Source organism: Papaver somniferum, chromosome 10 (assembly GCF_003573695.1).
Source record: "Papaver somniferum cultivar HN1 chromosome 10, ASM357369v1, whole genome shotgun sequence".
Taxonomy (NCBI): domain Eukaryota; kingdom Viridiplantae; phylum Streptophyta; class Magnoliopsida; order Ranunculales; family Papaveraceae; genus Papaver; species Papaver somniferum.
The window spans coordinates 28,431,272-28,503,360 of NC_039367.1; the positions used below are offsets into that span (position 1 = coordinate 28,431,272).

Sequence of the window (72,089 nt, forward strand, 5' to 3'; positions counted from 1 at the left end):
AATGAATGATGAATTGCTAGGAAGGCCTGTTTTGCTTGAGTAATGGGAAGAAGTTGGTGCTCTGATATGCCTGTGATTGACTGTGCTTTCAAAAGACAGTCAATGCTAGGGGCAAATCAGTGAGCAAGCTGATTTTCTTCCCATTCTAGTTGGATGCTTAAGTTTTTGCATTGTTTAGCTAGGACACAAGGTGGATTCTAAGCCTTAGCTTAGCCACAACTGCAACCTCCTCTCTGCCCTTGGCTCATAGCCTTGGTTTACTTCAATACCATTGCTTCACATCATCTTCACTGTCACCTTTCTCTTACCACTTTCTTTTGTAACTTACTTTGCTTCGTTGGCACTTTGCCACTGTTAACAATCACCATTTCACTACCATCTTCATTGTCATTGTAAATGCCATCCTTGGCCCTGTGTGATTTTGTTTCCTGTCTGCCTTTGCTTCTGCTGCCTTGTTCTCCCCCTGCTGCTACTACTTGCTGTTGCTGTTGCTGCTGCTCTCCCTTTCCCTGCTGAAGCCACTGCTGCTGCTGCAACTGAGCTTGGCTCAGCTAAGACCACAGTTCAGGTTAAGGCCCAGCCACAGTTCACTGTGAAAGCCCAACTCACAGTTCACTTTCCAAGCTAAGGCCTGTCACTGTCAAGCCCAGATCCTCGTACAAGCCAACTGAGCCCAAAGCTCACTTCAACACTGAGCCCAAGTTCAGTTCATTGAAACCAAAGTCTAAAAGCCCAGGTTTAATCCCAAGGCCCAGTGCAATTCAAAAGACCAAAAGCCCATAAGTTCACAGTCAATCCAAAAGCCCACTGAGCCCAAAACCATTTCATTGTTAAAAACAAACCCATTAAGCCCAATTTACTCAAAGGGTATTCAAAGCCCAACAGTTCCAAAAGGTATTCATAACCCATTGGTGCCACACCCCTTTGATACCTAAAGCCCAATAGCCAACTAGAACCCAAAATAGCTAAACACTCCAAACACACCTAGTCTCTGTGGATCGACCCGTACTTGCACGAGCTACAACTGACGACCGTGCACTTGCGGTATTACTGTAGGCCCGCGTTTCATTTCGCTTCAATTTTATACGCTTTCCCGGGTCCACCACTAATTCCATTCCATCTTGAACAACTAAATCTAATATATGACAACTGCACCGCATTTGAAACATTCTTCCTTCAATAACCAATGACCCCTTACTATCAAGCCAGTCCTTGAGTCTACCTATCATCACATTATTAGCTGAAAGATTATCAGCAGCCAAAGCAAACCATTTACTATCCACATTCCACTCCAAAGCTATGCTTTTAACAGCTTCTGCCAAAACTTCACCCGTATGTGGACATGGAACCAAAACATATGCAAGTGTTCTCTTATGAAACTTCCAATCATCATCTATATAATGACATGTAACACAACAATAACCATCCCGTGTATGCTTAGATGTCCACATATCAATCGTGAGACTGCATCTAGAAGTCAATGAATCTAAAGTCCCTTGTAATCAGCTTTAAACACAGCATAAATCTTCATAATGTCCTCTCGAGTTGTATTACTCCCAAGTATCTTGGCCGATGAGTTGAGAGACTTCACAAACTCTCGAAAATATGGATAGGTAACCAAATTAAAAGTTAAGTCATGCTTTGCTATCATTTTAGCAAGAAGGTCTCTAGAAACTTTAGGATTAAACTTCCAATTAGATAACTTTGTAACTTGGTTACCTGTAATCACGGTAGTTATTTTTCTTTGGCCAGGTTTATTCTCAGGTTTTTCCTTGCAGACTTTTAAATGGTTCTTCAAGTGGCTTGTTCCTTTTGTACTCCGTAATGCGGTTGTAAACCCACAGTGATCATATACTGCCATCATTTCATCCACCACCTTCCCATCTGGAAAAATCTTCTTCTCACGTACCCTTTTAAATTCATCCCATACTGCTGATCTTAATGCACGTAGTTTTTTCACTCCCTCCCTTGTCTTTACAGTAGTACCCTTTGTAGTATTGTCTGCTTCTGATTTGGGTTGGGGATTCTCTGCATTTGGTTCTGGTTGAGGATTCTCTGATTCTGGTTCTGGTTGGTGACGTTTTCTCAATGATGTTGCACTTGCTTCGTTGTTCTGAGTGCAGGAATTGGATGTTCCAACATTATTGGATGTTATATTTGACATTGACACTGACCTACAGTAAAACCAACAAAGAATAAAGGAACTCCAAAGTCAATTATGAGTTTATCAAAAAGACAATGTATATCCAAGTATGAATTCTAAAACACCAGGGCCTAATTCCTCAGAGCATATGATCTGTACATCTACATCATACATGCAAAGATTGAATTTCTGAATTATCACTTCATACCCTAACTACAACATCAGAACCCTAAAATAATTCCCAATTTCATTATTCCTCTGATCTCACTTCTTTCTCTAATTATACTTCAAAACATCAATGTATAATCCTCAAATCACCAAACCCAATCTTTAATTTCTTTTTCTTTATCACTGAATCGCAACTTTGATAAAATCCAAAACCCTAAATTAAGAGATTCGAGTGAAAGATTGAATACCTTACTGTAAATACACCTGCTCAAATATTTGAAAGATCGGTGAGATAGAGAAAACTTTGTTGGAGAGAACTTCACTTCAATCCCTAAAATTCGAAATTAAGGAACAATTGTTAAGAAAATTCAAAATCAAGCAACAATCATGTGCTTAAATCAAACAAAGTAAGAAACAAACTTACTAAGTTGGCTTTGGAGTAAGAAACAAACTTACTGTGTTGGCTTTCGGTGGTCCGGTGGAAGAAATCTGCTCTGAGAGACTGAGACTCAGTACTGCCGCTGCTAGTAAAAAGTAAAAACACTAAAATCTCTTATCTCTACGACTCTACTTTCTCTTTTAGTAAAACCTAAAACTACAATAAGGTATATCTAATTACATATATACCCTTACTATCGGATACAGATAATTATGCTTCGGATACTAACTCAACCGTATCTGTTTCATTAAGAGGTAATTATCCGATAAGATTATCTGTTACCGATATCCGATAAGTCGGATAATATCCTAACGATTCGAACGAACTCGAACGGATAGCGGATGTTCGGGTATCCATTGACAGCCTTACTTCTTCTTGTTGTATCCATGAATTTGTTGTTGATAATCAAAGAACGTAGTGACCTGTTGCTGTTTAATTCAAGGGAATTTAGGGTTTGCTTCTCTCTTTAATTCTTTATCTGAAAACTGTATTCTACTTATAAGTGTTGGAGATATCACCTAGGCCGTCTAATTTAGGGTTCATTTTCAGATTTGATCTAACGTTTTGGAATGCATCATTCAATGACTTGACTGACCCTATATAAGTACCTCTTTGACACTTTACTTTAATTTACCAAAGAACCTCAGACCCGTAAATCCAATTACAAATGCACTTAGGGAAATTCCTATGGCAATGGCCAAATTCAAATATTTGTTGAGCCACGTGGATGGAAAAACTGGATTTTCCACTATGGTAAAGCACAGGGCGTTGGAGAAACAGGCGCGCGACCGAAGACAAATTCTGGCGTTTTCAGGCCCGACGCGGGCGCTCGGTGTGCTGACGCGAGCGTCCGACACAAAGACGCCAACGGTCGACTGTCCAACACCTATATTTCCAACGATCGGATTTCCACACTATAAATTCCTTATATTACTTTCACTTTCACTCACACCATTTCCATTTCCATTTCCTTCTTCTAAAATTCTTCTAAATCAAAAGTTTTATACAATATGAACATATTGAGAGGAGCGGCCAGTATTATAAAGAAGAAAAGAGATTGGACAAATAAATCGGCACCGTTGCCTCACACAGGTGTAGATTATACTCAAAATCGAGAAGCAGAGTTTGTTTCGCCAAATATAGTTGTTGGTCCATTATTAGTCCCAGGTCATGTGTCGGGGCATCGCGAATGATCCGAGGATTATCATACCCTGAGAGGTGGATTTTCAGAATTAAATGTTATTTATGTTGTTCTACCGTCTACAGTCCGAGAAAGGGTTTACAGATATCCTTGGTGTGCCCTTTATAGAATGGCGCCTAGAAAGCATAACAAAAAATTTCCGAAAACAGTGGTAGAAAGGTGGTGGAAGACGATGCACACATTCCATTTTTCGAATTTCGAAATTGTTAAGTTTTTTTTTTTTTTAACTTAACTTAAATTAAAATTTTTAAATAATTATTAACAAATCAAAAGAATTAATCATAGTGATATTATACTTGTAATAGGAATTACTCCCCTTGATTTGTATTTCATTGTTGGAATTCCAAGTGGAACGGGAGACCCGCCACCATTCAACCAAAACGAATAGATGTCAAATAGTAAATGGGAGACGCTTTGTCCCTCGTTTATGGAAACATAAATGCGTCGATATTATACTAGTTTGAAAGGAGGTGGGATTAGATGTGCGCCCTTGAAGATTTTCCTATCCAACCCCAAAAACCCAGATCATGTAGATGACTATCCTGAACTCGAAAGTTTTTTTATCTTATGGGTACTGGGTCAGGCATTCTTTCCAAACTCAACTATTGTTGCTCATGTTGGTTGGCTTGAAGCGTTACAAGATCTCGAAAAGCGCCATATTATGACTGGGGATCTGAAGTTTTAGCAAAATTGTATTGTGCGCTGGTTAAATCGTCCATGGGCGAAAAAAACTTCACTGGTTTCTGGAGCATCATAGAGGTAAAAATATCAAAATTATTATTTTTAAATTTATTATTATTACTAAATTTAAATATTTTTTATCAATAAATGTATACTATTTGGTCAATATATTAAAATTATGGAGGAATCAGTATTGGTGGTATACCTACTTGCGTATTAGTAAACCAATCCTAAAAGACGGGACACTTAGATTTCCAATGTTGGACATGTATATGAAGGACAACTTAGAGAAGAACAATGGCAGCGACGTCTTTGGTTCCAGTTTTGTTCAAAGGTTTCATCAGATGACTTGGAGCCACAACAACGTAGTTGTTCGCCCATACATTGATTTACCTCAGTATGGTGCTGATGTTGGGGTACGTATTCTTGATTATTCTTTGCGTAGAGTTGTTTTTTACAGTCCGGAATCACAACGAGGGGTTTGGTACCTGGGAGAAAGAGTGTGGTACCAAATACAAGGTATATTTGCAATTGCAATTAACCCGCCACAACAGATGTAAACCTCTGTATCAGATTTTGATCGGCTGAGAGTAACCGGTTGGGAGAGGTATGAACTAAATACAAGGAGGGAGCGCAGTATGTCAACTGGTACACCTCGATTTCAGAGCCTGTAATTGGGACACAGAAGATGCACGTTTATGGGTTTGATTTCCTAGGGTTATAAAACATGTCCCATGATCCAAATATCGTTCCTAGTCAACCACCTCCAAGAAAGTCAAGCTTTATGACTTATCCCATGACGGGTGCAAATTCTGCATCATCTTCGTCAAATATGCCCGAAATTCCTTGGGAGCTGCAAAGTATTACTTCACAAGGTGAGCCAACCACGATACCCATTGTTTCCCAAGGTATGGACCGTGATTATCCTTACTCCAATGTCACTTCCAGTGACAAAGAGTTGAGGAGGCAACTGAACGATTTTCATTGGCGGAGCCGTCAAGTAGAGACTATGTACTTGGAACAACTACGAAAATGGCAGACGGACACAAAGTTTGGATTGAGTCCAACTATAAATGATGCTGGTCGGGGGTCACAGTCTTCCGATTCCACCAGGATCAACAGATCATGGCACGAAAGTGAAGAAACAATAGTGGGAGAAACACAAGTACGACAGAGTTCTTCACCACATGTACGGCGTAATACTCCTCCTATATCTCAACCTCAAGCATTTCGGATTGAACCTAGGCGCATTTCATCATCATAACTCGCCCTACAACCCAAATGAATGCTATACACCTGGACCACCGCAACAATAAACCTCTTATATGCTTGGAGGACCGAGTACACAGAGTGCTTACCAATCGCCTAATTTTGTTCGGCCAGGTCAGCCACGTCTACCAGGTCTATCTCCATATGGAAATTTACAAAGTATGTTGGCTTTTGGTGATTTCCCAGGTTTATCCCCAGGACTTTCTGAATTATTTCCTCCAGAAAATAACAATGGGGGAGCTAGAGAAGAGCGACGTTAGAGAGATTATTTGTAGTTTTAATTTTGCTACATGTGTAATTTTTAATTCTACTACAGTCTTTAATTAAATAAAATTAAATATGTTTAAAAATAAGCGTTTTAAATTTGCTTCACTACATTACATTAGCTTCACTAATGAGAAAAAGTAGTAGGTACTACAAAGAAGGGGTTGAAACTGTTCAACACCTTAAGGATTTCAAAACATTTTTCGAAAGGAAAAGCTACATTTTTCCATTTTCGCCATTCAGCCAAAGATCTTGTTACCATCTCAGCATCAGTTTCACCTCTCAATCGGTATCGATTTACTTGTTTGGTTAAAGCTATAAACTCACTTACTTCTTTCTTAATTGCACCAAAACGATGTTCTATGTCGCATATAGAACGACGACTCGGATTCCGAGTGTCACTGTAGAACCCATCGTGAATAACCGCCTAGAAATTCACCCATGGATAGTTTGCCGAAGAAAGCTGAGTAGATAAAAAAAAATAGTTTTTGCAAATAGATTCATCTTCTTCTTTAGCATACGGAACTCGCCGAACTAACCGGGGCCGAGACATGTTCGATCAAGATTTGTGAGTGAAGAGAAGAATGTGTAGAATGTGTGAATTTAGAGTTGAAATGAGGAGTAATTATAGATTTCAGAAAATGTATCCGTTGGATCAAAAGTTTTTCTGACCGTTCTGATTGAGCCGTTGGCGACATTAGGTCAGACTCTGGCGTCTGAAATATAGACGCGGGCGCTATTAGTAAAGACGCGCGTTTGAAGATATAACGCTAGCAATTTCCTTACTGACGCCAGCGTTGCTAGGCATGACGCTCGTCATTTTCACAGACGCGCGCTGGTTCTACCGACTCGACGTTCAAACCAACAAATTTGATGGTTTGAACATCCATTTTTCATGTTTGTTCATTCCATAGTGGGAGCAAAATGAACAAACTACAGGTTTGTTCATTCCATAGGGATTGCTCTTATGCTTTCATGTAGAATACATTATGCGACTGCTTATTGGCCATTTTCAAATACAGTTAAAATTTTCTAACAGACCATGACGACATGAAAAAGAAAAAAAGAACATATGGGATCCATAATGTGGACCTGGTAGATTGGTAGTTAGGCCGTGTGAGTCTCAAAAATTATTGTTGTCCTACTACTACTACAATAGTATAACGAGAAGTACAAAAAACCTTCAACTGAATGAGTTACAAGCTCCTGTTTTAAAATTTACATCAATCAAATCTACATTGAACCAAATTTTATTGTTAATAATTTACTATGTTGTGATTACCGATTTACCTGAAAGCTAAATTGCAGTAAACATCAACATTTTGGAATTCAACAAGATCTAAAATAGCATTCATCTCAATATACACCAAGGCTTATTCACAATGCAATTAAGGCACACAAACACGCATATGTGCAACTATTACCTTTCGACGGTAGTTGTGTGCTTTGAGCATATTAAGTAACGGGTGTGTTGGTATGCATAAAATGTTATGCAGTCAATATTGGATCTGCATAAGATGTTATGCAGTTAACTAAAACAGATTAAAGAAGAAACACAGTTTAACGTGGTTCGGCTATAGCCTACGTACACGGGAGAAGAATGATTAGAGTTTCTTATTATCAATGGAGGTTTTACAAGACGTGTATATATATATCCTATACATGCCATATATTTGTATAGATAGCAACATATCTAGAGAATATTTTCTTGCAGTGTAAGCCAATCATAAATAGAGAAACCAAATATTCTCCTTTGTTCCAACACTCCCCCTCAAGTTGGTGCGAAGATATCAATGGAGCCCAACTTGGATAGAATTCCATTGAATTGATTGACAGGTAAACCCTTAGTAAAAACATCTGCCAGTTTTTGATGACTACGAACGAAGGGAGTGCATATTACTTTGGCCAATACCTTCTCTCTAACAAAATGACAATCCACTTCTATGTGGTTTGTACGCTCATGAAAGGTGGGATTTGATGCGATTTGTATCGCTGCTTGATTGTCACAAAACATCTTAGCTGGCTGAGGTGACAGAAAACCCAAATCTTTAAGTAATGCTCGCAGCCAAACAATCTCACAAGTTGTTGAAGCCATGGATCTGTATTCTGCTTCAGCACTTGATCGAGAAACAACATTTTGTTTCTTGCTTCTCCATGTAACCAGATTACCACCAAAGAATATGCAGTACCCTGTTGTTGATTTACGATCAACTAGACATCCAGCATAATCAGCATCTGAATATGCTGTTATACAGTAGCTAGAAATTGAATAGGCTTCATTCTTTGTCATCAAAACTCCTCTTCCTGGTGATCTTTTTAAATACTGTAGAATCCTAATTACTGCATTTAGATGTTTAACACGAGGTGTATGCATATAACGACTGACTAAGCTTATTGCATGTGCTATGTCAGGTCTGGTAACAGTGAGATAAATTAACTTGCCTACTAACCTTTGATATGACCCAATATCACTTAACACATCACCATCATAAGTTTGTTGCCAATTTCTGTAGGAGTATCACAAGGATTTACTCCCATTTTTCCTGTAGCCTTCAGCAGGTCCAACACATATTTTCTTTGATTCAGAAAAATACCCTTCTTTGAGTAAGCAACTTCTAATCCCAGGAAATACTTCAGTATTCCTAAATCCTTGATGTCAAATCTGGAATGAAGCATTGCTTTAAGATTTCTAATTTCTTGTTGATTGTCTCCTGTAATCACAAGGTCATCAACATGCACTAGAACTATAGTTGTACCAAGATTACTTCTTTTAATAAACAAGGAAGAATCGGCAAAGCTCCTTTTGAACTTATTCTGGATGAGTACTGAACTTAGCTTTGCATACCATGCACGTGGTGATTTCTTTAAACCATATATTGCCTTCTTAAGCTTGCAAACCATATTGCTCTCTCCTTCTCGAGGGTGTCCAGGTGGTATACTCATATACACCTCTTCTTCTAAATCACCTTGTAAGTATGCATTCTTCACATCCATTTGAAACAATTTCCAATCTTTATTAACTGCAAGAGACATAAGAACACGAAACGTATTCATCTTTGCAACTGGTGAAAAGGTTTCTGTGTAGTCTTCTCCATATCTTTGAGTAAAACCTCTTGCTACTAATCTTGCCTTATAACGCTCAACAGTTCCATCACTTCTGTATTTAATTTTGTACACCCATCTACATCCAACAGTCTTCTTCCCGGGAGGCAACTTGATAATACTGTATGTATTATTTACATCTAAGGCACGTAACTCATTCTCCATTGGTGCCTTCCATTTTGGATTAGACTTTGCTTCATTGTAGTTTTTAGGTTCTTGATGACTGGATATAGCACTTAGAAATGCAGAGTGTGAAGAACCTACATGATCATAAGTTAAATGTGCTTGTATAGGATACGCAGCGGAATGATATGTAAAGAAATCTTTGTATTTTTCTGGAGCCTTCTTCTCACGACTTGAGGTTCTGACAATTGGTACCACTGGTTGATGATCTTGTGGAACCATAACCTCAGTTTCTGGAACTTGATGCGGCACATCTTATAGTCCTGTATTATCATCAGTAACACTAACATTATTGTCTGAAGCTTCTTCATGAACTGCTTCATTATGCACATCCAACACTGCATTAGGTACGTCCACCAACTCTACCCCATCACCATTATCTCTGTGGGAATCTGTTGCAGTAGGTATCTCATTAATAACTAGAAGTGGTGCAAAATCTGTATAACACTCCCCCTGAGACCGACTACCAGAATCACACTGAAAATAAGCCATTGTTTCATCAAACACAACATCACGAGAAATCTGGAGCTTTCTAGTGGGTGGATGATAACAAATATATCCTTTCTTTGTAGATGAGTAACCAAAGAACACACACTTAGTTGCCCGTGAATCCAGTTTATCACGATGCTTAGCCTGTAAATGTACATAACAAACACAACCGAAAACTCTGAGATGAGAAATGCCAGGCTGATGATGTTTTAAAACCTTTAATGGAGATTTGAACTCAAGCACACGACTAGGAAGACGATTGATCAAGTAAGTGTCCGTCAGAGAACCATGAGACCAGAATTTCTTTGGAACATGCATCTGAATCATAAGAGCACGTGTTGTTTCCAGAATATGACGAAGTTTCCTTTCAGCAACACCATTTTGCTGTGAAGTACCAACACAGCTAGTTTGATGGATAATACCATGACTACGCAAATAACCTGGAAGAGAGCCTTTGACAAACTCAGTGCCATTATCTGATCTAAAAATTTTAACTTGTGCATCAAATTGGTTGTGTATCATACAATGAAAATCCGCAAATACAGATGAAACTTCAGTTTTGGATTTGAGTAAATAGATCCATGTAGCACGTGACCAATCATCTATAAAGATAACAAAATATTTATACCCATCATAAGCATCAATTGGAGCAGGACCCCATAAATCAGAATGAATTAATTCAAAAGGCATTGTAGCTCGAGTCACAGAGTTAGGAAATGGAAAACGAGATTGTTTAGAAAACTGACAAACATCACAGACTTGAGACTGAACAGAAAATGTGGGAAAAATCCTAGACAAAACACGACTGGAAGGATGACCAAGTCTTTGATGATAAAGAAACTGCAGAGTTGATCTTTGAGTGAGACATGCCATGTCACTAGAGCATAACAGGTACAATCCATGAGAAAAGATGCCTCTACCAATCGTCTTCTTCGTCTTTCGATCCTGAAAGATGACCGAGGTAGGGGTAAATGTAACATCACAATTCAGAGAATTAGTGATTTGACCAACACATAACAATTGATTAGGAAACGAGGGAACAACAAGTGCATTAGATGGCGGACAATCTGGAAAAAAATGCACTTTCCCACTGCCCAGCACAGGAGCAGTAGAGCCATTAGCAACAGACACATTTTTATGAGAGCTGCGAATAAACGCATGAACTGACGAAGGATCATTTGCCATATGATCTGTAGCTCCTGAATCAATAATCCAAATGTGACGGTTGGAAACAGGCGTAGTAAGAAAGCCTAGCAGGTTACCTGAAGTATGGTTGGCCTTGCGCTCATTCTTATTACTCAACTGGTGAAAGAAATTCTTCAACTGGTCTATGGTAAAGGATGAATTTTCAGCTACAGCAGCTCGAGCAAGCTTATTTTTGTCAAAATTAGCTTTAAGATGAGGATAAATATCCCAACAACGATCCTTGGTGTGACCAGTTTTATTACAATGATCACAATGAAAAACTTCTCTCTTACCCTTAGCACGAGAAGTCTTGTCCTTATCAAATGGCATGGCTCTTCGTTTATCATCTCTGGAGCTCAGAACAGCACTGGATTCAGCAGCATCCAGGTCTAGAATGCTTTTAGAAACAGAATTCATAACTTTCTTGCGTGTCTCTTCACGTTGCACAGTCGCACAGACACTAGACAAACTTGGCAATTCAGCACTCATGAGAATAGTGCTTCTAAGAGATTCATACTCTGATGTGAGGCTACTGAGCACATTAAAAAATTTATCCTCCTCAACCCTCTTTAAGAGAATTTTGGCATCAGTTGTATGAGGACGATATGTATCCAGTTCATCCCACTTCCTTTTTAAATAACCAAAATGCTCAGTAAAACTTTTCGTACCTTGTGCAGCCTCAGCAATCTCACGCTTCAGCTCAAACACCCGAGCAGCATTATTCCGTAAGCCATACAGACTAGCAACAGACTTCCACAAATCCTTTGCAGATTCTGAAAACGAGAAAATTTCCGAAATACGTGGTTCCATCGACTGGAGAAGCCACGTGCGAACCAGTTGATTATCAGCAATCCAATCTTCATACTTTGGATCTTTAGCATCTGGACAGGTCCTATTCTCACCAATATACCCAGACTTTCTTTTACCCCCAAGAGCAAGAGCAGCAGTCCTAGACCAGCTGACATAATTGACATCATTCAGCAAGACAGAGGTTAAACGCAAACTAGTATTATGATATGATTGTGCCATAGTAAACACACAGAGAAACGAAACTTGATTACATAGAAACGTCCAGGATCGTTAACGATCCCCTGATACCATGTTGGTATGCATAAGATGTTATGTAGTATGCATAAGATGTTATGCAGTCAATATTGGATCTGCATAAGATGTTATGCAGTTAACTAAAACAGATTAAAGAAGAAACACAGTTTAACGTGGTTTGGCTATAGCCTACGTCCACGGGAGAAGAATGATTAGGGTTTCTTATTATCAATGGAGGTTTTACAAGACGTGTATATATATATCCTATACATGCTACATATTCGTATAGATAGCAACATATCTAGAGAATATTTTCTTGCAGTGTAAGCCAATCATAAATAGAGAAACCAAATATTCTCCTTTGTTCCAACAGGGTGCATGCTATCTCTGTCATGAAACATTTTCGCAGAAAGGTGTCGGTTAAGAAACTCTACACCATTGCCAATGGATTTTGATAGTGCGGGACGAGTAAATTGAGCATTGAACGACACAAAGTCCAACTCAAGCATGAAGTTCCATTGGCCCTGCAATACAAACAATGCACATCTTAATACAAATTTGAGAAAATAGACGCAGAAGAATGATCTACTGAATGTAAGTGGTAGTCTTTACCTTCTATTCACAAGTTCTTTTCTGAATTGCACATACTCAGAAGCAGTCAACACTTCAGTAGCCATGGCATCCACATTGCCGTGTATATAATGCCAGACTCCAAGCCTTGGACGAGCAGCAAGTGCAACCCACGGAGGCAAATGGTAGCTTCCTACAAAACAAACATGGTAAAAACTAATAAGTTATAATGAATACCGTGATGTTCAGTTCACCAATCTAGTTTCATCAATTCTCACCTGCACAGATCGTAAAACTTCGCCAATTACACCATCTGTTAGCCTTTTGTTGCGTTTTGTAACCACTGCAATGCTGCAAAGAGCTTTTCCTTCTGCAACAAAGAGGGCGGAATCCCAACAAGATCCTGCTCAGAGTTTTCATAGTGCTCTTGTAGTACAGAGAATTACAGCACCCCAGAGTTCAAATTTTCTTTATGCATGTGATGTAACAATATTAATACTATAAAGCCATGTTAAGTTCCTGAGTTGTTAACTAATTAGCTCGACTATAACTCTGATTGAGATTTCTCTCAGTAAAACAAACACCCAGGATATCATATAGAAATAGAAGCATGGAACAGAAGGATCACTTGAATTGACTACTGACGTTGATAGAGGTACCCAGACCTTGGTGCCATAATAGCAAATGACAGGAACATAATCTAAAAGAATTACTCAAACCCTCTCTGAAGTTTGTTTCAGCTGAAAACTGGTCTTAAAAAAGTGGGATGGAAGATAATGTCATTTTGGATATCAAAGAAGAACCCACAGTTGTTTTGATTTCAGGGTTCAGGTTTGCTTTCTTTCATTTGGATGATTTAGATCTGTCCGTTCAAATTTAACAGATGTAACGTGGAGGATTTTGACGGTAAAACTAATTTTAAGGTGTCATCTATGATTATTATTTCTGATTTTTATTAAAGGGAGAGCAAAAGGTGATCCGAGGAAAGCAAAAATTGTAATTGACTCACTAATTCTGCCGATTTAGTAATTTTATTTGACTAGGACTACAATATCCTTATTTACACGCTTACTCAAACTCATATGTGAATCTATCACCACCACAACATGGTCCACTCTCGTCATCTATGTACCTGTGTTGCTTCCTCTACCACCACCACCACAATTTGTAATTCAAACCCACGAATACAGTTCAAGTAACAATGATGAGCCATGGTATATAGATCTTGCGAATAAAAAAGAAGAGGTAAAGTTAAATTCAACTCGCTGCTATAAAAAAAACTAATCACTTAAATTTAACTTAATTTGATTAACTTACACCATCGATCAAAGAGAAAGAATCAAACCTGAGTAAGACGAAATTGAAGATTGTTCTAACCAGTAAATTTTTTCCGCTGCAAATATGTAGTTAAGAACCCAAATTAAAATGGAGGAATTAGAGCTTAGTTAAGATCCTAACTAAAAGGGACAGATTGTAAAAAAAAAAAATTTGTGCGGGACTGAGATTAGTAAGAGGTATAGCTAATTCAGGACGAGAGATTGTGAGGGAAATATGTAAGAGGTAGTCTGAATCTTAATATCCATGATAAATTGCATTTCATTTTCGCCATTTTTGTGTATATAGCATTTTGTAGAGAAAAAGACATCAAAATTTAATTGAATCTGTGAACTGTTTTGTTGCATCGACAGTTTATCCCTTTCTGGCAAATTCACTGTGTACGATCTAAACAACTTATTGTGGTAATATGTATGCATTTTGTTACAATTGATCACCTACTATATATACGATGGAAAAGCGTCTGACGATCATAAAGTGTACTAAAATAAAGAAAAATTACAATGTTTTTCTTGACGGGGGGTATTTGTAGTCTTAAAAAATTTTGAACCTGACTCGTTGTATAAATCAATCGAGTTAGCGAGTCGACAACGATTTTTGCTCTCCTCGGATCACTTGGTGCTCTCCCTTTAACAAAAATCTTATTTCTTGGCCATTTGGTTTGGTGACAACATTTTTTCATCCACTGGTGGTGCTATCCAACCATATATTCTCTACATCAAATTCAAAGACGTTTATAATTTTCTCGAGGTAAAAAACTACAATCGCCTAGTAAAACATACTCATAGTCCATATCACTGATGAGTTTTCTGAATTGAAGGGTCAATTCAGAGTTAAAGACCATGATGACAACTGCCATGGATGATAGCTGAAATGGTTGTGTTACACAAGGAATCAGGTAAAAATGCCTCTCACAAGACAAGAGACCCATTCCATTTGTTTTGATCAATTAGCAGAAGACTTTTGCACACTAGTCTTGAACATGAGTATGTACATCTTCTTCTTATGATGACTTTTTGGGTTATGAGGATGACTACCAGTACTACAATAATCTAATGAGAAGTACAAAAAACCTCCAACGGAGTGAGTTACAAATGACCCAAAACTTGTTCCAACTATAAAATGCCATGCTGCTCCATAATCTTCATCAAATTCCTGTTTAAAAATTACATCAATCAAAGTTAGTTCTTATACTAGATTGACCCATATTTTATTGTTAATAATTTACTATGTTGTTATTTAACAATTTACCTTCTTGAGGGTAGAAGCAAGAGCCCGTGAAGAAAACTTGTCTCGTCCATTGTAAGCATTACGAGCGTGACCAACAGCCTGGATCTGCATAAACGGAGGCATATCTAATGCCAGAATCCGTGCACCAAGCCTGGAGAAGAACTCATCCAACTCCATCTGTGAAAATCGGTTTAGTGATGATACTTTTACTTCCGTCTTCCTCACAACACCCGCTCCATCTCCGCTGCTAATTGAAAGACGCTTTATTGGCTCTTCTATATCCCTTTCTCCTCCTCCTTCCATTTGTTGGTTTTTCACCTTCTCTTTTATTTCCTGTTTGATCTGTACAAGTTTTTCCATGGTAGATATTTTGCTGCTGGGTTTCGAGTCTTGGGTTTTGTCATGGGGAGAGGAATCGTTGGCTGCATTGATAGAGAGTGTGGGAGACTTCAGATACAAGACTAGAGGATCCGCCATCGGTTTTTGGTGATTAGTTTTAGTATAGCAATTGTTCTTGTTGACAGCAGATGAAGAAGAAAAGGAAGATCTGCCATCACTATGGTATGTTTTCTTGTGGGTTGGTTCCATGATTGTCTTCTTTGTTTTTCAACTAAGCTCAACCAAGTCTTTTGAAGGCATTTCTGTGTGTTTTTCAAAAAGATGGAGAGTGAATGAATAATGGTGTAGTTAATAAGCAAAGATGGTGGGTTGAGTATAGGTGGTGATTTTCTGCTGCAATCTGGTTGACTATAGTTAGAGAGTACACAAACCTGGGGAAGTGGAAAAGAGATGTGGTTACTTACAATTTTACTAGTCCTTTGAATGTGACACAACATGTTTGAATTGAATATTTAATCTTTCTACCTACTCATTGAAACTTGAAACGGACTGGTATTATTTACTGCTCTTTTTTGTCTTCAGGAGGAGTGAGGAGATCAATGATGGAAGAAACCATGTCTATCTCTGCGGGCTAAGAAAACCACATAGTACAATAATAGTACAAATTTGGGTAATCAGGTATCCCTCACCCACATTATGTCCAGAGAAAGATTCGTCATGTTTCTATTGAGCAATTTTGACAACAGATGCTAGTCTTTTCTATGTACAACAGGTTTTGGAAGAAGATTAATTTACTCGATTAGAAAAATAGAAGCTAGTACATAATCTGAACAAATTTACAAATCAGCTGCTACAAAATACAGCTAAATTTTTACCCACCAGGTAAATTTCACGACGGACTGGTAAAACGGGAATCTCTGAAGACTGAAGTGCCGCCTGAAGCAGCGGGAGAAGGGAATGAAGCCATTAACCGAGTTCCGGAGACTGATATAGGAGCAGGCGGAGGATTTGTAGGATGTGCTGATCCGGATGGAGCAAAGCGTGATGGACTTGGACTGGCTATAATACCACTAGTTCGTGGAGGGCACAAAACCTGCATAAAAAGAATCCCGGATGAATTAACTTCTTGATTGGGTATCAAAGCTGAAATAAATAGAATTAGTAGCAATCCCAGATTAAAAAAACGGGTGGCAATTTGGAAGTCACCCCTTCCAATCTTAAATTAATTCATTAATTAACAAAACAAGTTACAAAGTTTGCAGCTAGAAAATCGATGCATAATAAGAAGATTTGTTACTTGGCAATACGCTTATAATTGAATGCATAAAATACAGAAGCTTATATTCAAAAGAGAAGACACTAAGCTAACCTTCTAAACAACTTCTAACTTAAACTTTGTTTGCAGTCCGGTTAAACAACATACTTCGTTCGTAAATTCTATTCTCATGCACTAAAAGTGTAAATCTAATAAAGATGTATCAAGTTACACTGAGGCAATATTATGATCGTGAAATTTATTAGGTATAACTGTTTATGATATACATGATTTGGAGACAAGATATTACCGTATTAGGTTGAAGGGAGCTATGTGAACTCTTTCTAAAAGGAGAAGATCCAGAAGGAGATGTGCTGCGCATACGCTGAAAATTGCGTATATGTGCGTTATGAGGAGAATGATCTTCTGATTCTCCCTCTAAATCTCCACAGTGATTAGCATCCATACCCGTTCTAGTAACAGCCTGTCTAGGAGACCCTAAGTCGCTTGTCTCCACTTGCAGAGGAGCAGGAGGTCGGATTACTGATGCCGGCACGTTGTTTCTTCTCTTCATCTCCTCCTCCGCATTTAGAATCTGCTGGGATCGTTAAAAAGGAAATAAAGCCATTAGGAAATGTAGAAAGAAACTACTAATATATAGAGAATATGGTTCATATTGCCAATAACTCCCAGATACGAAACAAGAATGTACCTGCTTAAGCATTTGCACTAGATTATGTTTCCTCCCATTCAGAACTTCCAACTTCTCCTCCAACTCCCTTTTCTTTTTCTCCTTTTCGTATGGCAGATCCACATTTTCGAACACCTGGCATTGAGATAAATTATTTTCTACTCTAAAGACAGAATTGCAATGTGAAATAACCAATCAAATAAGATAAAGGAAAGCTGATTTCAGCGTCTGCTGATCAAAATCAACGATCGACCCGTTTGAAAATGCAACTAAGTAGCCAACCTAAACAGCAATTGTCTCTCCCATTAAGCCCATCCTCACTCCTCAGATACTGTGGTCAATGCCATTACTGACACAATTGTTTGCAATATAGAAGTACTTGGCAAGACTGTCCATCATCTAGTTATTTGTTTCACTAGACTTATGATTCTTCCAAAAGTTGCATTGCAGTTCAGTTGAGACATATTTTGCTGACAAACAAACCCATATCAGACCTTTTCGACTTGAGCTCATAATCTACCACCGCGCTAAGCCTTCACTTCCACCTATAACTCTATGAGGATATCCTGATATCTAGGTATAGGTAAACCAAATTCAAAATTTTGCTTGTGGTAAATCCCCTACTTTTGGAGGTTCTAATTTGAATCTAGATTCCCATCCGTATATCAGATTCTCTTTTATGTTCACATCAACATGTGTCAAACACTATCATGTATGTTCATATGGACGGTCGGACACCTATGTGACTTGCCTATTGCCCAAGCGAAACTACCAAGACGAGGTCGTTTCACTTTAATCGTTGATCTAGAATAACCTTGCATAACCCAGCATACTAGATTATCAATTTAGAGCAATTATTAAAGAAAAAACACACACAAGAGCAACAGAGAAAACAATCTAGAGAACAGCACTTACATTTATAGTTGGTTGATCAGAAACCACCAGCACCTCTTGTGAAGTCCCATCCACACCGGCAGGGACGACATTTTCCAAACCACCAGAATCAACCTCAAGGATTAACTCTGTTATTTCATCAACAGTCAAAATACAATCGTCCTCAACTTCCACAGGTTGTTGCTGTTCATTACAAGTACCACCACCATCAATATCCAATTCAATCTGAAACTCTTCCTCCTCTTTACCCGCCGTTAAAAGATGCTGCTGTTGTCCCTCCTCCTTTTCCTTCACCTCAATCAAATCCACAATTTCTTGTTCCAATTGTATAAGATCACAAGTTTCAGTAGCTGAATCCAATTTGTTCTTTGAACCTCCACTATCTCCTACTCCCTCCCCTTGCTGTAAATTAGGGTTAGGGTTTGGAACAGAAACCATTGTTGTAGTAGGGGGAGATGTAATTTTGGTGGAGGGAACGATAGCAGAAAGGGTTCTATCACGTTTATGTGAAAGAATTCTGAAATCTTTCAGAGAAATATGTCGTCTCGGCATCAACCATTTCCGAGGAGCGTCAGGAGCTTTGTGTAAATTTCCCCTGTAAAGAGAAATTGCCACCATTGATTGTTTTGATATCTCTCTATGAATCTACTTGGTTTCGACCTCTCTCGGATCTGGGGAGTTTTTTCTTGGAGATCAAAATTAATAAACCTAATTTTGAAACCCTAGTTGAGACAGAGAGGAAGAGAAATTGATTGGATTTGGAGGAACTGCTTTCTTCGATGTTTGACAGTGGGTGCAGGAGGTCGAGAGGAACAGTCTTTTGGGGTGTAGGTAATTATATCAGCACCCACTCAATATATTATCGGGGATGTGCTGTCAGGTTATTAGGGCTGAACATGGTTTCAGTTTTCTGCTGGAACCGGACCGAACCAGACCAATTAGGAAGAAACGAAATCGAACCATTTACTAATGGATTGGTTATGGTGTAGAAAGTGGAAAACCGATAGTGTTGGTTTTGGTTTGGTTTGACCTCTAAACCGAACCAAAAATCATTGGAAAACCGATTAATTTTTAAATTTAGTTTCTACCTTGATTTACAAGTATTAGATTCTACCCATTGATTTAGAGGATAAATAAAAGCTCTAAATCTAATATTTCATTATGATACTCTCCCTCTTCCTCTTTCTCCTTCTCTCAGTCGCCTCTCTTCTCCACCCCTAACTACAGCAGTCACTGCTGCTACTCGACTTTCTTCTTCCCTTCTTTATTCTTTTTTGTTTGTCAATAACTAAATTAAGATATATTATATATCTTCTTTTGATCTCTAGATTTAGAGTAAGCTTTAACTATTCTTGATATTTTTTTATATTTATTTTTTTGTCTGTAAATTTGTGTAAACCAATACTATCGGCAGCTACGACTTTTTTATCTGTAAATTTGTGTATTTTTTTTTGTTTGAGTCGTTTGACATAACTATTGGTTAACCAAAAACCACTGGGACAAACCGAAACCGGCTGGAACCATTTGGAAACCGAACCAATGGTTAATGGATTGGTTTGGTTTAGATTTTTAGAAACCGATAGTATTGGTTTCGGTTTTGGTTTGGCTAGAAACGGAACAAAAACCGACCATGAACAGCCCTACAGGTTATATTAGTTGTATAGTTTCTGGTACTTAGAGCTAGCACTGTAGAGAGGGATATCCCTTCCCTATCCCTCAAAACACCAAAATCTCAACTGCTATGGCCTTCCATATCCCTACATGAGTAGGGATATACACCCATTTTCTTACAAGGCTATCACACGGGTACTGAGTACCCACGTTTTTTTACGCTTTACGGGTACTCAATAACCGTAGCATTTTACACGCTACTGAGTTTCCGTATCTAGTTTTATCCTAAAACTTTCCTTTTTCACTCTTTTTTTTTTTACTAAAACTCTATTTTTACCTCTTATATATATCATTTTTTACTCTAAAATATATTTTTTACCTAAACAGATATATTCTTATTGAAAAAAGAAAATGAAAAAAAAATACGGGTACTAAGTAGCCGTTTGGCACTATTCATACAGCTACACAGTACCCGTGTTGTGTAGGGAAGGGAAAGAAGAGCACCATAGCTGATACTACCTTCCTTGTGCTATCCCTTCCCTACATATGAGGGATAGAGAAGGAATGAGACCAACCATAGTGCTAGCTCTTAGAGCCTTTGTATAAGGTGCCTTGGATACGATAAGAAGAAATAAGGAACAAAATATTTTTGGATCTCACAAAGTTAGATGCTTCTAGAAGTCAATTTGAGGCTAAGCCCTATGGTGTGCTGATCTAGCAGCTAGATTAGCAGTCCACATCAGCGCCCACCGTTGTTTGGTTCAGCGCAACTAATCTCAGTCGTCAGATCAGAAAATAAATCTCTCAGCGCTGAACCATTCAGCTAAAAGGTGATTTTTTCAGTGCTGAACCATTCAGCGCTTCAATCTCGCTGCTACCTCAACTATGAGCAGATGCTAGGAGAGAGAACAATTGTTAACAAATAGACAACACTTTGTTTTTGAACTGCAACATTTAACTGCTAATCTAGCAGTTCAATCTAGCCCATAGGGATAAATCTAATGTATCCAAACTAACTTCTGTCTTTTATTTATTTATTTATTTCAGAAGACAAAAAACAACATTTTAATAAGTGGTACGAAAAAGGTTATTATAGTGCGTCTGGATACCAGAAGTAGAAGTAGAAAGCAAAACTGTCTTGCTTCAGAAAAAGTTAACTTTTCGACTTCAAAGCCGTTTTGAAATTCTCGATACCCAAATTGATTTCTGGCTTTTCGACTTCTAGAAGTCAAAAAGCGACTTCTCATGTGTTATCCAAACAGGCTACTAGCGTTTGGATGCCCATTCAGATTTTTACTTCTTGACTTCAAATCCAGTTTTGTTAAAATTTCAAAACGATCTCTAGAAGCAAAAAAATTAACTCTTTGTGAAGCATAATAGTTTTACTTTTGATTTCTGCTTCTCACTTTTTGTTTCTGGAGAATAGTTTTTCTTCTGATTTCTGTTTCTCACATTTGCTTCTGGAGAAGGAGAAGTGCTACTGGTATCCAAACGCTCTATTAAATTATTAATTTTCCTCAGAACCAAATAAATTACTAGAAGAAAACTGACCACTCAGGTGCGAAGACTGAGTAGCGTTGTACCTGTGAAAAGTACTACAATTATGAATAAATGATTGTTACCATCTAGAGGATGTAGCACACATGCTATCCATTGTTTTTGGTTTTGGCTTCCAATCATGCCTAAGGGAATTACAATTAAAATGTCTGAGATAGCAAAATAAGTCATCATTTTAATCAATTATTGTTGTGTTTGATGTTGTCTCCGGGTGCCTCTGCTTTAACTTTATTAATTATCTTCATCAACATGTTCATTGATACCTTGGTTAAATTTACCTGCCACATATTGTAACATATCATGACAAGTTTATGTTGGGTGATTCTGACTTCTGAGTGTGTGAGTTGGTCTATATTTGGGTTTTTATTAAGGATGCATTTTGAAGAATTTATGTTGTAGTATACTCTGGAAACACTTAAAGCTTCTTGCCTTCCATATATATCATGTTATGAGAGCATATAGTTGTCTCCACTCTACTTTTTTTTTTTAATACTAAGAGAAAATTTTGATTAGATATTGGAATTGGTTACATCATTCATGTTAGCATATAATGCCTCTACTATAAAGTTTGGTGCATACTATAAATTTTGGTGCATATTGCATCCAACTATTACTAATCTGAAACATGTGAGAGTGTCTATCCAGCTTATCATCCGGTTTATTTAACTTCCTATTAATATATTTTCAAGTCCATAATGGATGCCTGCTAAGAAAACTAATGATGTCTAGGATCAGTGTCTGTGATTCCCATCTGACCCTTTGGTACGCCCCATTAGCTATTGCTACTACATTCTGAGCATCAAGCTCAAAGCACAATTGGTGTAGGTTGAGATCCTTAGCCCACAGTATAACTTGCATCAGCCCATCTATCTCTGCGTGTTCTGCGTCTAGCTGTCCACATTCATGGATGGAACGTCCTTGTTCAAATTCACCTGAGTATTAGTTCTATTCTGTTATGGTTTACAGATAAAATAGTTTTAAATGAGGCAGCACAGCAGATAGAATAAGTTAGTGCATCATGAGATGTCCATTCCACTCTACATTTTCCATTGAAAAAATGCTCTCACTGTCTACCTGTTGATGGTGGTTTTTAGTTCAGGGCGAAAACTGCAAAAGTCTGTATAGCTGACCCGGTGTCAGAAATAGTAGACCTTGATATGTCCATATTCCGCAAGGAATCTGGAGAATATATTAAAATATTCCTTGTACTGTGTTGCTACGCATGCTTCCTCAACACATCCTTCCTCTTAGTGTTGAGACATGTAAATTCATCAACACTCACTACTGTGTTGCTATGCTTCCTCAACACATCCTTTCTCTTAGTGTTGACACGTGTAAATTCCTCAATACTCACTACTGTGTTGCTAGGCATGCTTACTCAACACATCCTTTCTCTTAGTGTTGAGACGTGTAAATTCCTCAACACTCACTAATGTGTTGCGTCCTTGTACAAGTCTATCGTATTCTCCTGGATGGGATGCTTGGAACATAACATGGACGAAATATTCCTTAAAATGGTTGTTGTTATGGTAAATCTCAAACGAGCAATAGCGGTTCTTGGCAGCACCTTGGTAGGAAGGAGTAGCGGCTTCTGGAGAGAACGTCGAAGCGGCTTCTGGAGCGGAACGTTGAAGATGAGCATCTTCTGGAGGTGAGACATTGAAGCGACTCCTGGAGCGAAACATTGAGTGAAACGTTAAAGAGGAGCGGCTTCTGGGGGTGAGACATTGAAGCGGCTCCTGGAGCTAAACGTTGAAGCGGAGCGGATTCTGGGGAGAACGTTGAAGCAGAGCGACTTCTGGAGCGGAAAGTTGAGGCGGATCCTGGAGCAAAGTTCGAGGCGCCAACGCAACATGGATGAGATCTTGAAAATATATCTCGGCGATGCACATTGGATAAATAAAAAAAAATCTAACACACATGCTCCATCATAGATTATATGGTTTTGTGAACAGAGTCCCTAGAAAGCATTAATGCACAACTCCACCAATTGATGTTCGGTCATATTTGGTTTATGACAATCTGACACCCGAATTCTGAATCCCTTGACTAATCATTCAGATGTTCATTGTTTCGCTCCTTTTGAGTTGTGGTCATGTCTGTCTGAGCCTTGAAAAAGCGGGGGTATAACACCCACACCCAATATTTCGCTTAGCAATCTGTATGGACAAACTCCAATATACTTTCTAGAAAATCAACTAGACAGTCAGACTCAATCTAGATAAAAAGTATATCAAAGAGTTTATATATCAATCTATCAATTTGATTTTTTCTCAAGCAAATGAAAATCTGTGAGTCTTTATCAAAGAAAGATAACTTGGATGGTACCAAAGACCAATATCCAAGTGTCAATCAATTTAAATCAACAACCAAAAGGTCGAATATTCTAATTGATTGAACTTCAACGCACAACCTGTATTATTTCAATTATAAAGATAAATAATATAATGCGGAATAGAAATAACACAGACACCAGAAATTTTGTTAACGAGAAAACCGCAAATGCAGAAAAACCCCGGGACCTAGTCCAGATTGAACACACACTGTATTAAGCCGCTACAGACACCAGCATACTCTAAGATAACTTCAGAATGAACTGTAGTTGAACCCCAATCAGTCTCCCACTGATCCAAGGTACAGTTGTACTCCCTACGCCTCTGATCCCAGCAGGATACTGCGTACTTGATTCCCTTAACTGATCTCACCCACAACTAAGAGTTTCACGACCCAAAGTCGAAGACTTGACAATAAACAAATCTGTCTCACACAAACAAGTCTATCAAAGGATCAATCTGTCTCCCACAGATAAACCCTAAAAGATTTTTGTTCCGTCTTTTGATAAATCAAGGTGAACATGAACCAATTCATAATACGATCTTATATTCCCGAAGAATAGCCTAGAGTTATCAATCACCTCACAACAATCTTAATCGTATGGCAGCGAAACAAGATATTGCGAAATCACAAACAATGAGACGAAGATGTTTGTGATTACTTTTTATATATTGCCTATCGGAGATATCAATCTCAAGCCAATCAATCTGATTGTACTCGTATGATAGAAGATGCAAGGTCAGATCACACAACTACGATAAAAGTAGTATCGGTCCGGCTTCACAATCCCAATGAAGTCATTAAGTCGTTAACCTGGTTTTATAAGAAGAAAACCAAAGGTTAAAGGAGAACCGACTCTAGTATGCAAACTAGTATCACACGTGAGGTGTGGAGATTAGTTTTGCACAGATACTAGAGTTCCCCTTAAATAGTCTTTCAAACAAAGCAATCAATATCCATCGTTAGATGAAAACCTGATTTAGATTCAAGTTAATATTTCTCAACCGTTAGATCGAAAAATTAGCTTGTTATACACAATTGACAATGCATGCTTCTAGGTTTGTTAACCGTACCTAAACGTATGCACTTGTTGATTCAACAATAGTTAACCAAATGGTTAGCCATATGAGCATTCCATATCAACCACGTTCTTCTTCACCATAACTAGTTAAAATGATTTCAAATGAACTAGTTACAGAGTTATTCAATTGAAAGGAAATCTCATGTACTACACAAGACATAATTGAAGCAAAGATTATTTGATTCACTTGAATCGGTTCATAAACTTTTATAGCCACGGTTTGCAAACTGAATTCCTTTAAGTTCAGAAATCATCTTTAGATATATAACCTTCTCAAGTTCGCAGACTAGGTTCGCGGACTTAAGTTACCGGGCAAAGTTTACAAACTCCAGCAGAAATTCTCGGGTATGAGAACTTCGCCGGTTCGCGGACTGGGTTCGCGGACTTAGTTTCACGCAAGTAGTTTTTTTAACTCCAGCAGAAATTCTCGGGTTTGAGAACTTCGGCAGTTCGCGGACTTGGCTCACGCCATTCTTCCGGTTCTCTTGATCAACAAAGTTCGCAAACTTTGGTTCAAGGAATATGACTTATACATAAATGTGTTTCCACAACAATGCTTATGTCCACCATTGGTTACGTAATCTAAACTCTGATTTCAATCATTGAAACATTCTTAGAGGACGTTATATAGTTGTTACACCATTTCTCGTCAAAGCAGTTTTTCAAGATGATTTAAACATATCATGACTCTCGTCACATGGTAAAGATAAACCTGGTTAAAGCGAAAAGCTTACCAACTCATATTTCGAGATATAGATAGGCGAGACATACTCGGCTCTAAATACCAAATGTGTATAATCAAAGTCTATATATATAGCATACGACTTCTTGTCTCAAAGAGTAGGAGATAGAGTAGATATACTTTTGAGTAATATATAAGTTCAAGTCTTCACATACCTTTTTGTCGAGAAGTTCCACCGGTTCCTTGAGTAGTTCTTCTACTTGTATGATGAGTCGCCATGAAGTCCTTGAGCTCAAATACACTTTCTATCCTAGTCCGAGACTTAGCTATAATAGAATAGAAATCAAGGCTTATAGTTTTGATCACTAACATTGACAAACATGCTTGAGATAGCAACGCATGCGAGTTCGACCGAGCAATGCTCTAACAATCTCCCCCTTTGTCAATTTTAGTGACAAAACTATCAATACATATGGAATACAAAAAAGATAAAGAAACTTTAGTAGATCCTATTCCACATGTCTAATCTTCAACATTCCTAGAAATCTTCGTCACTTCCAGGTACTCCAATGATCCCAAAGGTTGTAAGTTTAGCATCACTGCTGTTGAAGATCCGTACCTATAACAATGAGAAAACATAGTTCTCCATCATTGTTATACAATGTCATAGTATTATTACACAGCGTCAAAGTTCAATTGTATCATAACTTCAACAATAATACTATGGTGATATGTATCACTCCCCCTTAGTCAATACTCCATCTCACATGGAAACCACTCCCCCTTACACAATGATCCGAAAACCATATGTATTTTTAGTGAGAAATACATATTAATTCTCCCCCTTTTATTCAATAAAATTGGCAAAGGTACAAGAACGGGATCATAATGAAATTTTCGAGAGAGACATTTCATGACAAAAAGAAAAAAATACATACCAACTAATTTAGATGCAATCATAAAGCCGAAGCTAAATGCATTCATCAAGGAGTTTAAAGATACAAGATAACCCCTCTAAAATTCCACAGCCGTACACCCCTCAAGATATGACCATTAAGCACAAGTTCAAAAGAACTCTCCCCCATTTGATGTCATTCCCGAAAGAACAACAAGAGCGACCTTAATTTTAAAAGAAAATAAGGATTTTATTGGACACAACAAATCACATACAAGTATGAATTAGAATCCAAAAACTCAATTAAATTAACCACAAGAGAATTCATGATTAATTTAACCGGTAATGCTCAACATAAGTGAACTTATGGAGACTTAAGAATACTCAATTAGATTAATCACAAGAGATCTCATAATTAATCTAATCGGAATACACAACCAAACTAATCACAAAGAGTAATCAATTTAATTGGTCATGCTCGACATAAGAAAACTTACGGAGCAACAAACTAAATAACCAAACAAGATGATTAATTTAGTTGAATATGCTCGACATAAAGTACCTTACGGAACAACAACAAAGCTAATCATGAAAATAATCACATAAGACACATTACGGAGCCTCATAGTAATACATAAAACATGGATCAGTGAAGATCAATATTGTGGAATACACAAGGATTCATTCTATCTTACATCACTATTTGCATAACGACATTCAATAGACATAATCCTTGTTCACAAAAGATTTTAACCTATCTTCCATCAAAGATTGACATAATAGGCTTAACTTTTGTATTTGTCAAAAATCCATTCATTCTTTAATCAATGCATGAATACCAATCATAAAAGACTTTACTTTTGACAAGGTATGGGACAATAAAGTTCACGGACGTAAACACAATATCCCATAACAAATTGCAATATATAAAAAATATTAAATACTGCAAAAATCATCTTCCAAATAGTTTTTAGAATTTAAACCAATAAACCTAAAAAACAAGAAGATGAAAACGTTGGACATAGCCATGTGTAGTCATAATAATTGCTATTCCAAACTCTAGTAATCCTTCTTAAAAACAAGAATAAATTCTCAAAAGAAGTTTCCTAGGCATCAAGACAAACTCGTAATGCACATATAAGATGATTTGTCCTTAGAGAGTAGAATCAATCTTCCGGATTTATACCAAGAATAGCTACCAAAGGCGTATAAAAAGATTTTCAAAGAAGAACATACAATGTCATTAACGACCATGCACCATAGTTCACATAAAATGATTGTGAACATTCAAGAATCCCATAGTAATGCGTACTAATGCCCATTCTTGAAATTCATTATTTGTGATTCACCAACAACATTCTTTTAAAAGATACAAATGATCTTAGAAGAGTACTACTCCATGAATCCAAGTGCCCAAGTCCAAGAGAAGTGGAACTAGTGCAACGAAACGGAGCAAAACTCAAAGACAAGAGACAGGACAAATACCAATCTTAACTCATCCAAAATCAATAATTATCATCTCCATTTTTAAGAGAATTCAAAACGGAAGATAATGCAAAAAGAATGAGTTCATTCCGAGTTTGGACAAAGAAGTTACGACCAAAACAAGTCGACCGAATATTGACGTCTACAAGCAAATATGCATAACGGGTTTGCAAACGAATTTTCAAGTCTGCGAACTTAAACCCCTGGATTTTGTTTTTAAAAGGTGTTATGCATTTCTGGTAGGTGTACCATGAAGTCCAAACATCCCGAACTACTATTTTCAAACCTAAACGTTTAAGAACCTTAAACACATATCAAGTTAGGTAGAAATGAACAATAAGCAAGGTACATGGATCATTATAAAAACACAAATCTTTCTCAGGTTTATAGACATACGTTCTAGAAGAATCCAGTTGAATTATATAGCCTTACCAAACATAATTTGTATACCCCAATTCTCGTGATTCCCTCACCGTATACATAACAGAGCATTCCTTGGTGAGGATGCACTTACAACACAATCAAGTTGTGTTGGGGTGAACAACGTCTTGCACACCACAAGTGACCTTTGGATTATCATGAAAGAGATCGCTTTTAGAACCTTTCACATCCAATTCCATTTTTCCAAAAAACTTGTTAAGTTCCAGCATCATGGATACTGCCTTCTCCATAGTCATGGAATTTTCTGGAAGATCATTCCTTTTCATACTCAAAACATCATTGGATTTCTTTGGTACCCACTTCTGAGTGAATTTAGGAACAACCGGAACCTTCTTCCCATTACTCTCTTCTAGAATTCTCGGAACAGAATTGGATTGAATATCCTTTTGCAAGTTAGTCTTTCTCCAATTGGGAGCATCGGATCTTGTCTTCGTCTTTACAAAGTTATTCTTTTGATAATCGTTACAATTGTGAAAAGACTTCGTATGACGTTTATAGGAAAATCTAGGATTATCACAGCACTAATTCCTTTGCCTAAAGGTTGGACGTTTACAACTTGTAATGTCAAGAGTATTAGCCTTAACATATGATCCCGGTTTAATCACTTCTTTTAACACCCAAACAAGAATATCATGAAGTTTTTCATTCCTTATACGAAAACGACATCTCCTTTCCAGGTGACCTTTGTTTCCACAATAATGACAAATATAAGGAACGTTCTTACCCGGATTCATGTGTGCTGGTTTTGGAGGTTGATATACTTTTCTCTTTTGAACCTTAACTTCTGGTGAAGGTATTTCACTTTTTCCATCATTAGAAACCTTTTGTTCAGAAAAATCACTAGCCTTAACAAATTTTATCTCTTTGCTAATACTTGGAGCATTTATTCCCTTATAGCCCAATCCTCGTGTATCACGATGATTTTTACTTGCTCCTAGCATAGTGGTTAATTTGCTTGAACTAGTATTGAAATTTTTCAAGTCATCTTCCAACATCTTGATTTTATCAAGAGCAGCAGCTAAATCATCCTCAAGGCGTTTTTATCGAGTGAGACAAGCACTTCTCTGTCATCAAAACTAATTTGTTGAGAGTTAAACCTTGCTTCAGATTCTGCAAGTTTCTCTTCCAACAAAAAGTACTTTTGATAAAGATTATTACATTCAAGTGACTTCATACGTAGGTTTTCCTCAGAATCCTTGAGGATCGATTCGTTAGAACGATTCGAAAAATAAACACCTGCGTAACATCTTCTCAATTTCTTGTTTTCTCGACAGAGAGGAGTCAAGAGAGGTGTGACATGAGAAGTTGTAATCTTCTTCACTTTCCATGAATCCAAAAACTTAACATACTCTGAAACTTCCTCATCAACATCTTTATCAATATCTGAATCACCTTCATCAGAAAGTTCATCCAACTGTTCTTCAAGGAGAGTTTCCCAATCAACAGTTTTTGCATCAAGAGAATGTTTAGATATTGACTTAGATGTGACAATTCTCTCAGGTGAATCCAAGCTTTTGGAATCATCTGGTAATTTCTGAACTGGTACGTTATTAGAGATAGACTCGTCCATAATCAGATTGCTACAATCACAGACTTATAAGGTCTTTAACGTGTTTGCCTGCTCTGATACCAATTGCAAAGGAGGAGGTACAAAAACCACACCCAATATTTCTCTTAGCAATCTGTATGGACAAACTCCAATATGCTTTCTAGAGAATCAACTAGACAGTCAGACTCAATATAGATAAAAAGTATATCAAAGGGTTTATATCTCAATCTCTCAATTTGATCTTTACTCAAGCAAATAAAAATATGTGAGTCTTTATCAAAGAGAGATAACTTGGATGGTACCAAAGACCAATATCCAAGTGTCAATCAATTTAAATCAACAACCAAAAGGTCGGATATTCTAATTGATTGAACTTCAACGCACAACCTGTATTATTTCAATTATAAAGATAAATAATATAATGCGAATAGAAATAACACAGACACCAGAAATTTTGTTAACGAGGAAACCACAAATGCATAAAAACCCGGGGACGTAGTCCACATTGAACACACGCTGTATTATGCCACTACAGGCACTAGCCTACTCCAAGCTAACTTCGGACTGAACTGTAGTTGAATCCCAATCAGTCTCCCACTGATCCAAAGTACAGTTGTACTCCCTACGCCTCTGATCCCAGCAGGATACTGCGCACTTGATTCCCTTAGCTAATGTCACCCACAACTAAGAGCTGCTAAGACTCAAAGTCGAAGACTTGACAATAAAAAAATCTGTTTCACACAGACAAGTCTATCAAAGGATCAATTTGTCTCCCACAGATAAACCCTAAAAGGTTTTTGTTCCGTTTTTTGATAAATCAAGGTGAACAAGAACCAATTGATAATCCGATCTTATATTCCCGAAGAACAGCCTAGAGTTATCAATCACCTCACAACAATCTTAATCATATGCTAGCGAAACAAGATGTTGCGAAATCACAAACAATGAGACGAAGATGTTTGTGATAACTTTTTACATCTTGCCTATCAGAGATATCAATCTCAAGCCAATCAATCTGATTGCAATTGTACGATGGAAGATGCAAGATCAGATTACACAACTACGATAAAAGTGGTATCGGTCTGGCTTCACAATCCCAATGAAGTCTTTAAGTCGTTAACCTGGTTTTAGAAGAAGAAAACCAAAGGTTAAAGGAAAACCGACTCTAGTATGCAAACTAGTATCACATGTGAGGTGTGGGGATTAGTTTTGCACAGATACTAGAGTTCCCCTTATATAGTCTTTCAAATAAGGGTTTGCAATTAGGTTACCTTGGTAACAAAGAAATCAATATCCACCGTTAGACGAAAACCTGATTTAGATTCAAGCTAATATTTCTCAACCGTTAGATCAAAAACTTAGCTTGTTACACACACTTGACAATGCACGCTTCTAGGTTTGTTAACCGTACACCAAACGTATGCACTTGTTAGTTCAACAATAGTTAACCAAATGGTTAGCCATATGAGCATTCCATATCAACCACGTTCTTCTTCACCATAACTAGTTCAAATAATTTCAAATGAACTAGTTAAAGAGTTGTTCAATTGCAAGGAAATATCATGTACTACACAAGACACAATTGAAGCAAAGATGATTTTATTCACTTGAATCAGTTCATGAACTTTTATAGCCACGGTTTGCAAACTGCATTCCTTTAAGTTCAGAAATCATCTTTAGATATATAACCTTCTCAAGTTCGCAGACTAGGTTCGCGAAATTAAGTTACCGGGCAGAGTTTACAAAATCCAGCAGAAATTCTCGGGTATGAGAACTTTGCCGGTTCGCGGAATTAGTTTCACGCAAGTAGTTTGTCAACTCCAGCAGAAATTCTCGGGTTTGAGAACTTCGGCAGTTCGCGGACTGAGTCCGCGGACTTGGTTCATGCAATTCTTCCGGTTCTCTTGATCAACAAAGTTCGCAAACTTTGGTTCAAGGAATAGGACTTATACATAAATGTTTTTCCACAACAATGCTTATGTCCACCATTGGTTATATAATCTAAAATCTCATTTCAATCATTGAAACATTCTTAGAGGACGTTATACAGTTGCTACACCATTTCTCGTCAAAGAAATTTTCAAGATGATTGAAACATATCATGACTTTCGTCACATGGTAAAGATAAACTTGGTTAAAGCGAAAAGCTTACCAACTCATATTTCGAAATATAGATAGGCGAGGTATACTCGGCTTGAAATACCAAATGTGTATAATCAAAGTCTATATATATAGCATACGACTTCTTGTCTCAAAGATTAGGATATTGAGTAGATAGACTTTTGAGTGATAGATAAGTTCAAGTCTTCACATGCCTTTTTGTCGAGAAGTTCCACCGGTTCCTTGAGTAATTCTTCTACTTGTATGATGAATCTACATGAAGTCCTTGAGATCAACTACATTTTTTATACTAGTCCGAGACTTAGCTATAATAGACTAGAAATCAAGACTTATAGTTTTGATCACTAACATTGACAAACATGCTTGATATAGCAACGCATGCGAGTTCGACCGAGCAATGTCTAACAAGCTTTAGAAAAAACTTCTTGTATTTCCATCAAATCAGCAATGGTAATAGGGGGTTGGCTTCCTCTGGCTCCTCCGGTCTCTCGTCCTGATGGTGGAGTGACAACAACTCTGGTGACGACTGGGAGCGTCACACTTGAAGAAACAATGGGGGGTGGCGGCATTGGCTCTGGCTATGGTGATAGGAGGTGTAACGCCTGAGGTAACGTTTCCCATGTCGCTGGTGTTGGTGGTAGAGTCTGCAGCGCCACGGGTGTTGATCATGATGGCAGGTGGTACATTGATGTCACTGGAAGGAACGCTGATATCAAGGGCGTTTTCAGCGCCGGTGGCATCAGGGTTTGTTGCTGACCCGGACCTGAGCTCTACCATCTTGAAATTAGGATTGAAAAATGAAGTTGGAAATTAATATTGCAACCGAGAGATTAATCTCCCACTGTGGTCGCCAATTGTTTGAGGGTGAAAACTGCTTCTGCCGGTTCTGGAAATTTTGTGTGTGTGGATGAGAAACGAGTCTATACCCGAAACAATGCACTGCACAGAGTACTTTTGATTCGAAAGATCAATCTTTACAATCCTGGCCTAAACCAAGAAATGCCCGTTCCAGGATTGCTTCGGTCACAAAGTGAAGGAGAAGGGTTGGTCTTAGGGAGGGAAGCGAAGAAAGTGTTGAGACCAGAATCGCTGATTCTGAAGGTGTGGTTGTTTATGACTTGTATCAGAAAGTAGAACTGGCTAGCAGAACGGAAATCTATCAGGTGATTTCTGGATATTGTGTTGTTCTCCGACCAAAACTTGTTGTCTGGTGGAAATAGGTGAAATGTATTTATACAAGTCGTAATAAAACATACCCTGGCCTCGTAGGAAGTGGAAAACGATTGAGTGGTTGAAGAGTGGAGTGACGTGTAATGTCAGGAATTATGCTTCCATAATGAAGGATCCATTTACACCATTACTTCTTGCAATTACTAACCTCCCCACTTTATGACACTTTCTTGTAATGGGCGTATTGCACGCCGCACGCTGTAAACCGCCAGACCGATACCCTGATGAGTATCCCCCAGTTTGTAACATGTTTGATGTATCAAGTGTTTTCATAGAAAACATGTAGCACTTTGTTACGTGTGGGAAGTTAAAATCAAGAGGCTTGCCGTAGGAAAATAGCATGTGATGCTATTAGGCTTGTCTTGGATGGTCGCCTAAAACTTGCCACAAGTATGTCAGTTCGGTGGCAAACTTCGATGGCTGAGATCACATCTCATGAGGAAGGGTAGTCGTTGATTATGTCTACCTTGTGTTGGCGCCTGATAATGGAACAGTGGCGTTTTGGTGTATGCCAGTGGCAGTGAGGCATGGTTGGCATGGCTCGTGCATGCCAGTGGCACGGTGGTGCAAGTGGCGCCTGGCGTAGCCATGGCCACTAGATTTAGGCGGCTGGTCGCCCAAAACTTGCCATAATCCTGTCAGTTTGGTGGAAAACTTGGATGGCTGAGATTGCATCTCATGAGGAAGGGTAGCTGTTGATTATGGATGCCTTATGTTGGCGCCTGATAGTGTCACAATGGCGCCTTTAGTGCATGCCAGCGGCATTGCGGCATGGCTGGAATAGTTTTTGCATGCCAGTGGCATGGTGGAATGGCTGGCATAGTCTGTGCATGCCAGCGGCACGATGGTGCAAGTGGCGCCTGGCGTAGGCATGGCCACTGAAATTTTGGCATGTTGTTGTTAGACCCAAACGTGGTGTGGAAACATCAGTTTCAATGGACACATTGATCCCCATGTTCAGTGGAACATTGTTTGGATCGGTTGGCACGACAACTTTGCCTAAATTAGGGTTTTGCATGTCGAAACCCTAATTAACATATATGGCATGTAGCATGCGGTAGGAGTCCATGACATGGTATTTTATACAAACGATACCAGAGTCATGCCGAGGGAGCCATAGGCAGGCCACCATGTAAAAACGTCCACAAAATCAAATATTTCTACGGATGGCTATGGTGTGGCGCCTTTTTTAGGGTTTCATAAGTCCGTACGGCTTGTGGGTTGGAAAGTTTTGGCATGTTGCCGCGGTAAGTGGCGCGTTTGGCATGTGCGTTTGGTATGCCGTTTGGCATGTGCGCCTGTCATGCTTGTTTTGGCCTGGTTTGCATGTCGTTAGCATGTTGGCACGATTTTGGAAAGCCAACTTAGTATGGCGACCTCTTGACACAATTTCCACCTCTTTTAAGGCTATGTTAGGGTTAGAGCAACCTGATTGGTCACTGAAAGTAGGGGGTCGGCCAAGCACGGGCTCGGCTACCATTTTGGTGCACGTGTCAGGTTAATGCTACCTGATTGGTGATAGACACATTTTTGTGTCTGAATTGTCCTCAATGTGTACATTGTTAGTGCTTGATTTTTGTACGAATTATTGTGTTTTATGTGTGTGTAGGTATTTTTGGACAATAAACATTTTTGGAAAAATCGGCTCGAAAAATTGTGCGGAACACCCCCGAGAGGATATTTGCTACGCGGACTCTCAGATCGGATAAGGGGCACCCAATTACTAAGGGGCACCCAATTACCAAGGGGCGCCTCATTTACTGTTTGCATCCATAGGCGCCATCTTTTATTTGCACCCCCATCTCTGCTAGGGGGCAAGTCATCTCCTACATTTAAAGTTCTTGTTTTGGCGGGAAATGGTGCTCTTCAGGTGGCAGAATTAGGGTCGTATTTTGGGGGTGTTTTAGAAGGATTCAATGGCTGAAACTTCATGGGACGTCTTGATTAAGATTAACAGGCGCTGTATGATCAATGGTTTCGACCAGAATTGGCTATAATGGTGGAGTTGAAGAAAAACATAATCTCGGGTTTATCTTCAAACGGAAGGCTCTGTATCGAATTCTGAGGAGTTTGAGCGAGAATCAATCACTGGGTTTGGTTGCTTTGGGCGCGTTTCATCTAAACAGGATTGGTAAGTCCATCAAATTCGAAGCAATAGGGTTGAAACGTGGGATTGAAGTGAAACAGAGGTTGAATAATACTCGGGATTCTGTTGGGCTGTGTTGGAAATATTGTAAGTGTTTTCAACGTGTTGAGTCATTCTTTCATGTGTTGGCAGCATGTTTGAAGCATTAGTCACTGGTTAACAACGTCAGAAGACTAGAAAGGAAATAAAATATCTCGAGGATATATTCTTTTACTGCCGAGTAATGGAGGAATATTTGGAGTGATTGAGCGAGATTTATTGGTGCTGCTGGCTATATAAAGGGTGATGGTGTTTTAGAAAAGGTTACGGAGAGTTTCGGAAGGATTTGGAACATCACAGAGGCGAAATACGATCACCAGAGAAACTTGCTGCTGCTGCTGCCATTGAAGAACACGAAGAACATAAGACCTCAAGAAGCAGTCTTATTTTTCTATAGTATTTGCGACTATTCAACGACAGTCTTAAAGCTACAGTAACAGTGACACATCCTCTGTATCGTTCTTTGGTTTGCAACAATTATAAGCGTTACAAACACGGTTTTGAATTATTTCTCCCTTTTCATCATTTGTAAATACCATTTGAGCAATGAAATCAACTTTTGAGCGTGTTTCCAATATGATAATGAGCTAAATCTCCCACAACCAAGGCAATGAGGAAGCTATTTACGCATGAATAATTGGTAACTATTTTATTTTCTCCAATTTATAATTCACTCAATCACTGCTTTTGCAGAGTTTTAAATTGTTTGCATAATTTTCTTAATTAGTTGTGATTCAATCTGATAGGTTATACTTTGTTTAGTCAATTGATAGTCTATGCTTAGGGAATACAATTGATATTTGAGAATTTGCCTGATTATTTGTGAATTAAGAAATAAGGGACTTAAAAGATAATTAGAGTCTTGGATTATTTGTCATAATTTATTCATGTGTGATAGTGGAATCAGTGTCTTGGTTATTCTTAATAATCTTGAATTAAGTTTTGTTTGTTTTTAAATTTCATTAAATCTAATTTGCTTTCACAAGTCTCAAAGAACCTATTACTACTATAACAACTTGAAATTACATCAATTTTTGGCGCCGCCGACGCGAACTTGTCTTTAGGCTAGAGTTTTTAGTTTTTTTAGGTTTTTATTTGTTTTTCATTTTCATTTTATTTGTTCTTCTTTACGTTTTTGGGTTTTTGTCTTTTCCTTACAGATTTTTGAAATTTGGAGCGAAAGAAAAATTTGCCAAAGCTTTTGGTGAATACTTAAAGATTTGGAGTAAAAGCAAAGCGAAAGGAGCGAAAGAAAAGGAGAATAAAAGTTAATTTTTTTAAAAAAAAAAGAGAGAGAGAGACTTTTTTTTTTTAATTTTTTTTTAGAATTTCTTTTAGATTATCTTTTTCTTTTGCACTTTATTTTTGGACTTTGGACTATGGACTTTGGGACTTTATTTTTTTTTTTTAAAACCTACGGAAGGGTGGTTTAAATATCAATTGTTTGCAGAGAAGGACGGCGATTATGATATCGCCTCGGCCCCTCGGGTTCGTACATGACATAGGAGTCGTGGCCCGAGTCGACTACAACGGTTCAACCCTCGTCTGGTACGGGAGGTAAGTTTGTCGAAACACTCGCGAATCCCCAGTATGCATGTTATTGTATTCCTTCGTTTGCATATATGCTGAGGATTTGAAAACGGCTGCTTTAATCTCCTAGTAAAGGGCAAGGACTAGCCATACAAGATAAGGGTTCGGATTTCATCACCGTTCCCTTCTTTCACGCCTTAGGAAAACGAAACCAAACGCGAACCTAAGCCTAAAATTTGACTAGAACGAGACCTATAGGGTAACGATCTTAATAGGAAAGTCATTCGAAAAATATTGGTTACTCTTTTAAGAATGCTTCAAAGTTCATGATGGTTTATGTGAGTTGAATACGCCGCCTTGTAACGCCGGTGAGGCCTTGGGTATCAAATATCCATTGAGCTTCCCGCATCTCGATTCAGCTTACTTAAACTCAGATTGATTCCATAGGGGTTTTCTTAAATTGTAACGCATTCCATTTCGAAGGATTAGAAGCTGGTCTAGAAACAATCTAAGTGGATCCATCATGCTTTTTGTTTGCTAAAAATCAGTAGGTTTGCTGTGGTGGAGTCAGCCTTGTTTGTGTTTGCATAGAACTTCCTTTCCTTTTAGGATTTCTTTATTTTTCTTTTGTTTTTCTAGTGTATGCCCGAGGTCATTATAAAACAGGCTTGGAAAAGAGATAATCTAGGTCGATTGATCAATGGAAAACCTAGTAGTTCTTCTTGTGGAAGCGGGGAGCACGAAGACTCTTCTTTTAAGAGCCCTGTTTTTGGAAAGTTCAGTTTTGAGAATCTGTCTCTTCGTGAGGAAAATACCCCTAGTACTTCAGCTGTGCCAGCAATGGCAACTTTGAAAGATTACATGTTCCAAACTAGGTCCACCCGAGCTTCGTGCATTAAATTGCCAGCCACTACGGCTAATTTCGAGATAAAACCTAGTATTCTTCAGATGATCCATATATTCTTAGGGAAAGATGATGAGAACCCTTATTTTCATATTAGGGACTTTGAGGAAATTTGGGACAATTAGAATAAAAGACCTTACTGATGAAGCCTTGAAACTTTAGATGTTTACCTTTTCCTTAAGAGATAAAGCCAAGACCTGGCTGAAAAACCTACCATCTGAATCCATTGAAACATGGAAGGAACTTATTTCTAATGAAATTCTACCCTAAGCATAAAACTGCGTCTGTTAGGCAGAAAATTAGTGCTAGTGTTCAACAAGAGGGAGAGTCTCTTTATAGGTTTCTAGAGAGATTCAATGTTATCTTATCCCAGTGTCCTTACCATGGATTTGATAAGATGAAACTCGTAGAGATTATTTATGATGGTTTAGACTATTTAACCAAAGCCATGGTTGAGTCTATTGCGCTGGTCAGTTCACTAGTAAAAGTGTTGATGATGCTTTTACCTTCTTAGGAGCTTTCGCTGAAAATTCCCAATAGTGGGAGTCTTGTGTTGAACCCCCCAAAAGACTCTTGGTCAATAGAATTAGCACCAATGTGGTGGATACAAACTTCGGGTCAGATGCTAAGTTTGATGCTTTGTCTAGAAGGTTAGAAGCGTTGGAATTGAATCATCCTAAACATAGGTCTCTTGTTGAACCCGATGACAGGTTTAGAGCCTCTCAAGTGTCTAGTTGTGGAGTAGAACCCAATAACTCGTTTTGGAAAGGTCAAGTTAGTGACTAGCAAGCCCATGTTCTCTATAACAATGCTAGGTTTGAGAACCGTCAGAAGTTTGACCCATACTCAGAGACTTACAACCCTGGTTGGAGAAACCATCCTAATTTTTCTTGGTCTAAGGGTCAGAATCAAGGACAATCTAGTAATTCTCAGCCTCCCCCAGGTTTTGGTTATGCTAAGAACTCTTCAGGTGAACCCTAGTTTCAGAATGAGATAAAGATCTCCACCTTAGAAGAAACTCTTACTATGTTAGCAAAGAATCATGATATGTTATCAAAAAACAACTATGGTTTTCAAGAAGAAACCAGGCAGAATTTTAAGAATAATTCCCAGTCTCTTGATAACTTAGAACTTCAAGTCGGCCAAATAGTTAAGTTTCTTAGTGAAAGAGAAGATGGAAGGTTCCCTATTCAAACTGATCCTAGCCCTAAAGGAGAGAAATCATACAATCATGCGAATTTTATTACAACCCTTTGGAGTGGAAAGAAAGTTGACAATAAGGTCGCCATGCCTGATAGTGAACATGCTGTAGTTCACCCGTCTGAGCCAGAAAATGAGGATACTGATAGAGTCTCCAAAGATACCAATGAGGGTCCTGTTGAGCCCGACTTTGTTCCCAGAGCCCCGTTCCCCCAGCTACTAGTTCCAACTAAGAGAGAGTCCAACTTTAATGATATATTGGAGGTTTTTAAGCAGGTTACTATCAACCTCCCATTGTTAGATGCGACTAAGCAGATTCCCTCTTATGCCAAGCTTCTTAAGGATATGTGTACGCGAAAGAGAAAACTTAGTGTCCAGAAGAAAGCCTTCCTAGCTAGTCATGTGAGTTCTATTATCCAGAATACCACTACTCCTAAGTATAAAGACCCAGGGTCCCCTACTATTTTTTGCACAATAGGTAAATACCTTTTCGAGAAAGCTTTGCTTGACTTAGGAGCCAGTGTGAAATTACTCCCAGACCATGTGTACCTTAAGCTAGGACTTGGTGAGATGAAACCTACCCAGATGACACTTCAGTTAGCTGATAGGTCCGTTAGAATTCCTCGTGGTGTGATCGAGGACGTTCTTATTGAGGTCGACAAGTTTATTTATCCAGTGGATTTTGTTATCCTAGATACCCAACCTGTCCCTGACCCAGAGAACCAAATACCAGTGATTTTAGGTCGCCCGTTTTTAGCTACATCCAATGCGATCATTAACTGTCGAAATGGTATTATGAATTTGTCTTTTGGTAATATGACTATTGAGCTGAACATTTTTAATATTAGTAAGCTACCCTCTGAACTAGATGACTCGAGCATAGAAGAGGTGAACATGATAGGAACATTAGTCGAGGAGTCATTACCAAACACTTTGTTAGAAGATCCATTAGAGAAATGCCTAGCCCACTTTGGGATTGATTTTGATGATGACGATGTGATTAATGAGGTGAATGCTTTGTTAGATTCAACCCCTTTGATAGACACTAGTAATGGCTGGAAACCTAAGTTCGAACCTCTACCCGTTTCTAGCTATCTACCCTAGTTCCTTCGTTAGAAAAGCCTCCTAAGTTGGACCTTAAACCATTACCAGATTCCCTGAAGTATGTGTTTTTAGGCCCATCTGAAACTTTACCTGTGATTATAGCATCCGACTTGGATAGTGATCAGGAAAGTAGGCTAGTGACCCCTTCAGAATAACAAGGAAGCTTTAGGGTGGACCATAGCAGACATTAAGGGTATAAGTCCTACTGATTGTATGCATCATATCTATTTAGAGAGTGACACCAAACCTTCTAGGGAGATGCAACGTCGACTGAACCCTAATATGAAAGAAGTAGTTCGAACCGAGGTTCTTAAGCTGTTAGATGCAGGCATTATCTACCCCATTTCAGACAGTAAGTGGGTCAGCCCCGTTCAGGTTGTTCCCAAGAAATCCGGTATTACTGTAGTCCAGAATGATAACAATGAGTTAATCCCAACCCGGGTGACCACGGGTTGGCGTGTCTGTATTGACTATAGGAAATTGAACAAGGTCACTAGGAAGGACCCCTTTCCCCTTCCCTTCATCGACCAAATGCTAGAGAGATTAGTTGGACGTAGCCATTTTGCTTTTTAGATGGATACTGTGGTTATAATCAGATTTTCATAGCCCCAGAAGACCAAGAGAAAACCACTTTTACCTGTCCCTTTGGTACCTTTGCGTATAGACGCATGCCTTTCGGGCTACGTAATGCCCCTGTGACCTTTCAGCGTTGTATGCTGAGCATATTTTCTGACATGGTAGAACGGTTCTTAAAGATCTTTATGGATGATTTTTCAGTGTTTGGTTCGTCTTTCGATGAGTGCTTGCATCATTTGTCATTAGTTTTGACTAGGTGTAAGGAAAAGAATTTAGTGCTTAATTGGGAGAAATGTCACTTCATGGTTCGTTCAGGAATTGTTCTAGGGCATATCGTATCTTCGAAGGGTATAGAGGTAGATAGAGCCAAAGTTGACCTTATTAAAAATTTACAGGTCCCAAAAACCGTAAGAGATATTAGGTCATTCTTAGGGCATGCAGGTTTTTATCGTTGGTTCATTAAGGATTTTGACTTGATTTTTAGACCTCTTTGCAATTTGCTTGCAAAAGACGTTGAATTTGTCTCTGATGATGCTTGTTTAGAGGCTTTTGAGAAGCTTAAGAATTTACTCACTACCTCCCCCATAGTCCAGGCACCCAACTGGAACCTACCCTTTGAGATCATGTGTGATGCTTCATATTATGCTATTGGTGTTGTGCTAGGTTAGCGAGAAAATAAGTGACTTCATGTGATTTACTATGCTAGCAAAACTCTGAATGATGCCCAGTTGAACTATACCACTACGGATAAGGAACTATTAGCTATTGTGTTTGCCTTAGACAAGTTTGGATCCTACCTCTTAGGTTCTAAGGTCATAATATTTACTGATCATGCCGCTTTGAAGTATCTTCTTTCCAAGAAGGATACTAAACCTAGATTGATTAGATGGGCCCTATTGTTGCAGGAATTTTCCTTAGACATTAGAGATAAAAAAAGGTGCAGAAAATGTAGTAGCAGACCACTTGTCTAGGCTTGTTGTGGATACCCTTAATGATTCTCCTCCTGTTAAAGATAGTTTTCCTGATGAACAACTTTTCTTTGTTACCCAAGCACCTTGGTATGCGAATATAATGAATTATCTTGTTACTGGTCGAATGCCCCAATATTGGGGTAAACAAGATCGTTCTAGGTTTTTAGCCGAGGTGAAGCATTTCGTTTGGGATGATCCTTATTTGTTTAAGTATTGTCCAGACCAGATTATTAGGAGATGTATACCTGAGAGTGACCAGTCCAGTATTATTTCCTTTTTTCATGATCATGCTTGTGGGGGTCACTTTAGTGCTAAGAAGACTGTTGCTAAGATATTGCAGTGTGGATTCTATTGGTCTTAGTTATTTAAAGACTCTCATAGTCAATGTGTTACTTGTGAGCGTTGCCAGAAGTTAGGAACCATTTCCCGTAGGAACATGATGCCCTTGAACCCTATTTTAGTTGTTGAGGTCTTTGATGTGTGGGGTATTGTCTTTATGGGTCCGTTTCCTAATTATTTTGGTAACCTTTACATCCTTGTCGTTGTAGACTATGTATCTAAGTGAATTGAGGCGGTTGCGTGTAAAACCAATGACCATAGGGTTGTGATTGAGTTCTTGAAAAATAATATACTTACACGTTTTGGTACACCGCGAGCTATAATTAGTGATGGAGGGTCGCACTTTTGTAATGGACCTTTTAGGATTTTGATGAAGAAATATGGTATTACACATAAGGTAGCTACCCCGTATCATCCACGTACTAGTGGTAAAGTAGAGGTTTCCAATAGGGAGATAAAACATATATTAGAGAAAACTGTTAATCCTAATCGGAAAGACTGGTCGTCTAGGCTTATCGATGCCTTATGGGCTTACCGTACTGCGTTTAAGACCCCCATTGGAATGTCGCCTTATCGGCTTGTGTATGGCAAGGCATGTCACTTACCTGTTGAGTTAGAACATAGAGCATATTGGGATGTTAAGCAGCTAAATTTTTCACTAGACAAGGCCGGAGCCCATAGGAAACTCCAGCTCAATGAGTTGGAAGAGATTCGTAGAGATGCATACGATAGTGCTAAGGAGTATAAGAACAAAATGAAACTTGTGCATGATAATAATATTTTAAGAAAGTCATTTTCTCCAGGTCAAAAAGTTCTTCTGTATGATACCCGCTTGCATCTTTTCCCTGGGAAGTTACGCTCTCGGTGGACGGGTCCTTTTATTGTTTGCACTGTCTTTCCTCATGGAGCTGTTGAGATCGAGACACCGGATGGCAGTAGTTCTTCAAGGTTAACGGTCAGAGATTGAAACCCTTTTTAGAGCTCTCTTAAATGGCCTTGATAGAAGATCTCCACCAGGTTCATAAGAACTTTTACCCCAAAAAATGGCCTTTTACCAAACCGGAAGGATGTGGATCAATTTCAAACAATGTCGAAACTTGATCCCAGATACTACTTTAGTCAACATATTAGCTGGATTGTCTTTGGTACTGATCTTTACAAGTAGAATGTCTTCTTCTTCAAGAATTTCTTTCACAAACGTACGTCTATATGTTTGGTTCTAGCATGATGCACTTGATTCTTAGCCAAATAAATTGCACATAGACTATCACAATGCACATGTAGTTGGTCTTGCACAACTCCTAAGTCATCTAGCAAACCTTGTAACCATATATCCTCCTTAAATGCCTCAGTCACTGCCATATACTCCGCCTCCGTAGTTGAAAGCGCCACAGTAGACTCCAAGATTGATATCCAACTTACTGGTGCCCCTTCTACGGTAAATACATACCCTGTAGTTGAACATATTTTGTCCCAATCACCAGCATAGTCAGAATCCACATACCCAATACACAACTGATTGTTACTTCTATCCTTCACAAAATCCAAGCCAACATTGACCGTACCATAAAGATAACTCAAAATCCATTTCACAACATGCCAATGTCCCTTACCAGGACAATGCATATAACGGCTGACCATACTAAATGCATGTGAAATGTATGACCTTGTACATACCATCGTATACATCAAGCTACCAACAGCCTCAGCATATGGGACTTGGGCCATATACTTTCGCTATTCTTCAGTAGTGGGAGACATACGAGCATTCAACTTAAAATGAGAATCAAGGGTAGTACTTACAGATTTAGTTCCTTCGTGGACACCAAACTTCTGTAACACTTTCTTCAAATATGCCTTTTGAGACAAACAAACTTTACCCTTCTCTTTATCACGTTGAATCTCCATGCCAAGAATCTTTTTATCCAACTTGTTCTTCAAATTATAAATCTCTTTCTTGTTATTCGATGCAATCATCATATCATCGACATACAAGAGAAAATATATGAAAGATCCATCACGTAGCTTCTTAAAGTATACACAATGGTCATAGTGACTTCTTGTGTATGTTTGGCCTATCATAAACTGGTCAAATCGCTTTTACCATTTTCTTGGAGACTGTTTCATCCCGTACAACGATCTCATCAGTTTACATACACAATCTTCTTTTCCAGCAACCTTGAACCCACTCGGCTGAGTCATATAGATCTCCTCTTCTAGATCCCCATGTAAGAACGATGTCTTAACATATATCTGAACTAGGTCTAAATCATATTGTGCTACCAAGGCCAACAAAATAAGGATTGATGAGTGCTTTACCACCGGAGAGAAGACCTCATTGTAGTCAATCCCTTCTCTTTGGGCAAAACCTTTTGCAACTAACCTTGCCTTGTAGCGAACTTGATTCACCGAAGACCCTTCTTTCTTATCATATACCCACTTGCATCCTATAGCCTTCTTACCGTTCGGAAGATTCATAAAAATCCATGTGTCATTCTTGTAAAGAGACTCCATCTCTTCCTGCATTGCACCTTCCTATTCTTTACACTCTGCACTATGTACATCTTCTAAATAGGAAGTAGGAGTACCATCTTCAACAAATGGTAATGCATAAGTAATGTAATCATTCATCCAACCAGGCTTCCTGGTTGATCTTCTTGGTTTGCTGGTTTCTATGATTTCCGTGACCGTAGCTTCTGTATTTTCTAATGACTCTTGTTCCTCTTCCACAACAGCGTCACTATCATTTGGAACTTCAGTAGCTACTTCTCTTGCAGACCCAATGTCTTCGGAAGTATTCTCAACAGATACAGACTTAACTGGAATTGATGGAGTTGCATCAATCTCCACCAGCTGCAAAGGATCACTAGTACTGGTGCTTCTGTTCTCCCCCTGCCGAGAACCCCAAGACTTTACCATAGACATCTCATCAAATGTGACATCTCTGATCATGACTATCTTCTTCTCAACTGGATTCCAAATCTTGAACACTTTTACTCCATTCTTCATACCCACAAAGATTCATTTCACGGCACGGCTATCAAGCTTGTTTTCACTAACATGATACCACGCAGGACAACCAAAGATATGAATTGAGTCATAATCATAAGCTGGTTTACCAAACCATTTCTCCATAGGATTTTTACCTTCTAATGCAGTTGATAGCAACCTATTAATGAGGAAGCACGCATACGTAACTACCTCATCCCAACACGCTTTACCTAATCCAGCATTAGATAACATACATTGTACCTTCTCCATCAAAGTACGATTCATGCGTTCAGCTACCCCATTCTGTTGCGGTGTCTTTTTAACTGTGAAGTGCCTCTTTATCCCCTCATCCTGACATACTTGCAAGAATGGATCACTCTTGTACTCTCCACTATTGTCCGAACATAGTACTTTGATCTTTCTGCCAGTTTGAGTCTCAGTTGCCTTTTTCCACCTCACAAAGATTTCTAGGACTTCATTCTTATTCCTCATGGTGTACACCCATACGCACCTAGAATAATCATCAATAAACGACACAAACCAATGTTTCCCTCTCAATGATGCATTCTTGGAAGGAACCCAAACATCTGAGTGAACATAGTCAAGAACTCCACTAGTATTGTGGATAGCTGTGCCAAAGCTTGTTCTTGTTTTCCTTCCCTTAACACAATGTTCACAAAATGCTAACTTGAAGGCAATAGCACCTTTCAACAATTCTTGTTGAATCAACCTATGCAACGACTTTTCACCTGGATGTGCAAGTCTAATGTGCCATAGCTTTGTCTTCTCAGTAGCTGCACTCTCGATGTGTTCATAAATAGACACATCCCCTGTTGTTGTACTCCCAATCAAGTAGTACAAGTTATGATGACGTGTGCCCTTCATGATTACTATAGATCCAGAGATTACCTTTAGAACACCATTTCAACGACTATCTTATATCCCTTAGCTTCTAAAGTTCCAAGCGAAATCAGATTCTTCTTCATGGCAGGTAAAAATCTTACCTCCTTCAGCTCTCTAACCATACCATCATGCATCTTGATACAAACACTACCCATTCCAATCACCCTGTAAGTATGATTGTTTCCCATACGCACTTCTCCATCAAGCTCTTCAAAACTTGAGAACCAGTCCCGATATGGACATATATGATACGTTGCTCCAGTATCTAATACCCATGTACCATCTGTAATAGTATAAGATGATGGTGTCACAGTTAGCGAAAAATCAGAAGCATCATCTGATTCTTCATTACCTTTAACAATGTTCACCTCGGTATTACTATTATCTACTTCTCTTGCCTTACGCTTGGTACAATCCTTAGCCAAATGACCAAAGTCATGACACCAAGCACACTTATCTTTCTGCAGTCGTGTTCTACTATTAGAACGTCATCTACCTTTTCCATAACCACCATTCTTCTTTCTCCTGTATGATGAAGGACCTCTTGCAAGAAGCAAATCATTATTAGCTTCACTTGCAAGGTCTTCACGATCCATCTTCCTGAAGTCCTCACTACGCAATGCTGTATTGACCTCAACGTATGTCATCTTATCCTTGCCGTGCATTAAAGCTTTAATCACGGGTTCATACTTTTCAGGAAGAGAGTTTATCAAACACAAAGATTGTTCCCCATCGTTGATCTTCTCATCGTAGTTAACCAACTCAGCAAGAAGTTTATTGTATGAATCTAGGTGCTCAGTTAGGGTTGCACCTCTCTTCATGTTATAAGGATACAAATTCTTTTTAAGATTATCCTATTGGCCACATTCTTCACAAGATATTCCTTCTCTAGCTTTTCCCAGAGATCCTTAGGTGAAGTCTCGTGCTGATAATTAACTCTTACTGCAGTTTCTAAACACCCTCGTATCGAAGCAAGACATAATTTATTCATCTTGTTCCATTGCTTACCAGACATCTCAACTGGATGATCTTCTAGAGCTTCTTCTAGGTCAAGATGAACAAGAGCATCCATTATGTTTGTTCTCCATAAACCAAAGTTATTGGTTCCTGTAAAATTTTCTACCTTGAGTTGTGATCTATGTGAATGAAGTATTTCTTATTTTGTTTCTTTATCTTTACTTGTGGACTCCGAATGTTCTCCTAAAGTATCTTTCGGATCATTGTCTCCATCGACCATTGTTATTAAACAACCAAATATAGATAAAAAAACATAACCTTTGAGATTAGTATTACCTCAAGCAATCTTCAGAAAAATACCTTCACTTCAACTTCAATTTGAGTACCCGTATCCAAGAGCGTCTCCTTGCTCTGATACCAATTGTTGCGCCAAAGCCTTCGAAAGCGTTAGGTATCTTAATATCTCCAAGAACACAATCATGCACACAAGAAGAACAAGTATTTAACGAGGTTTAATCCTCGGGAAGGAATAAGCAATTTTATATATCACCGTATAGGTTGGAATATACAAAGCCTTTAGACGAGAAGAAGAGAATTCTTACTTAGTTCTGGTGTGTTTTCTCTAGTTCTTTCTATGGATATTTATACACATCAATAGGAGTGGACAAATTCCTTAACAAGGAATACTTTCCTACAAGTATAGGGTTTCCTAACTTAGATCTAAGAACAAACCTCTTAAGCTTATATACTTAGGACACAAGTACTTGGTTTCCTTAACCAACTAGATTTCCTAATCTAGTCCTTGACTATCCTACCAACAATTATAAGTTTCCTGGTTGGTTCCAAAAAATAAAACCAGTGCTTTGGATAATTTAAAATAGAAAAGTTGTCTTCCCTTGACAACAAATTTTATAAAAACAGCAAACACCACTAGGTAGAACCTTGTCACGGTGTGCGAAGCGAGTGATGTTGTGTAGAGAGAGGGATTTCACTGGAATAGTGGGTATAGTCTATGAATATAAGTTCACATTAGGCTAATCTAAAGTCTTAACACCTTTTTTGGTTGCGCATATTTAAAAAAACACCTAGTTGGTTACACATGCTTGGTTTCGCTATATCACTGATTTCAGTTGTTGAGTTTTGGATTTGTATGCCTGCAGGTCAAGAAAAATACCTCAGACCTGCTAACGTTAGAATCTATGACAATATTACTCCTTTGATTTGATAGATTCACCCATACGTTGTCGAATATCTAATTTGGATTTGACAACTATATAATTTGCATATACATGCCTTTTGAGATTAAATAACAAGGGACCTTTTCTGCATCTAATTTTGTATTGTGTTTATATTTTAGATTGCTATGTTAATTGCATATTTACTTTAGTTAGTCTTGATGGAGAATAGTGCATCTTAATTACTTAAAGAACCTTAATTATTTTGTTCGTAAAAGCAAAGTCTGATACAGAAAAGTTTGTTGAAAACTGAAAACTTTTCAATGTCTTTAGCCATAGGAAATATCTTTTTAGTGTTTACTTTCATATTTAGTTCTTCTATTGCTGTCATTTAGACAATTTAATGTGTGATTATAAGTTGCTTGGTTGGTTCGAAAGAATAAAACCAGTGCTTTGGATATGTTAGAACACAAAAGTTTGTCCTCCTTAGTCAACGAATTTCATAAAAATATGAAACTCTACTAGATAGACCCTTGTGAGTGTAGAGACAAATGTTGTGCTTAAGATTAGCTACTTCCTAGACACCCCAAGATCTACACAGAAAACAGAAAACTATTACGGGATTCAAATAATAACACAAAGAATTATAGTGGTTCGGCAATTGCCTACTCCACTGCAGCAAATATACTTCTTATTGAGAACTTAGAGAATAGACAAACTATTTCTTCACACACCTCTTACAATTCAGACTGAGATACAATAACCAAAAGGTTACACTTCTATTTATAGGGCTAGGAATAATCTAGAATCCACCTAGAAATAGAAGTGCTAAATAGAGAACTAATTCCTAAAAGAAATCAGATTTCTAAAGTGACTTGCAAACTGATTTAGGAAATCAGTTTGGTCTTTCCTAAAGTAAGGTGTTTCCTAAATCGATCCAATAACTAACAATTCTCCACCTTGTCAAGATTTTAGGAAAACTTCACTATTCTCTAATTTCTCCACCTTGGCGTGAAATCTAACATTCCATTTCCTTCAAATTTTTGCTGCTTTCACTCATCCTTAGATGCTTCACTTCTTCACTCATCATAAAGATGCTTCACTCCCTTTTTGGGCTTCACATGTGCTTAACAGCACCACTACACCCTTAAGGTGTCTTCAAATATGCACAATGATGATCAAGTTTAGACAATGTTTAAACTTTTCACATGTCACTACTTTGGTGAGCATATCTGCTGGATTGTTGGCGGTTCCAATCTTTTCCAGCAGAATTTCGCCTTCTTCAACAATTTCGTGTACTTTGTGATATCGTACATTGATGTGCTTTGTTCGAGCGTGATAGACTTGGTTCTTAGCTAGGTGTATTGCACTTTCACTGTCATAATACGCTCTTACTTGCTCTTGTTGAATCCCCAACTCCTCAAACAAACCTTTCATCCAAACGGCTTCCGTTATACCTTCTACATCAACTATATATTCATCTCGGTTGTCGATAGTGCTACTTTTGGTTGTAAAGTTGACCTCCAACTTATCGATCCACTTGCAATTGTAAAAACATACCCAGTAGTGGATCGAAACTTGTCCAAATCACCAGCGTAATCAAAATCACAATATCCTATTACTTTGCAACCAGTTCTCTCATTCCGTGAGAACTTCAATCCAACATCTATGGTACCTTGAATATACCACAGAATCCACTTCACATCCTTCCAATGTTCCTTCCCTGGATTATGCATATATCTACTAACCACACTAATAACTTGTGAAATATCATGCCTAGTGCATACCATAGCATACATAAGGCTTCCAACAACACTTGCATATGGTATTTGATCCATTAACATCTTCTCCTCCACTGTTCTTTGTGACTGTTCAGCATTCAACTTAAAGTGTCGAGCTAGAGGTTGTGTTACCGGTTTAGTCTTGTCATCTAAACCGAAACGCTTCAATACCTTTTTCAAATAAGACTTTTGAGAAAGACTAATAGTGCCAGATTTCATATCTCTCTCAATTTTCATGCCCAAAATTTTCCTTGCTTCACCGAGATCTTTCATCTCAAATTCACTACTCAACTGATTTTTCAATTGTTGAATCTCCACCTCACTCTTAGACGCAATAAGCATGTCATCTACGTATAAGAGTAAGTAGATAAAGGATACATCTTGGAGCTGTTTGAAGTACACACAAGAGTCATAGTTGCTGCTTGTGTACTTTTGTGTCTTCATAAACTTGTCGAATCGTTTGTACCACTGCCTTGGAGACTGCTTCAATCCATACAACGATCTCTTCAAGTTACATACCAAATCTTCTTTACCCGCTACTTCAAACCCCTTAGGTTGCTTCATATAAATTGTCTCCTCCAAGTCACCGTGTAAGAAAGCAGTTTTTACATCGAGTTGTACAAGCTCAAGATCAAACTGCGCCACCAAATCAAGTAAAATTATAATATAAGTATGCTTAACCACTGGAGAAAACACTTCGTTATAGTCAATCCCTTCCCTTTGCGCGTATCTCTTAGCTACCAACCTTGCTTTGTATCTTACGTTGCTTGTAATTGGAGATCCTTCCTTCTTTTTATATACCCACTTGCATCCAATTGCTTTTTATCCTTTAGGTAGTTCCACCAGCTCCCAAGTTCCATTCATGTCAAGAGAATCCATCTCTTCACTCATGGATTTCTCCCAATCCACCTTTTCAACTGTCTTGACGGCTTGTTTATAAGTTGAAGGAATTTCTTCTTCTACAATCTGTAATGCATATGCAACTAAATCTCCAAATCATTCTGGTTTGCGAGTATTTCTTGGTTCTTTCCTATGAGCAATACTATCATAATATGTAGCTTCTTCTTGTAATTCAGGTCGTGTTTCTTCTACTTGTACCTCTTGTTCTGGTTCTTGGGTTGATCCATCAGTTGTTCCCAATTCTAAGTCTTCATCAGAACCATCATCTTCTAAAATTCTCGTCTACATGGAAAGACTTCGCTGGTTTCTCATTTAATTCAAACACCTCCATTTGCCGACTTACTTCATTCGTTTCAGATGATTTATTCTTCCACATCGCAATCTCATTAAAGGTAACGTCCTTACTTATCACTACCTTCTTCGACTCAGGACACCATAACTTGTATCCCTTTACCCCTGATTGAAAACCTTCGAAAATGGATTTCTTGGCTCTAGGATCAAGTTTTCCTTCCCTCACATGATAATAAGTGGGACAACCAAATACATGCAACATATCATAATCTGAAACTGGTTTACCATAGCATACTTCCATCGGTGTTTTACCTTCTAGTGACGTTGTTGGCAACCTATTCACTAGGTGACACGCATATTCCACAGCTGCAACCCAAAAATGCTTGCCTAATCCAGCATTAGACAACATACATCGTACTTTCTCCAGTAATGTACGATTCATGTGCTCTGCCACCCCATTCTATTGTGGAGTCTCCCTTACTGTGAAATGACGCTCAATGCCTTCATCTTCACAAATTCGCAGGAACGGATCATACTTGTACTCACCACCATTTTCTGATCTTAAGGCCTTCATTTTCCTTCTAGTTTTCATGTCGACCTTCTTCTTCCACTTCAAAAATATTCCCAAAACTGCATCCTTTGTATTCATGGTGTACACCCATACTTTTCTGGTGAAGTCATCTATAAAGGAGACAAAATATATTTTACCTCTCAAGGATGCAGTTCTTGAAGGTCCCCATACATCTGTGTGAACATAGTCTAGAACTCCCTTGGTGGTGCTTTTACCGGTCATAAACTTCATTCTAGTTCTCTTACCCTTCACACAATGTTCACAAAATCCCAACTTGCTGCATGATTTTATGTCTTTCAACAAGCCTTGCGAAGTCAGCTTTTGCAAAGACTTTTCTCCGGTATGCCCTAAACACATATGCCATAGTTTGGTAGTGTCCGAATCAACACTATCCGATACTGCTGCAATTCCTTCACCCACACTTGTGTTTCCTTGTAGAAAATACAAGTTTCCATGTTTCAAACCTTTCATAACGACTAGCCCATTGGAATATACCTTCAAAACTCCACCTTTCAGTGTTATCTCGAAGCCTCGTGAGTCAAGTTCACCAACTGAGATCAGATTTTTCTTCAGTTCTGATACAAAACGAACATCTTCAAGCTCTTGAACGACACAATCATTCATCTTCAAACAGATCTTCCCAATCCCTTCAACTTTACAAGTATTATTGTTACCCATAAACACCCTTGGTCCATCAAACTTTTCAAACTTAACGAACCAGTCCTTCCTAGGACACATATGGTAGGAAGCTGCACAATCTATAATCCATTCAGTTGTATCTGCAACTAGTGCGGATTCATGGACAATCATCGAGAAATTGTCATACTCATCGTCTTCAATAGCACCAGACTTGATTTCAGCAATATTTGCATCTAAACTCTTCTTCTTTTCCTTGTTCTTTGCTTTAGGACAATCCTTCTTCCAATGTCCAGTCTGATGACAAAAAGAACATTTCATTATATGTTGAGATCTTTGATTTAGATTTCGATTTGAACCTTGATTTACCTGATTCTGACAAGATTCCTTTGTTGGCATTGTAAGTTGTATCCAGACATGCTTGCCTCCCAGTGTGACGTATTTGAGTATGTGCATATAATAGCAAGGGGGGCCTTAGTCGAAGATGGAATGTCTAATTTATACTGTATGCGCCTAACACCTAACTACCCAGATGTGCTTAGTTTGGCTATAACCATCAGAAGGGTTATCTGGTTCCTTAACCGAGTTATCCGAATATAATTATAGTGGGTTCTTCTATGAAATATTCTTACTATTGGCTTCTGAACTTACACCAACTTGATATTGGACATTCATTGTGACCATATGAATCTCTGTTTTGATCTGCGACTGCGGTTTTCTTTTTGTGTCTAAGAAATTGCAGTTATATTGTTGAGAAAGCAGCTTGCTTTCACTTATCATAAAGTCTTGTTTTACTTTGAGAAACTCTACGTTTTCTTTGATATGAACTACTTACACTCAGTGTTTCTGCATTCATGTTACTATATAAATTCCAATTTTCTTAAGCAGTGGTCGCTAGTTTACATGCAATATTCTAATGCTTAGCTTCCCGAGCTTCACCCCCACTTAACAAAGTACTTCGTCTAACCTATATTTGAACTCCTAAATCTGAGTTTCTTTTTATAGTTGGAGCTACTTGTTATAGATTATGTTTTTGGCTTCTTCTTGTTTTGTGCTTGATCTTGCACTGATAAGTTACTTTTGATTTGGCCTAGCTTACTGATAAGTTACTTTTGTAGTACTAGCTCTTTAAGTCTTAACGCTTCTTGTTTTGTGCTTGATCTTGCACTTGTGTTGGCGATCTTACAGTAGATTGTTATGTTAATTGCGATGATCTGTTGATTTACTTTAGTTAGTCTTCATGGAGAATAATGCTGCTCAATTTATAGGAATTTTAATTATTTTGTTCGTAAACACAGTCTGATAAGTATATGCAGAAAAGTTCATTGAAAACTGAAAACTTTTCAATGGCACTAGCCTTAGGAAATACTCCCTCTGTCCTAAATTATTATTCCGCTTTGACTAAGTCAAGATATTAAGAAGACCGGAGAACTGTATAAAACTACCCCTATTAAATGTTATGTTATTACCAAAATTAAAAGGAATATATGAATTATGGAGTGTGTAAGATAAATAAATACTTGGTAATTTTATTATTTATAGAAATGTTTAAATAGAAGATAAAAATAAAAATCTGTGTGGATTGATTTAGTAGATTTGTTTTCTATTGGGGAAAATATCATTTAAGATTTTAGATTGATTATATTACAAATAATTTTATAATTAATAAAAGTTGAAGGATAAATATGAAAGTTTGACTAAAAGATATGACTATAAACAGAAACTGGACAGTATTTTAGGACAGACGAAAATAGAATAGAGGACAGAAATTTTAGGACAGAGGGAGTATCTAATTAGTGTTTACTCTCAGATTAACTTCTTATATTGCTGTCATTTGGACAATCTTTATGTGCTATTATAAATTGCTTGGTTGGTTCGAACGAGGAAAAACACAAAAGTCTGTCTTCCTTAGTCAACGAATTTCATAAAAATATCGAACGCTGCTAGCTAGACCCTTGTCTTGGTATGCGGAGTGAGTGATGCTGTGTAGAGAGAGAGAGGGAAACTTTCACCTGGAGTGGTGTGGATAGTTTAGGAGAGATAACTTCACTTCAAGCTCATCTTAACTGATTTCACCTGTTGAGGCTTATATTTGTATGCCACTATGCCCCCAGGTCAAGCAAATACGTCACACTCTGCTAATATCAGGATCTATGACAGATTACTCGTAGAATATTTAATTTGGATTTTGAATAACTGGTCTTTTGTAGGAGAATGTGATTATTAGTTAACTGACTATGTTCACAAGGAGAAGAATGTCTTACATGCAGTAAAAGAGGGTTTTTTAAGTACTGTTACCAGGGCAGTTTAGTCTATATGGTTCTTAAAAAGGCATCATATGACCAGCAGTTTGGGGGACCTTAAATTTGTCCATACTATTTTAAAATTGCAAAATTCGGTTGTTAGGATCATACGACCTATGCATTTTCCGACTTTCTCATCGGGACCTCTATGTTTTCTTTTACTTAATGCAGTGTTTCTGCATTCATGTTACTCCTCCACAAATTCCAATTTCTTAAGCAGCGTCACCAGTTTACATGCAATATTCTCATGCTTGGCTTCCGAGCTTTACCGCCACTTAACCAAGTACTTCGTCTAGCCTATTTGTTTGAACTCCTAAATCTGAGCTACTTGTTATAGTCGGAGCTACTTGTTATAGATTTAGTTTTTGGCTTCTTCTGGTTTTGTGCTTGATCTTGCACTTGTTTTAGCAATTTGACCTACGCTTACTGATAAGTTACTTTTGTAGTACTAGCTCTTAAGTCTTAACGCTTCTTGTTTGTGCTTGATCTTACACTTGTGCTGGCGATGTTTAGTTAGTCTTGATGGAGAATAGTGCATCTTAATTTTTAGGAATTTTGATAATTTTGTTCGTAAACGCAGTCTGATAAGTATATGCAGAAAAGTTCATTGAAAACTGAAACTTTTCAATGACGCTAGCCTTAGGAAATATCTATGTAGTGTTTACTCTCAGATTAACTTCTTATATTGCTGTCATTTGGACAATCTTTTTGTGTGATTATTAGTTGCTTGTTGGTTCGAAAGAAGAAACAGTGCTTTGGATAGGTTATAACACAAAAGTCTGTCTTCCTTAGTCAACAAATTTCATAAAAATATCAAACACTACTACTAGCTAGAACCTTGTCTTGGTATGCGAAGTGAGTGAGGCTATGCAGAGAGAGAGGGAATGGATAGTTCAGGAGGGATAAGTTCACTTGAAGCTAATCTTAACACGTAATCGGGTTATACATGCTTGGTTTGACTGATTTCACCTGTTGATTTGGCAGATTCACCCACACATTGTAGAATATCTAATTTGAATTTCACCTATTTAACATGCTCTTCAGAAAACTGGTGTTTATGGGAGAATGTGAGTAATAGTTAACTAAGTTTACAAGGAGAAGAATGTCTTTAGGTGCAGGAAAACATGAGTTTTTTTTAGTACTATTACCAGGGCACTGATCTATTTGGCGTGATATGCAGCTTGGGGGACTTTATTTTTGCCTACTATTTGGTACTCCAACATTCGATTGTCAGTCCCATACGAACTATGCATCCCGCTATCCCATAAAGACCAGCTTATATCCTAAATATGAGCAACTTGTTATAAATATGGTTTTGGCTTTAGTTTTTTTTACCCGTGTTAGAGCTTGCACCCGTGTTTATGATTCGGTCTAGCTTACTAATAAATAATATACCTTCTTAGTACTTTGTCTGTGAGCTTGATAGGTTTACCTTTTCTCGTTTGTCCAAGTCCCAGTTATCTATTTACAGTTTCCATGTTTCTATTTATGATTTTCATCTGTTGGGTATGCTAATTGTTATATCTGTAGCTGCTGTAAGCTTGAATTGGTAATGCCTTTGTAGTCAATTTCTACTATGAATATCATCTGCTTATTCATTTCTCACTTGGCAGGTTGCTGGTAAATGCTTGGGGTTCAATGAATGCAGCAGTTGCAAAGATTGAGCGGAATTTGGAAATCTTGGGGTTGTCAAGTCTGTCGTCGAGGAAAGCAGGCCATTTTAGTTAACTTAAAAACTATAATAGTCTTTACTTTTTGTAAATTGTAAGCACAAACTTTATTGAACGCTATCACGGTTTGTTTCTCTCTTTGTGAAACTCTTTTTCTGAGTTGTAGCTTAGATTTTAACATTTCAGTTTGGTTATGGCTATTAAATCCCGGCTAAATTGAGGCACATGCCACTAAATTGGGGCCTGTTATTAGATGACAAAAAAAGTCATTAGAAATAACCGTCATGCCACCCTTTATCCAACAATTATCTAAATACCTATTTTACTCCTAATTAATTAGCATTGATTAATCGTATTAGTTGTTAATTATGTTTTAGATGTGAGATCAACTAATGTTAAAGAGTTCTTCAAACAACTTAAATTTTTTGATTTTTTTTTCATAAACAGTTCCTAGAATCGGTTTACGTTCATGCATTTGTAAAACGATTCTGTAATTGTGTTTCCAAAATTAATAGACTTTCATAATCGATTGACTTTGGCATATGTATAATATAATACGAGTGTGACAATTGGGGTTTTATGTGACATATATAAACCGATTTTTTTCTTTCATAAGAATTCTTTTTTTCATTCATTTCATTATTGTAGGATGCATTTAGCACATGCATCAAGCCTTTAAACACCTAGGCGACCCTAGTGGACGAGTTATAGTCTCGTGAGGGTTTACATAGAGATCTACGCAAAAAATTCTAAAGCCATCAATCTTTGTCCGAGGAATCCGAAGACGATACACCATCCATAAAGTCCGGGGCATACTCCCGGATTTTGGAGACCATGAATTCATAGTTGCATCGAATGCTAATGCTTCCCCCTTTTCCTCCAAGTAGCGCACTCTGGCGACTTCATGCTACAAAAAAAAAACTTACTTTGTTAGTGGTGTTTAGTAGGAAGATCAAACAACATGGATCACGTAAAATAAACCACAAAAATAATTACAAATTTTTCAATGGAGTAGCTAAAGTGGGTAGCGTTGAAAATCGGTTTTTGGATAGCTAAATAAGCAAGTATCACATTTTCGATGACTAGGTGCCTATCATGAATTTCTTGAACACTTATTCCATTAGGATTCCCAAAATCTTGCCTATATTTGTTGTATACCCTAGCCCAAAAGGTTACGGCATCCACCCTTACGGAGGACTGCCTTCTAACTCGAGGTTCCGCGTACCAAGCTTTGGTGATTGCCAAATCTTCATCTGAATCAAATGATGCCATAGTGGAGGTATCAAATGAGTAGTTGTGGAGTATATGGAGTGAGAGGGAATAGATTGAGCAATTTTGGGGAAAATGGGGTCCAAGGATGAGGTCTTTATATATACAAAAAGTCCCTAACGGTTGTTTTTTTTGAATAACGTGAAATAATTTGGAATAATCGGTCTTCTTGAAGGTCTGTAAAATCCGATTGTGTTTTTATGCCAGAAGGAATCGGTCTTTCTTGTGACCAGCATAAACCGATTAAAGACATGTAAAAAAATTAATTTTCACCGACACTAATCGGTTTATATATATGCATATGCGACCCGATTTCAGCTTGAAAAACGTACAGGAAAATAGCATTTTTAAGGCATGAAGAATCAGATTATACTTACCTCACACATAAACCGATTATTTTATGGAATATAGATAATCGGATAATTGGTTTATGTTGACATATCGAGTAGCCCGATTGTTGGAATGTCATCCTAGAATTATTGAGCAACACATAATTATAATTAAAACTTAAAGTGGATTAAGTTCAACACAAAAATCATCCAAAATACAAACCTTAACCATCCTTAAAGAGTGTTTAGAACTTAAAACAACCATAAGTCTTATAAACTTAAACTTTTAATATATATCTAAAAATTAAACTTAAAAACTTAAAGAGCAGGAGCACCAGCAGCACCACCGGGAGCATTTGCAGCACCACCAGCAGCAGCACCACCATCAGGAGCAGCAACTTCTGCTTCAGACATGGCTTGATGTTGAGCCATTTCTTCCCACATACCTTCCATTTCTCCATGGTGAGCCCTCTTAGCTGAAATCATGTTTCTCCTCATTCTAGTGAACTTCATGACCTCCTGAAGCTTCTCCAGTGAAAGCTTGTCAATCAATGCGAGGGCTTGTTCAAGATGGGTCTCACGCCCATAAGACAATTTATAGAGGCTTCTTTCTGGCACTGGTTGTGGTCTCCTAAGAATATCCTCCAAGGTGAGCTCTCGAGAGTAAAACACTAGGTTTCCGAAGTCCATATCTACATAAAAAAAAAACAGAAATCAAGTTAACAATCGGTACACAACTAAACATATGTGATCGGATTATGACTACAAAAACATACAGGAGAGTCAAACATTAGGAATCAGTTTATGTGATACATATATAAAAACAGATTATGAGAAGGAATCTGAAGAGACAATCATAATCGGTAAATTAACAAGCACATAAAACTCAATTATGGGATCGCATAATTAAAAGAAAAAAATGTACCCTGAATCGGATTATTCTAAAGCAATTATAAGTTATAAACCGATTCTGATGATGTATTTCCATATTTCGGTTTCTAAACCTAGAATCGGTTGATGTTAATCATCATATAAACCGATTACTGTGCATGCTCTTCATGTCCGAAGAATAAAATCCAGAATCCGTTTATTCGGTATGTCAATATAAACCGATTATGGGTGTAATCAGAGATGTTGATGGATGAAAATCGAACATTCAAACATGTAAAACAATGAATAAATGCAAATCATAGAATGGGTTGATGGATATTTACCTTTTTTCTTGGTTGGATAGAAGATCATCGGAGAAGAGGACGAAGATTCTTTTTGGTTAGGGTTTTGAGGATTTTGAAAGATTATGATGAAAACAGAAAGTTTTTTTAAGTTTAGGTTTTTATGTTTTTGGATTGACTTAAAATGGAAAGATTAGTATTTATATGAGATTGTTTTAGAAATTAATGTGGGGATAAATTAGTATTTTTGAGAAGTTTTGGTAACCCATAGTAATTTGGTGGACTGGGAAGGAAAATTTGATAGACCCCAATTTACCCGCTTATTAAATCTAAAAATCTTTCGCCGTAGGAGATTATGATTTTCCAAACAGAAGTGAAATCAATGACATACAACTAAAGTGATAGGTCCGTCATATGACATACAACTAAAGTGAAATCAATGGTAGGAGATTATGATTTTCCAAACAGAAGGCACTTAAGTTAGACTTTAAAGAAGTGATGACATTCATGCAATCTCCTTCAGGGATGACACGAGAAATAGATTGATCTTTGAGCCGAAGTGCAGCTGCAAGAAGAGCTTGACCTCAGCATATTCTACAGACTTGGCAACAGTAGTTACTACTCGCGCTTCCAAGAAGAGACATGCATCGTTTCGTTAGATTAATCCTAAACCAGGTGATAGAGAAAACTCGGAGAATACAGCATTAAAAATTGGTTTTACCCAACCTCTAGGTGGTTGAGATCGACCAATCTCTAGAGTGGCATATTTTATAAAAAGCTGCAAGAATAATATGATACAAATGCAAAAGAACCTAACGCAGTAATTGATTGAAACGGGATTAGGACGTTAACGTTGAAAGACTATTATGATACATACACCTATACGACTACTGCATCCAGTTCAGTAGATATATATAGCTTGATAATAAGGCCATGAGGGCACATTTTCAATCAAATTCAATTCAGAAAAGATCAATTGTTATACTACCTAGATATTCTTAGTCTAATCACCGGCTTCGGTTTGTATCTCCTCCTTTCATTTTGATCTTGCATGGCACTCCATAATTTCCGTATTTATTTCTCCCAAATACCATAAATTAGTTGTCTTACTGGAAACCTTGATTTTTGGATCTCCAGTCAGTAAGGTTGAGTATCCTTCGTGGCAAGTTTAATTTATGAACTTCAGCCACATCCCTTCAATGCATTATTAACTATCTCTTTAGACAAACCTTTCATTCAAAGGGTCTACGATATTGTCCTTGGACTTTATCCAATCAATGGAAATAACAACAGTTGAGATTAGTTATTTTTTAGTTTTAGATATTAGAGTTTGGCCAACACATTGTATAGATATAGCTGGCACATGCCTATGCCAGAGAGGAATGTCTTCTAAAAAGAATCTTAGGCACTCGGTCCCCTCTCGTGCTTTATCTAACGCAATACTCTCATATTGCATGATAAATTGAGCAATATGTATATATTCCAAAGACAAACCCTCCTGCTAGAGTGAAAACATATTCACTCGTAAACTTAGACTCCTTTGAGTCAACTATGCAGTTTGCATCACAAAGTCCCTCAAGGACAACAAGATACCTTTCATAAATAAACAAAAGGTAATAGAGTATTTTAGGTACCGTAATACTCTACTAAGTGCATCCCAATACTCTTGATCTGGATTAAAAGTATATATACTTAACTTACTCACAACATATGCAATGTCTGGACCCTCACAGTTCATTAAATTCATCAGACATCCTATAACTCTTGAGTATTCAAGTTAAGATACTCCATTACCCTTATTTTTCCTGAGTCTACAAGAAGAATCGTACGTAGTACGAGCAGGTTTACAATCAAACTGATTGTATTTCTTAAAAACAAATTTAACATAATGAAAACGGCTAAGACTATATATGTTAGATTATCTTCTAATCCTCATCCCTAAGATTACATGAAAAATTCCTAAGTCTTTCAAGTCAATGTTCTCATTCAGCACATCTTGTTAGTGGAATTAATCACATCTATATTTGTATCAAGTATAAGCATATCATCAGCACACAAGCACATAATCACACAGGCATTCTTAACAAGTCACTTGTAAATATACTTGTTAGATTCATCAACTTAAATCCACTACTCATTATCACATAATCAAATTTTCCATGTCATTGTTTACGTGCTTATTTGAAAACCATACAAATATTTATTCAACTTACAAATTTTGTCTTCACAACCTTCCACTACAAAGTACTCAGGTTGGTCTATGTAATTTCTTTATCTAATTCACGGTTTTAAAAAAGTTGTTTTAACATCCATGTGATGTATCTTCAAAATTTGTATGGCAGCAATAGCCATTAGCATCTTAACTAAAGTAATTCTCGTCACAGGTGAATAAGAATCAAGGAAATCTACACCTTCTTTTAGATTATAACCTTTAGCTACCAACCTAGCCTTATATTTTTCCACAGCTCCATTTACCTTACGTTTCCTCTTAAAGACTCATTTACATCATATGATCTTACACCCTGGAGGTAAACTAGCTAGCTCCAAAGTCTGGTTCTGATGGACTCAATCACTAGATGAAGCTTCTTACCATAATGGGTTTTCAGTAGATGTTATAGATTCTTCACGAGTCTGGAGATCAGACTAAGCTAGGCATATTACAAAGTCAGGTCCATAAGAAGTCTCAATTATAATCCTTTTACTTCTCCTATGATCAACATTACTTCATCTTCCTTTAAAGGTAAATTTTGACTAGTTGAAAGACATCTAGGGGATCAACAACACATCCCTAATAAGAAGATACATGTTTCAAATAAACATGTTCAAAGAACTCAACATCCCTAGACTTCATAAAAGTATTCACACCAATGTCAGAAAAAGCAGAACTCACGACCAAAAACTATATGTAGTAGGATATTCAGGATATCCTATGAAGACACCGTCAACAATTTGGGTCATATCTTAGTTCTCTTATGAGAGAATAACTACCTTATCCAAGCACCCCCGTACTTAGACGTATGCATAAGAGGGTTGTCTATCTTTCCGTACGCATATGGAGTTTTATATGATCCTTTAAAAGCTATTCTATCCAAACAATCCCCTCCTCATAATATTATTTTAATAAATATTATTTGTCTTTTGATTAGAACGCGACAAGTGTTTCTTTTATCAGGTGACAATGGGATTTTAATTTTGTTTGTGCGGGTCTTTTTGGTAAAATTCAGTCAAATAAGATAATCAGTCGGTTGGTTTTAAAAAAAACGCTTATTAGCATTTGATGTTGTCCTAATTTGCGTCACGCGCTATTCATAATGGTCATTTTTTGACGTTATTTTGTTTAGCGTTAAACGCTGTTTTAATTACCGTTTCAATGATTGCACCATTAGATTTGAGCTTCTGTGAACAATTTCAAATGCTGAGCTGGCATGGAATAAAACTTGTTCTCAAAAACTTACCCAACAGTCTGAGCTATTTTCCCATGCAAATTATTTCACTCTAAGCAGTCCCCTTCTAATTTTACTTGTTCCACTTGAAGCTCTATTGCGCAATTAACATATGGTAATCGCCTTGCTTTGAACATCAGCGGACTTAAATTATAAATATCTTGTCATGGGGGCCGATGGATACAATGTCTTTTCACAGTAGATTTCCTCCACGTCTTGATGGTAATTTTATTGTGTCATGTACAGTGAGTATCTTTATATTGTGCTCGGTCTTGTAATGCTCTCTAGATATATTCTCTTTCAAATTTTCTACTAAAAGGTTCTAATTGATGTATGATTTTTAAGGAGCATCTCCAATAGAGTATAGATTATGGAAGCTCCTGAACATAAATGACATATTAGAAAATTACCAAAGATAATCGTTGACTTTTGTTTCCGTAGCTGTAAAAAGGAGGAGGATGAACTCTTTTCTTGCGGCGGTGATGAAGCCAAATGCAAACGTTTCTTGCACCACGAGTAATGCATATGCTTTGTACAGAACCGAAGTTGGGCCCTGACGAGGAAGTCTGTTCAGGCCCTAAACCATAATATTAAACATCCAAGTCACTCGGTCTTTCATTGTGCACCATTAGGATTCCGGACCGTGCCTAATCAGTTTTGACTAAGATTAGTGGGGCTAGTTGAATTTTGAGACGAGCTAAATGCCTTGATACCAGCAGTGTTCACATATGCTACATGCCGAGCGAAAATGATTTTATTTTATAATATACAACCTCCATTTCTAGAAAAGTGTTATTTCACTTTTTCAATTTGACCTATTTTTAGACTAAAATGAAAAAATAAAAGTAACATTTTTCCAAAAATGGAAGGAGTAGTATTCTTTTCATAGTATGTTGTTAAAAATTGATATAAACCAGCCAAAACTTAACCGAAATTAGCATTAAAAAAAACAACAGTGCATCAATGATCGATTGAATTATAGGATGACAAATGTGAACTTCTTCGGTTCAACCGCCCAAACCATTGGATCCAACCTATTCTTACATAATTTTATAAGCTGGAGGTGTTGGTGAATTTGAGTTCCATTTTTTAGAAGGTCAATTTGAAGGCTTTTCATTCTCAAACAGGGACGAAGCCAAAGGTAGATTAACCCAGATTCTAACCCCTCCCCTAAAATCTCTGAAACCATGTGAAAACTCCATATTTTATTTTATATTTTGTGTTTAGTTCACCGAATATCTAATATTAAGTCCACTAAAACCCTTATATTTTCATAGATTATTTTTAGTCCTCCTTGACAATATTTTCTGGCTTCACCACTGGTATCCCAAACATGAGAAAAACGACCTTAGCTAGAAAATAAATTTTTTCCATAAGCTTAGCCTGATGGTAATATATATCGGTACGGCTTTTGCTTTGAAATTGTCTTTTGCAAGAGGTGTGAGCTTTGAGGATGTTTAACTTTGATCTTGCTTTGAAATTAATTTTAGCAAGAGGTTTGAGTTTTGAGGATGTCCAACTTTTATCGATAGTTGTAAAATGGAGTACCGCTTGGTTTCAACGAACAGGCCTAGGCATTGCTTAAATGACTTAAAACAGATGGACTATTATTGCATGCATGCATTTGTACATCGTTTTCTACCTTTGCCAAACAATCAAAAATACTTGAAGTATTGTTCTTTTTCAAACACAAGAAAGTAGAGACATCCAATAGAGACACATAACGACCCAAGATATTCACTATTGATCGGTATAAGTATACAACTACTAAACTATATTGTAGTCTTCTATATGCAATTAATCAACGTGTACGAATGTTCATACATAAATAAGTATAAGATGAAAAGAATTTGAAAGGAAGGAAAGGGACACTGAATGATAGAATATTTAGAAATGTCATGATCGAGAACCTAATACTATTAAACAAGAGCCACGCTACGTAACAAACCATCTTGAGTAATAGAGTTAATCATCTTTCTATTGATTTTAAAATGCTTAACCAAAATGAAGTTATATTCTTCTTTACTTTGTAAGTTAAAGCAACAACGTGTGCAAATTATATTTTGTTAATTGAAATCTTCTTGGAGTTTGGTTACAAAGATGTGAGTGGCTTGGGTATTTGTATTTATCACCTTTCTATCACCAAATTATAGCTTAAAAGAGAAGCAATATGATTCATAGCCGTACTGATGCATCAAACCTTATCAGCACAGCGAGTTAGTCATGGTGCATGGTACCAAGATAAGTGATTAATTTCCAATCCAAGAGTCGAACCTCTCTATTTTGCCTATTATGGGCGTCAAACGTGCCGGAAAGGCACGAATCATATTCTATGTTGTGCCAGAAATTTAAAAAGAGTTCGGCACGACTAAACATACAAAGTGCATCAAGATTCAAGACCAATTCAACAAGTTTTCACATTAAAATTGATCCCAACAAGGAAATAGTCATATGTGGAATTCGTTTTTAACCCCTCGGATGAAGATATGTTAGTTCACTCAAGAACAGAACTATAATTGAAAATAAGAAACATTAACTTTTGTTATTGTTAATTACTTTGGAACACAAATCCAATAGATCGTACGGTTCTTGGATTATTTATACATTTCAGTCATGATAATTTGTTTGGAAAGGTATTAGGGCATATTAAAGACTAACATGGAAAAAGAAAATTCTATCGGAGGCGGGAAAGAAGAAGGAAAAGATCTATTAATGATCGTAAAGAACTGTTAATTTGTCGTTGTAGGTAATTAGATTTGCAAGGGTAGAATGGTCATTCAAATTACTGCGGTAACCACACCGTAAAAACATTTTGGAGTTGGTGCCAAATTTCCCCACTAAGTTAAAAGCACACAGCGAATGACTCATATGATTTTGAACATAACCACCAAAATAACGTTTCGAGGTAAGATGAGAACCTTTTTGTAATAACCTCATCATTAAATACAATTCCTTTATGAATTTCTCGGATACCATTAGAAATTGTTGAATTAGAGGTGAGCGTTAGGATTCAAATTGCCGGTTTGAATCGGCCCTTCTAGATTTTTTTGTGATGGTTGGGTATTCAGTATGTGGACTAATAGATTGGATGTGGGTGGTGGTATTAAAAATCCAATGAACATCCACATACGCTAAGTAATAGTTACTGTTTTCATTATGTTTATCTTGTTTATAATATTGATATTAACTAAGCTTGAAGTACTAGAATTATATTAAATAAAATTAGAAATATTTGATGGGTGAGTAAAGGTTGTGTGCATTGAATTAATATCAGTGTAGAGGGCGAAATTTGGACAAAGGGTAAAATGCTCATTTCATGCAAAATTTCGTAGCAAAGGAAACATATACTTTTACAACTGGGTGTGAGTTGTTATTTTTATAACATTCGAGCCAGAGGGAAAAGTTAATTTTGAGATTCGAAAAAAACAAAATCAATGACGTTCAAGGCCTATTGTCATAAAGAGGATTTTCAAGATAAGTTTATCCCCCGTCGTCGATAGACAAGATCAACCCTAGATTCAGCCCTCAACGCTAAAAGATAAACTCATCCTTAACTTTATCCCTTGTAGCCAAAAGGAAAGTCCAACTCTAGTTTCAGCAATCGGCTCAAAATACGAATCCAATGGTAAAACTCAACTCTCACGAGAGAGACTTATCCCTTAGTCCACAAAGCACTTATAACATGATTCCTAACACGCTTCCCCACGAGACACACTATTCGTGAAGGCTCTATAGCCTCATACAACGTCCACGGATGACTTATGGCCATGAGCAGAGATACCTCGCCTCCTGTAAGTTCGACCTGACACTATTTTACCTTAAAGACTGATTACGAGTTTATCCCCACGAGACACAACTGGTAATGTTTAATATAGGACTCGGCTCGACTTACTATGGCCTCTTAAATAATTCTACGTAACAAACCATCTTGAGGAATAGAGTTAATCATCTTTCTATTGATTTTAAAATGCTTAACCAAAATGAAGTTATATTCTTCTTTACTTTGTAAGTTAAAGCAACAACGTGTGCAAATTATATTTTGTTAATTGAAATCTTCTTGGAGTTTGGTTACAAAGATGTGAGTGGCTTGGGTATTTGTATTTATCACCTTTCTATCACTAAATTATAGCTTAAAAGAGAAGCAATATGATTCATAGCCGTATTGATGCATCAAACCTTATCAGCACAGCGAGTTAGTCATGGTGCATAGTACCAAGATAAGTGATTAATTTCCAATCCAAGAGTCGAACCTCTCTATTTTGCCTATTATGGGCGTCAAACGTGCCGGAAAGGCACGAATCATATCTTATGTTGTGCCAGAAATTTAAAAAGAGTTCAGCACGACTAAACATACAAAGTGCATCAAGATTCAAGACCAATTCAACAAGTTTTCACACTAAAATTGATCCCAACAAGGAAATAGTCCTATGTGGAATCCGTTTTTAACCCCTCGGATGAAGATATGTTAGTTCACTCAAGATTAAAACTATAATTGAAAATAAGAAACATTAACTTTTGTTATTGTTAATTACTTTGGAACACAAATCCAATGGATCGTACGGTTCTTGGATTATTTATACATTTCAGTCATGATAATTTTTTGGAAAGGTATTAGGGCTTATTAAAGACTAACATGGAAAAAGAAAAATCTATCGGAGGCAGGAAAGGAGAAGGAAAGGATCTATTAATGATCGTAAAGAACTGTTACATATGTCGTTGTAGGTAATTATATTTGCAAGGGTAGGATGGTCATTCAAATTACTGCGGTAACCACACCGTAAAATCATTTTGGCGTTGGTGCCAAGTTTCCCCACTAAATTAAAAGCACACAGCGAATGACTCATATGATTTTGAACATAACCACCAAAATAACGTTTCGAGGTAAGATGAGAACCTTTTTGTAATAACCTCATCATTAAATACAATTCCTTTATGGATTTCTCGGATACCATTAGAAATTGTTGAATTAGAAGTGAGCGTTAGGATTCAAATTGCCGGTTTGAATCGGCCCTTCTAGATTTTTTTGTGATGGTTGGGTATTCAGTCTGTGGACTAATAGATTGGATGTGGGTGGTGGTATTAAAAATCCAATGGACATCCACATACGCTAAGTAATAGTTATTTTTTTCACTATGTTTATCTTATTTATAATATTGATATTAACTAAGCCTGAAGTACTAGAATTATATTAAATAAAATTAGAAATATTCGATGGGTGAGTAAAGGTTGTGTGCATTGAATTAATATCAGTGTTGAGGGCGAAATTTGGACAAAGGGTAAAATGCTCATTTCATGCAAAATTTTGTAGCAAAGGAAACATATAATTTTACAACTGGGTGTGAGTTGTTATTTTCATAACATTCGAGCCAGAGGGAAAAGTTAATTTTGAGATTCGAAAAAAACAAAATCAATGACGTTCAAGGCCTATTGTCATAAAGAGGATTTTCAAGATAAGTTTATCCCCCGTCGTCGATAGACAAGATCAACCCTATATTCATCCCTCAATGCCAAAAGATAAGCTCAGCCTTAATTTTATCCCTTGTAGCCAAAAGGAAAGTCCAACTCTAGTTTCAGCAATCGGCTCAAAATACGAATCCAATGGTCAAACTCAACTTCCACGAGAGAGACTTATCCCTTAGTACACAAAGCACTTATACCATGATTCCTAACACGCTTCCCCACGAGACACACTATTCGTGAAGGCTGTATAGCCTCATACAACGTCCACGGCTGACTTATGGGCATGAGCAGAGATACCTCGCCTCATGTAAGTATGACCTGACGCTATTTTACCTCAAAGACTAATTACGAGTTTATCCCCGCGAGACACAACTGGTAATGTTTAATATAGGACTCGGCTCGACTTACTATGGCCTCTTAAATAATTCTTAGAACATCCTCTCAAAATACATTGGTTATTCTTCCTCGGGCACTATGATAGACTCCTAGAACATTATTTCGAGATACACTGGTCATGTCGGATCCATAATACGGACAAAATCGTAACCGACTCCTAGCACATCCCAATTGAGATAATCTGGTGAAATAAAAATGATTCATAGTCTCCTAGAGATATTATTAGGCATGCGAGCCTCAGCCGACCTTATGATGATTTGAGCAGAATCATATCATCTGTGGAGTTCGCAAGAACAAGATTCGGGCACAAGCCTCATGTAAGGTACAATAATCGTTTACATCTTCTCAAACACGCTAACGAATAGTATATTGAGTTGGATTCACGCAGCCTTACCCAAAAATATGGATAAACATCCCTAAGCCCCATATGCTTATCAAAGGGACCCATCAGCAAAAAATTCAGCCTTCACATGACATATGTGACTGGCCACACAGGAATCTCTACTCTATACACAATTTCTATTTTATAAGGTATTTTTTCCATTTTTCGTGACTCATCCTAGTCATGCTCAAAGATTATAGAATATTCCTTTAATTCGGTCAACGTCCACTACAGAGTATCTTACCCTTCCTAACACATCGTCATAAAGGATGAGTATCTTACCTTTCCTAACACATCACCATAAAGGATGATTGAGTTAATACAAATGGGGGGATATTAGTTAGGATTTTTCTTTGGCAGTCTACGATAAGCGTGAAAAGTACCTTTCTTATTTCCCACATAAAAAGTGAATAAAAACGGTGGAAAGGAATATGAGGATAAACACAGCCTAGTTTATCCTTAGTTATTCTTGAAAAGAAGGGAAGAGTGCTCCCCGCGGAAAGTAATCCTTATTTCACCGACCTGAGATCAGAGAATTCAATTATAAATAGGTCACATATTCACCAAGTTAAACAAACTTTCTCAATAACTCTCAGAGCAACTCTTATGCAAACCTAGAATTATTTGATCTCTCTCTTCTTGAAAAGGAAAGGGTAACTAGTACATCACAAATTATTTCATTCGGGAACCTATATGGACAATCCGTGTATAATATATACGCTTGGTTATGAAATTGTATATTAGATTCTTATAATAGTGTAAACCTAGTGTGTACCCGAACTGTACAAGAACCGAATTTCAACAAAGGCAAGTCTTGCAATCCATATTTGAAAACATGAACTCAACAAGAACGAGTCTTGTAGTTTCTTTACGGTTTATTTAATACTATCTAGGTTTAAAAAATACAGCCTGAGATATTTCAATTATAAAGATAAAACGATATGATACGGAAAAGAAATAACATAAACACCAGAAAAAAAATTCAACGAGGAATGTACAATCTTGTAGAAAAATATTGTATCTAGTCCAGATTGAACACATATTGATTTAAGTTGCTAGAGCATTGCTTGGTTGAACTCACCAAGCATTGGTATATCACGTTTAGTTGTCATACTTTAGTTCTAAAAATTGAGTCGCTTGGTACAATTCATAAATTCAATTTTGTTAGGTCAGACTAGGAAGTCTACAAATGTTGAGACAAACTATTGTTACTATGAAGAACCTAAAGACGTATCGACATCAACGAGCGCATCATCCTTCTATTCGAGATTAGTGATACAAGACTTGACTTGTTTCCATTTATATCTACGTTGCTTTCAAGTCGGTGACACATCCATTTCTATATGAACCTCCAGTATTGGTGAATTGATCATTACATTATGATCAAAGTGTCAAGGAAGAATATACATGTTGTATTACAACTTTGGTATATGAGAATATGAACTATAACGTATATGTTTTTAACTTCGTGTATGAGACATAACATAATCTCTGTAATTTCCAACTAGATTATGTGATGGACTTTAAGGTGATGCATGCCTAAAAAACTATGTTTAACTACATCACTTTAAGGAATTAAACTTGCAAAATTGGTTTTCTAGTTGAAAGGGATTAAAGGGATTCGGTGGTCCGGTTCCTATTGAGGATCTCTAGAAGGATCGATCCTGATAGCAATTGTATTTATGATTTTTCATATACACATGAAATTCAGAATACGAGTTAATATTTAGGAAAGTTCACTATGTCGATATAATGAATAATTTGAACATGTACTAAAATCTTATTTACTGTTCAAATATATTCCTTGATACTTAAGGTGAGATCCAAAATTCAAATATTTAAGAATCTTTTATTGGGTTTTTGAATATTTATGTTTTTACTTTCCCAGCAAGTAAAGCATATCTGTGGAGAATACATTAGTAAAGTATACTTGTATGCTAGCTAATATTGCATCCATGAGAGATTTTTGTATATGAGTTGGAATTAGACAAAACCCAAACTTGGTATTTATTGCATACCCTTTGATATTTTCGGTTATGTAAATTCCTTGGTGTTCAAACTACATTGGTCTATAAATAATGAAGTTTGTTCTTACCAACTTATCCCGACCCACGCACTTCATTTTGTATTCTATGTAATAGCCAACTATTAATATTATTTGTAGTAATATCTTGGAGAGGAAAGTAATTAGCCTAATTAGGCGAGATTTCTTACGCACGCTCTTTAAATTCTTCTGTGGGATCAAGAATCATCTAGAAGTATCGTTGGTGTAAAACTAGAATCGTATTGTTATTTTAGTGTTTGATTATTGATTTGGTTGGCTAACGGTAGTTGAACCTTAATAATCAATAGTTTGCTTATTTCGTGATCCTCGTCTTTTAATATAAGGTCACTCAAATTATATTAGTGATCGACAATGTTCAGATCTATTTTTAGTTCTGAAGATAGGCTTGTGATCATCCATTGTTAACAGACTTTTTTCTGTACGTTATTGATCATAAGGGAATCAAGTTATTTATGCAGGTACATTAAAGACCAGAGATTTGAAGACAAGAGTATTTCTCATTGGTTTCTAATATTTACAATACACTTCGTGCACACTTGATTGGTAGGAATCCTATATATCTTTTAGACTTGATTGGTTGCAAATACACTTGTACATTAATCCAACACTGGGGGTTTTGATCCTAATAGTTAGACTCGGTTTTGATACATTTTTTATATACCCAGTGTCACCTTGTTAAAAAATTAATTAATCTCCTTGAAGTACTTGTTTGAATTGGATTACACCATACGTGTATCAAATAGATATCGCAAAGATTGTGGTGTACTTGATATCCTCGTCATTTCAATTGGTATAAAAGAAGGAAAACATGAAAAGATCTAATGATCTATGTTTTATGCAATCCAACCTATAAGACAATAAATCCGGGTTCACATGAATCAATTTTAGTTAACGTACCACCAAGATTTGATGGTACCAACTATTTATGGTGTAAATATGCTATGAATTCATTTATTCAATTTCGCGACTTTAATACATGGATGTTAGTCGTTGATGGGTATTGTCCTCTGATGATGGAAAATTCGAAAACTAAGTTGAAAATCTTTGCTACGTAATCTAGTGAAGAAATAGCTTTCACGAAGCAGAATTCAGATGGTTTGAATGTTATAATACACATA

General features: G+C 37.4%; 3 protein-coding genes across 4 annotated transcripts; all 3 read right to left on the reverse strand.

Annotated features, from left to right (window-relative positions):
• Positions 1-12,589: 12,589 nt before the first annotated feature.
• Positions 12,590-13,462, reverse strand: LOC113318348. The gene is made up of 3 exons (XM_026566493.1): positions 13,017-13,462; positions 12,781-12,931; positions 12,590-12,692 (listed from the first exon to the last, which is right to left on the reverse strand). The coding sequence occupies exons 1-3, from the start codon at positions 13,156-13,158 to the stop codon at positions 12,599-12,601; spliced, it is 387 nt and encodes a 128-aa protein (XP_026422278.1). The 5' UTR covers positions 13,159-13,462; the 3' UTR covers positions 12,590-12,598.
• A 1,361-nt stretch (positions 13,463-14,823) lies between these two features.
• Positions 14,824-15,967, reverse strand: LOC113318346. Its single transcript, XM_026566492.1, has 2 exons — positions 15,325-15,967; positions 14,824-15,228 (listed from the first exon to the last, which is right to left on the reverse strand). Exons 1-2 carry the CDS (start codon positions 15,889-15,891, stop codon positions 15,019-15,021), a joined length of 777 nt encoding a protein of 258 aa, XP_026422277.1. The 5' UTR covers positions 15,892-15,967; the 3' UTR covers positions 14,824-15,018.
• A 340-nt stretch (positions 15,968-16,307) lies between these two features.
• Positions 16,308-19,295, reverse strand: LOC113319693. 2 transcript variants are annotated; one of them, XM_026567935.1, is made up of 4 exons: positions 18,504-19,295; positions 17,610-17,723; positions 17,208-17,492; positions 16,308-16,735 (listed from the first exon to the last, which is right to left on the reverse strand). In XM_026567935.1, the coding sequence occupies exons 1-4, from the start codon at positions 19,098-19,100 to the stop codon at positions 16,532-16,534; spliced, it is 1,200 nt and encodes a 399-aa protein (XP_026423720.1). In that variant the 5' UTR covers positions 19,101-19,295; the 3' UTR covers positions 16,308-16,531. The 2 variants fall into 2 exon arrangements, with proteins under 2 accessions (XP_026423720.1, XP_026423719.1); XM_026567934.1 differs by having other exon boundaries at positions 17,208-17,495.
• Between the last annotated feature and the right edge of the window lie 52,794 nt (positions 19,296-72,089).

Excerpts from the sequence above, each read along its gene's own strand:
- LOC113318348 (XM_026566493.1), bottom strand. The coding sequence starts at position 13,158 with ATGAAAACTCTGAGCAGGATCTTGTTGGGATTCCGCCCTCTTTGTTGC. Across the intron at positions 12,932-13,016 it reads AAGTTTTACGATCTGTGCAG|GAAGCTACCATTTGCCTCCG; the intron begins GTGAGAATTGAT and ends TTTGTTTTGTAG. Across the intron at positions 12,693-12,780 it reads AAAGAACTTGTGAATAGAAG|GGCCAATGGAACTTCATGCT; the intron begins GTAAAGACTACC and ends TTTGTATTGCAG.
- LOC113318346 (XM_026566492.1), bottom strand. The coding sequence starts at position 15,891 with ATGGAACCAACCCACAAGAAAACATACCATAGTGATGGCAGATCTTCC. Across the intron at positions 15,229-15,324 it reads TTGCTTCTACCCTCAAGAAG|GAATTTGATGAAGATTATGG; the intron begins GTAAATTGTTAA and ends ATTTTTAAACAG.
- LOC113319693 (XM_026567934.1), bottom strand. The coding sequence starts at position 19,100 with ATGGTGGCAATTTCTCTTTACAGGGGAAATTTACACAAAGCTCCTGAC. Across the intron at positions 17,724-18,503 it reads CTGATCAACCAACTATAAAT|GTGTTCGAAAATGTGGATCT; the intron begins GTAAGTGCTGTT and ends TCTCAATGCCAG. Across the intron at positions 16,736-17,207 it reads GCTCCCTTCAACCTAATACG|GTTTTGTGCCCTCCACGAAC; the intron begins GTAATATCTTGT and ends CTTTTTATGCAG.